The 72,089-nt window shown below is 40.7% G+C and overlaps 2 protein-coding genes and 1 pseudogene across 2 annotated transcripts in view; all 3 read right to left on the bottom strand.

Moving 5' to 3' along the window:
• Positions 1-24,272: 24,272 nt before the first annotated feature.
• Positions 24,273-47,327, bottom strand: LOC100582726 (zinc finger protein 124). The gene is made up of 4 exons (XM_003267347.4): positions 47,157-47,327; positions 27,747-27,873; positions 27,064-27,124; positions 24,273-25,275 (listed from the first exon to the last, which is right to left on the bottom strand). Exons 1-4 carry the CDS (start codon positions 47,184-47,186, stop codon positions 24,960-24,962), a joined length of 534 nt encoding a protein of 177 aa, XP_003267395.2. The 5' UTR covers positions 47,187-47,327; the 3' UTR covers positions 24,273-24,959.
• A 10,011-nt stretch (positions 47,328-57,338) lies between these two features.
• LOC100599707 lies at positions 57,339-58,952 on the bottom strand (annotated as a pseudogene).
• Positions 58,953-63,060: 4,108 nt separating this feature from the next.
• The window catches only part of LOC101177182 (zinc finger protein 682-like), a 21,285-nt gene continuing 12,256 nt past the window's right edge, over positions 63,061-72,089 (bottom strand). The window contains exon 4 of the mRNA XM_030812557.1: positions 63,061-64,499. Within this exon, the coding sequence (XP_030668417.1) occupies positions 63,463-64,499 (1,037 nt within the window). The 3' untranslated portion in view covers positions 63,061-63,462. The remainder of the gene's footprint in view (positions 64,500-72,089) is intronic.

Here is a 72,089-nt window from a genome sequence, read left to right as displayed (position 1 = left end):
AGCTCCAGGCTGCACTTTTCCCCTGCTTTAGCCAGGGAGGCTGTACAGCTTGGTCCCAAGACCTCTCCCTACAGCCCAATACACCGGCTGTGGCAGTTTGCAGCCAGAGTGCCTCTTCAAGCCTAACCCTGGCCCATCCTTCCTCACTGGGCGGGGCTTCCCCGGAGGGTCTCCAATAACTCCAGCCAGAGGCTCAGGGACAGAATTTGGATCTCCCTAGGCCTGAGCCTCTAGGGTGAGGGGTGCCCGCAGTCTCTGCGCACCAGCAGACTTAGCCTCTCCTCCTGGTAGTTCTCAGGAATCTTGGCAGCCCAGGTGAGTGGGTTTCCCCGCAGCGAAGCACACCCTCTCCACCAAGGGACAAAGTGTGTCGTTAAACGGGTCCTTTTCCCTGTGCCACCCAACTGGATGAGACCCTCCAACAGGGGTTGTCAGACACCCTATTCAGGAGCGATCCTACTGGCATCTGGTTGGTGTCCCTTGAGGTAAGAAGTCCCAGAAGGAGGAGCAGGCACCCATCTTTGCTCTTCTCTAGCCTCCTTGAGTGGCATCTCCAGCCATGGGAGTGAATCAGATGAATACGGTCTGAAGTGAACCCCCAGCAAACTGAGGCAGCCCTACAGAAGACGGACCTGACTACTCAAAGAAAAAAGAAGCAAGCAGAAGCTGACAACAGCATCAACAACAACAACAACAAAGGCCCTCACAAAAACCCCATCCAAGAGTCAGCAGCCTCAAAACCAAAGCGTAGACAAACTCACAAAGATGAGAAAGAATCAATGAAAAAATGCTGAAAACCCAAAAGGCCAGAGTACCTCTTCTCCAAATGATCATAATATCTCTCCATCAAGGCCACAGAACTGGATGGAGGATCAGTTGGACAAACTGACAGAAGTAGGCTTCAGAAGATGGGTAATAAAAAACTACAGTGAGCTAAAGGAACATGTTCTAACCCAATGCAAAGAATCTAAGAACCTTGATAAAAGGTTAGAATAAGGGAGGAGACCACCCCTCATATTGTCTTATGCCCAATTTCTGCCTCCAAAGAAAGAAGTAAAAACTAAAAGGCAGAAATGAAATCCACAGACAGACAGCCCGGTGCCACACCATGGGCCTGGTAGTTAAAGATCGACTGCTGACCTAATCGGTTATGTTATCTATAGATTCCAGACACTGTATGGAAAAGCACTGTGAAAATCCCTGTCCTGTTCTGTTCTGTTCTGATTACCAGTGCATGCAGCCCGCCCAGCCACGTACCCCCTGCTTGCTCAATCAATCACGACCTTCTCACGTGGACCCCCTTAGAGTTGTGAGCCCTTAAAAGGGACAGGAATTGCTCACTCAGGGAGCTTGGCTTTTGAGACGCAGGTCTGCTGAAGTTCCCAGCTGAATAAAGCTCCTTACCTGTTTAACCCGGTGTCTGAGGACTTTTGTCTGTGGCTCCTCCTGCTACAAAAGGAATTGCTAACTAGAATAACCAGTTTAGAGAAGAACACAAATGACCTGGTGGAGCTGAAAAACACAGCACGAGAACTTTGTGAAGCACACACAAGTATCAACAGCTGAATTGACCAAGTGGAAGAAAGGATATCAGAGTGTGAAGACCACCTTACTGAAATAAGACATTCAGACAAGATGAAGACCGCCTTACTGAAATAAGACATGCAGACAAGAAGAGAGAAAAAAATGAAAAAGAATTAACAAAGCCTCCAAGGAATATGGGACTTCATAAAAGGACTGAACTTATGATTGACTGGAGTACCAGGAGGAGACAGGGAGAATGGAAACAAGCTGGAAAACACACTTCAGGATATTAGCCAGGAGAACTTCCCCAACCTAGCAAGACAGGCCAACATACAAATTCAGGAAATACAGAGAACACCATTAAGATACTCCTCAAGAAGAACAACCCCAAGACACATAATCATCAAATTCTCCAAGGTCAAAATGAAGGAATACTGTTAAGGGCAGCCAGATAGAATGGCCAGGTCACCTACAAAGGGAAGCCCATCAGACTAACGGTAGACATCTCAGCAGAAACTACAAGCCAGAAGAGATAGGGAGCCAGTATTCAATATTCTTTTTTTGTTGTTGTTGTTGAGATGGAGTCTCACTCTGTCACCCAGGCTGGAGTGCAGTGGTGCGATCTCAGCTCACTGCAACCTCCACCTCCCAGGTTCAAGCGATTCTCCCGCCTCAGCCTCCCAAGTAGCAGGGATTACAGGCATGCGCCACCACGCCTGGCAAATTTTTTGTATTTAGTAGAGACGGGGTTTTGTCATGTTGGTCAGGCTGGTCTTGAACTCCTGACCTCAGGTGATCCACCTGCCTCGGCCTCCTAAAGTGCTGGGATTATAGGCATGAGCCACTGCGCCCAGCCTCAACTTTCTTAAAGAAAATAATTTTCAACTCAGAATTTCATATCCAGCCAAACTAAGTTTCATAAGTGAAGGAGAAATAAAATCCTTTCCAGACAAATGCTGAAGGATTTCGTTACTACCAGGCCTGTGCTGCAAGAGCTCCTGAAAGCAGCACTAAACACAGAAAGAAAAAACTGGTACCAGCCACTGCAAAAACACACCAAAATATAAAGACCAATGACACTATGAAGAAACTGCATCAACTAACAGGTAAAATAACAAAATAGCATCATGACGACAGGATCAAATTCACACGTAATAATAATAACCTTAAATGTAAATGGGCTAGAAGCCCCAATTAAAAGACTTGGACTGGCAAATTGGATAACAAGTCAAGACCGATCAGTGTGCTATATTCAGGAGACCTATCTTATATGCAAAGAAACACATAGGTTCAATATAAAGGGATGAAAGAATATTTACCAAGCAAATGTAAAGCAAAAAAAAGGGCAGGGATTGCAATCCTAGTCTCTGACAAAACAGACTTTAAACCAACAAAGATCAAAAAAGACAAAAAAGGGCACTGCATAATGGTAAAGGGAACTATTCAACAGGAAGAGCTAACTATTCTAAATATATATGCACCCAATACAGGAGCACCCAGATTCATAAAACAAGTTCTTACAGACCTACAAAAGGAGTTAGACTCCTGTGTAATAATAATATGAGATTTTAACACCCCACTGTCAGTATTAGATCAATGAGACAGAAAATTAGCAAGGATATCCAGGACTTGAATTCAGCTCTGGATCAAGTGACCTAGTAGATGTCTAAAGAACTCTCTACCACAAATCAACAGAATATACATTCTTCTCAGTGCCACATGGCACTTATTCTCAAATCCACCACATAATTGGAAGTAAGACACTTCTTAGCAAATGCAAATGAACTGAAATCATAATAGTCTCTCGGACCACAATCAAGTTAGAACTTAGGATTAACTCACTCCAAACCACACAATTTCATGGAAATCAAAAAACCTGCTCCTGAATGACTGCTAGGTAAATAATAAAATTAAAGCAGAAATCAAGAAGTTCTTTGAAACCAATGAGAACAAAGGGATGATGTACCAGAATCTCTGGGACACAGCTAAAGCAATGTTAAGAGGAAAAATTATAGTACTAAATGCCTACATCAGAAAACTAGAAGCAAGAGCAAACTAATCTAAAAGCTAGCAGAAGACAAGAAAGAACTAAGATAAGAACTGAAGAAGACAGAGACACAAAAAACCCTCCAAAAAAAATCAACAAAGCCAGGAGCTGGTTATTTGAAATAATTAACAAAATAGACCACTAGCTAGACTAATAAGAGAGAGAAGAATCAAAAAGACACAATAAAAAATGATAAAGGGAGTTATCACCACTGACCCCACAGAAATAAAAACTACCATCAGAGAATACTATAAACACTCAATGCAAATAAACTAGAAAATCTAGAAGAAATGGATAAATTCTTGGACTCCTACCAAGACTAACCCAGGAAGACGCCAAATCCCTGAATAGACCAATAACAAGCTCTGAAATTGAGGCAGTAATTAATAGCCTACCAATCAAAAAAAGCCCAGGACCAGATGGATTCAGAGCAGAATTTTACCAGAAATACAAAGAGGAGTGGCTACCATTCCTTCTGAAACTATTCCAAACAATTGAAAAGGAAGGACTCCTCCCTAACTCATTTTATAAGGCCAGCATCATCCCGATACCAAAACCTGACAGAGACACAACCAAAAAAGAAAACTTCAGGCCAATAACCCTGATGAACATCAATGCAAAAATCCTCAAGAAATACTGGCAAACTGAATCCAGCAGTACATCAAAAAACTTATTCACCACGATCAACTTAGCTTCATTACTGGGATGCATAGCTGGTTTAACATGCAAATCAATAAACATAATCCATCAGATAAAGAGAACCAAAGACAAACACCACATGATTCTCTCAATAGATGAAGTAAAGGCCTTCGATAAAATTCAGCATCCCCTCATGTTAAAAACTCTCAATCAACGAGGTACTGATGGAACATATCTCAAAATAATAAGAGCTATTTATGACAACCCCACAGCCAATATCATACTGAATGGTCAAAAGCTGGAAGTATTCCCTTTGGAAACTGGTGTAAGACAAGGATGACCTCTCTCACCACTCCTAAGTTCTGGCCAGGACAATCAGGCAAGAGAAATAAATAAAGGGTATTAAAATAGGAAGAGAGGAAGTCTGTTTGTAGATGACATAATTTAATATTTGGAAAACCCCATCATCTCAGCCCAAAAACGTTTTGAACTGATAAAGCAACTTCAACAAAGTCTCAGGATAAAAAATCCCTGTGCAAAAATCACAGGCATTCTGTTACACCAACAATAGGCAAGCAGAGAGTCAAATCATGAATGAACTCCCATTCACAATCACTACAAAGAGAATAAAATACCTAGGAATACAGCTAACGAGGGATGTAAAGGACCTCTTCAAGGAGAACTACAAACCACTGCTCAAGGAAATAAGAAAGGACACAAACAAATGGAAAAAATTCCATCTTCATGGTTAGGAATAATCAGTATCATGAAAATGGCCACACTGCCCAAAGTAATTTACAGATTCAGTGCTATTCCCATCAAACTAACATTGACATTCTTCACAGAATTAGCAAAAACTATTTAAAATTTCATGTGGAATTGGCCAGGCACAGTGGCTCATGCTTGTAATCCCAGCACTTTAGGAGGCCAAGGCAGGTAGATCACTTGAGGTCAGGAGCTTGAGACCAACCTGGCCAACATGGTGAAATCCCATCTCTACTAAAAATACAAAAATTAGCCAGGTGTGGTGGCATGCACCTGTAATCCTTGCTACTGGGGAGGCTGAGGCAAGAGAATCACTTGATCCCAGGAGGTGGAAGTTGCAGTGAGCCGAGATCATGCCACCGCACTCCAGCCTGGGCAACAGAGTCAGACCCATCTCAAAAAAAAGAAAAAAAAATTTATACGGAATCAAGGAAGACCCCATATATCCAAGACAATCCTAAGCAAAAAGAACAAAGCTGCAGGCATCATGCTACCTGACTTCAAACTATACTACAAGGCTACAGCAGCCAAAATAGCATGATACTGGTACCAAAACAGATATATAGACCAATGGAGCAGAACAGAGACCTCAGAAATACCACCACACATCTAAAACCATCTGATCCTCAACAAACCTGACAAAAACAAGCAATGAAGAAAGGATCTCTGATTCAGTAAATGGTGGTAGGAAAATTAGCCAGCCATATGCAGAAAATGGAAACTGGACCCCTTCCTATACCTTATACCAAAATTAACTCAAGATGGGTTGAAGATTTAAATGTAAAATCCAAAACCATAAAAACCCTAGGAGAAAACCTAGGGAGGCCAGGTGCGGTGGCTCGTGCCTGTAATCCCAGCAGTTTTGGAGGCCAAGGTGGGTGGATCACGAGGTTAGGCATTCGAGATCAGCCTGGCCAACATAGGGAAACCCTGTCTCTACTAAAAATACAAAAAAAAAAAAAAAAGAAAACCTAGGGAATATCACCCAGGACATAGGCGTGGGCAACTTCATGGCAAAAATGCTGACAGCAATTGCAACAAAAGCAAAAACTGACAAATGGGATCTAATTAAACTAAAGAGCTTATGCACAGCAAAAGAAACTGTCCTCAGAGTGAACAGGCAACCTACAGAATGGGAGAAAATTTCTGGAATCTATCCATCTGATAAAGGTCTAATATCCAGAATTTACAAGGAACTTAAATATATTTACAAGAAAAAACAAAAAGCTCATCAAAAAGTGGGCAAGGGATATGAATAGACACTTCTCAAAAGAAGACATTTATGCATCTAACAAACACATGAACAAAAGCTCAACATCACTGATCATCAGAGAAATGCAAATCAAAACAATGAGATACCATCTCATGCCAGTCAGAATGGCGATTATTAAAAAGTCAGGAAACAATAGATGTTGGTGAGGCTGTGGGGAAATAGGAATGCTTTTACGCTGTTGGGGGGAATGTAAATTAGTTCAACCATTGTGGAAGACAGTGTGGCGATTCTTCAAGGATCTAGAACCAGAAATACCATTTGACCCAGCAATCCCATTACTGGGTATATACCCAAAGGAATATAAACCATTCTACTATAAAGACACATGCACATGTATGTTTATTGCAACATTATTTACAACAGCAAAGACATGGAACAAACCCAAATGCCCATCAATGATAGACTGGATAAAGAAAATGTGATATATATATATATCTATATACGCACACATATATATATACATATATATACACATATATATACATATATATACACACATATATACATATATATACACACACACACACACACCGTAGAACACTATGTAGACATAAAAAGGAATGAGATCATGTGCTTTGCAGGGACATGGATGAAGCTGGAAGTCATCATCCTCAGCAAACACAGGAACAGAAAACTAAACACCACATGTTCTCACTCATAAATGAGAGCCGAACATTGAGAACACATGGAAACGGGGGGAACAACACACACCAGGGGCTGTTGGGGGTTGGGAGGTGAGGGGAGGGAACTTAGAGGACAGGTCAATAGGTGCAGCAAACCACTACAGCACATGTATACCCATGTAACAAACTCACATGTTCTACACATGTATCCTGTTTTTGTTTTTTTTTAGAATAAAAGAAAACATAAAAATTCTGGACTAATTTAAAATGAACAATTCTCCAATCAATCACATGGCAAATCCTTGCCCCAAGAGTGCAGAGAAAGAAAGGTACATACATAGACCCAAAACTTACTAGAGTAGAAACCCATAAGCACAACATCTTCATGAACCAGTACATCTGTAGGAAAATTGAAAGTGTAATTAGCAAATTGTTTAAAGCTGAGTGTGAACATGATTGACAGTAACAGAACTGGAAGTGTCAAGCGGGAACTGCTTAGGGCAAACCTGCCTTCCGTTCTACTCAAAGTTACCCCTCTGCTCACTGAGATCAATGCATATCTGACTGCCTCATTTTGGAGGCTAGTCAGAAACTCAAAAGAATGCAACCATTTGTCTCTTATTTACCGATGACCTGGAAGCTCCCTCCCCACTTCGAGTTGTCCTGCTTTTGCTTTGAGTTGTCCTGCCTTTCTGGACTGAACCAATGTTCATATTACATGTGTTAATTGATGTCTCATGTCTCCCTAAAATGTATAAAACCAAGCTGTGCTCCAACCACCTTGGGCACATGTCGTCAGGACCTCCTGGGGCTGTGTCATGGATGCGTGTCCTCAACCTTAGCAAAATAAACTTTCTAAATTACTGAGACCCATCTCAAATTTTCACGCTTCACACTACTATGTAATACCCTTGTCATTTTAAATCTTTATTAGTTTAAATCTGTTTTGTCAGAAACTAGGATTGTAACCGCTGCTTTTCTGTTTTCCATTTGCTTGGCAGATTTTTCTCCATCTCTTTATTTTGATCCTAGGTCACTGCATGGGTCTCTTGAAGACAACATACCATCAGGTCTTGCTTTCTTATGCAGCTTGCCATTATGTGCCTTTTAAGTGGGACATTTAGCCTGTTTACATTCAAGATTAGTATTGATATGTGTGGATTTGATCCTGTCGTGTTGTTAGCTGGTTATTATGCTGGCTTGTTTGTGTGGTTGCTTTATAGTGTCACTGATCTGTGTATTTAAGTGTGTTTTTGTATTGGCTGGTAGCAGACTTTTCTTTCTATATTTAGTGCTCCTTTCAAGATCTCTTGTAAGGCAGGTCTGGTGGTAATGAACTCCCTCAGCATTTGCTTGTCTGAAAAGGATCTTATTTCCCTTTCACTTAGGAAGCTTAGTTTGGCTGGGTATGAAATTCTTGAAGAGTTTTTTCTTTGAGAATGTTGAATATAGGCCCTCAGTCTTTTCTGGCTCATAGGGTTTCAGCTGAGAGGTCTGCTGTTAGCTTGATGGGGTGACCTTTGTAGGTGACCTGCCCTGTATAGCTGCCTTTAACAGTCTTTCATTTTGACCATGGAAAATCTGATTATGATGTGTCTTGGGGATGATTTTATTGTGTAGAATCTTACAGGGGTTCTCTGGTTTCCCTGAATGTGACTGTTGGCCTCTCTACCAAGGCTGGGGAAGTTTTCGTGGATGATATCCTAAAATGTTTTCCAACTTGTTTGCTTTCTTCCCATCCCTTTCAGGGATGCCAATAATTCATTGATTTGGCCACTTTACAAAATACCCGATTGCTCAGAAGTTTTGTTATTTTTTATTCTTTTTAATTTTTGTCTGACTGTCTTATTTCAGAGAGCCAGTCTTCATGTTCTGAGAGTCTTTCCTCCACTTGGTCTATTCTGCTGTTAATACTTGCGACTGCATTATGAAATTCTTGTAGTGTGTTTTTCTGCTCTGTCGGAACCATCAGGCTCTTTTTTTATATCAGTTATCTTGTCTTTCAGCTCCAGTGATTCTTAGTTTTTTTGGATTGGGTTTTGCATTCTCCTGAATCTTGATGATCTTAATTCCTATCCATATTCTAAATTCCATTTCTGTCATTCCAGCCAGCTCAGCCTGAGTAAGAACCCTTGCTGAAAAACTGTTGTGGTCATCTGGAGGACATACAACACTCTGGCCATTTGAGTTACTGGAGTTCTTTCATCGGTTCTTTCTCATGTCTGCACATGGGTGTTCCTGTAACTGCAGTGTAGGTTGAGTACAGTCAGTACACTTTTTTTCTGGATGTTTTCACAGAGCCAAGGCTTTGTGCAGAGTCTTCATCTGTAGCTGACTTGTCTTTGGTCTTGCAGAGGGGAATGCTAGCAAGGTGTTTTTGGTGTTGGAACTTCGGGATGTGATCCAGTAGTTGGTGCTTAGGCATACTGGTTAGTTGGTAGGCTCTTGCTTGGTCATGTGGCTCCCCTATATTTTCTGACAGTTGCAGTCATGCTCCCTCTCAATGTTCTGAAAGTGTGGGCTTCTCTCCCACTTGAATGCTGGCTATAAATTGTGGCTTGGCACTCTTGGGCTGCCCACCACAGCTCTGGGGCACTCTCAGGGCTTATGTAACTCCCCTGGCTTGGAGGCAGCAGAGGAAGGGACCTTAATAGTGGTTGTGGCCAAAGGTCTTTTGCTTGTTACCTGGGGGCTCCACCCCAGAGGTGCCGGTTAGCAATTGCTAAGTGCAATCAGCCCAGGATGGAGGGTCTGTGCTGTGGGACCAAGCCCAGGGTTTCCTATCTGGTGACAAGCAGGGGGAGTGGGTGGAACCTGTGGGAGATGGTCTCCTCTCCTTGGGTCAACTGCAGTTTGTTGTAGGTGTGGAGAAGGCACTTATGGTATTTGTTCATTCATTTGTCTGAGGATAGTAAGGGCAGTTCCACTGCAGACAGTGGTAGAAAGGCTTTTGTTTGCTCCTGGGGGCTCCACCTCCAAGAAATGCAGAACCACAGTTACTGGGGGTGTTCAGCTGGTGGGTGGGGCACCTGCACTGCTGGCATAAGCTTGGGGTTCCGCTTGTTGGGGAGCAATAGGATGAAGGCTCACAGGGAGAAAAGACTAGTCCCCTCTCAGTCTGGTGGCTGTGGTGGTGTGCTGTAGGCTTGGGTGTAGCTCTCAGGTTCTTTGTTTCTTCCCCAGACCAAAGGCAGCAGGGCTAGAACTATTACTGTGGCAATGGCAGAGGGGCTATCATATGCCTCTGGGAGCCTCTCCGTGGGGAAACTCTGGGCCACTACTGGTGGGTATGCTCAGCCACGGGAGAGGTGACTGTGTTCATGAGCTGGGGGCCCTACAGCAGCAAAACTGAGAAGACCTGTGATGCCTGCCCTAGCGGATCCCCCAGGGTCCGCACTGGGTGCAGCAAGCAGCCCATATCTCAGTCCCCAGGAGACCACCTGCTGCCACTCCTGAAAAGCCTGGCAACCGCTATGCTAAGTCCGAGGCCATTTATCAAGACCTAGTTCAGGCTGGGTGCGGTGGCTCACGCTTGTAATCCCAGCACTTTGGGAGGCCGAGGCGGGTGGATCACGAGGTCAGGAGATCGACACCACGGTGAAACCCCGTCTCTACTAAAAAAATACAAAAAAAATTAGCCGGGCGTGGTGGCGGGCGCCTGTAGTCCCAGCTACTCGGAGAGGCTGAGGCAGGAGAATGGCGTGAACCCGGGAGGCGGAGCTTGCAGTGAGCCGAGATTGCGCCACTGCACTCCAGCCTGGGCGACAGAGCGAGACTCTGTCTCAAAAAAAAAAAAAAGACCTAGTTCAGACACAAGCACAGTAGGTCCATTCTCTGCTGACCTGGGAGCAGCTCTCTTACCTTGCCAGCTCTGGGGGCATCTGTGCTGCAGTGCAGAACTTCTACATCATGGACTCCCAGGTGGCCTGTGTTCCCTGCTGAGGGCTGGGAATCTCGGCCACCCTGACTTGTCCCAGGGTCCAGCCCTGGCTGGAGAAGTCCAGAGCTCCTTCTGGGAGAAAGATAGGCCTAGCCCTTTTTTGGACCAGAGGTAACTCAGCCTATCTATAGATGAGATGAAGCTTGACCTGGGGGTCTCCTAACCCTATTCAGCAAAGAAAACAGGTCTGGGAGTGAAAACAAAGACTTGCTGCTTCTCAGATTCTTCTGGATGACCAGCAGTGACAACTTTAGACACACCATGTTAATAACAGAACCTGTGGTGGTTGTAGAAAAGGAATTTGAACAATATACTGAAAATAGTAAACCCAGTTTTCTTTAGGGCTGATTACTGACAAATTTTATATTTCATATAAGACATTTGATGTCTTTTGGCTATCTTATGACAGTCATGCATTTCTGTAAATCAGAAAATATTATCAGGGTGTAATCATTCATATAAGTATATTAAAAAGAGTAGCAAAATGAATATATATTTATATCCTCCCCATTTGAACTCAGAAAAGGCTGTAGCTCTTCAGTCTCCCAGGCCGAGTCCTCAGAAGACTGATATTCACCAACCTTTAATAGCATTCTCTCTGGAGAAATGCTTCTATTTTTTCAGTTTGATGAAATCACCATGCCATTGTTAGTTACTTTTCATTTTCTTACATAGAATCTAAGATAAGGTATATTAAATGCTTATTGATCCTATTCTTCACCTGGCTCATATCATTTGCCTAATTTTAAACTTTCTTCTACTCTAAAAATTTCAATTCATCTTACGTATTGTAGGAGATTTTGAATCTAATACAGATTTTGTCTTTTTTTTTAACATATATTCTATTGGCATTTTACACTGGGATCATGCAGTGTTTCATTATATAAATTATTTAATTTTTATGTAGAAAAAAGAAAATTATTTTGGTGTTTGTTTTGTTCTTTGCTCTATAATTTCTATTACATACTGATTAGGTAATTTTTTGAGTATTTTAAATTTTAGGTAATTATACATTTTATCCATAAAGAATCTGCATGTGAGATAGAGAGCTGTTTTCTCCTCACTCTATTTCATCTCCATCCTGACCTCCCCAGAATCCTCAGCTCTTTGTGTAGTTGGATAGCAGTTTACAATTCCAGTAAATGGGCCTGATTCAATAATATACCACGAATCAGTTTGAAACCAGGACATGCCTTCAAAACACACCCAAATGCCTACATATGTATAATAATACTAATTTGTAAGTTACAATTGATGTGAAAAATAAAATTACAAAAGGATTGTTAAAGTAAATTCAAAGGGAAATAAGGCCTAAAAAATCCCTGAGGAAATATGTGATCAGAGGCTTTCCCAGGCATACACTGGTCTACAGCCCTGCCACACAGGCTTAACTGAGAATCTGACCCCGGAAGGTGACAGATGAACATGTGTCCTGGTATTCTGATCTACAGAAATCCTGCCCTCTCTTAATGATCCATCCAGAACTCTAGGATCGTTTCTAGATTTATTTACTACACACAGACTGGAAGTTTTTGACAGAAGCTTTGAACTGGGAACCCTGCCCTCTTCCACCAGCTTCTCTAGAAGTACAATGTTCTAATCACTCCTGAGAGACTCCATCTGAGGGTATCTCTCTGAGCCAACAAGATTTAAAGTGAGAAGAGGAACAAGGCAAGAGTCGGGCTATGTCTAGGGTTCCCTTACCTGACTGATGTCTTTGGTTTACCTAAGCATTGACAAGATTCGTCTCTACATGGTAGAAACTAGATGGAGGAGCTCTAGCTCACAGAAGTAGACAATGGGATCAATGCTCCATAGATCCAGCTTAAGCTCAGCCATGAGATACTAAGTCTGTCAGAAGAAAAAGTAACAGTTCCCCATCATCTATACCTGTAGCCTCAGACAACTAGGCAGTGAGCGTGCATGCTCAATGAAACTCCACATCCACATCACAGAGAGATGGAACAATCCCAAAGGACCGTGAAGGGTGAGGTGGAGAGACCAAAAGGATATGAACCCACAGCACCTGCTCCACCATCTGCTCCAATACTAACCCTGTCCTTTCTCAACATGATTTCCAGATTTTTCTTTGGCCCTCACTAAGGGTGATTCAGAAAGACAAAAAGTTATTAATGCCCCTCCATTCTCCGTATCTGCTGAGGTCTGAGTTGTTTACTCTGTGGGTTTCGGGTAGCTATCCCTCCCCAACTACATCCACAAAATTAGTCTATCTCATTCAGCACCAAGAATTTCACCTTTATTCTGGTCACTCCCTACCTTCTCGTAGACATTTTATCTAGAAAAGCCAGATGAAATAGGGACAAAAATGTTTACATAAAACTCAACCACAACTAAGTTGGAGTATCATAATCCCACTTTGGGCTAGGTTGCCACTCAGCCTACCACAAACTAGGCTTGGGCAGTGAGGGGAAAGCTAGGGTTTAGAGCTGATGTGAAAGTCAGCTAAAAGCTTGCTACAGAGCTCCTGTCAAGCTGAACCCTAACCCACGGAGGACTGAGGGCTATGTAGCTTTATGTTCCACTTTTGAGGTGGGTCAATTTGAACTCTATGAAAGGCCACAAAAGACTAGCTCTAAACCCTAGTCTAGTACAAACTAAGCTAGGGTTGCATTTAGCGGAAAGGAAGATTATCTTTTCTTTCTTTTTTTTTGAGACAGAGTCTCCCTCTGTCTCCCAGGCTGAAGTGCAGTGGCCCGATCTCAGCTCAATGCAACCTCCGCCTCCCAGGTTCAAGCAATTCTCCTGCCTCAGCCTCCTGAGTAGCTGGGACTACAGGCATTCACCACCATGCCTGGCTAATTTTTGTATTTTTAGTAGAACCGGGGTTTCACCATATTGGCCAGGCTGGTCTTGAACTCCTGACCTTGTGATCCACCCGCCTTAGCCTCCCAAAGTGCTGGGATTACAGGCATGGGCCACCGTGCCTGGCCAGTAAGATGTATCATTTCAAGTAGTCAGTGTGGAATCTCAAATTTGGGAAATAGATCGCTACAGCCCTCAACCATTTCATTCTTATCCTGGAGGCAGTCAAAAAGAGATTATTCCTTTTTAGAAAGAATTACATTCAATCAACAAATTGTAACATACGGATCAGGAGAAGGAAAAGATGGTAAAATCAGCCAATTTTTAGTAGATTTGATGATAAAAGACACAACGTTTTCAGAGTGCAAATGGTTTTGAAATTTGAAAAGGTGACAGAGATTAGTTTCAAGGGACATGTGGTGTGTCTGGAGTCAGTTTTTATGCTGATGGTGTGAGCTGTGACAAGGTATTAACAATACCTTCCAAAGTGAGTCAAAAGGTTGGTGAAGTCATTCTGTTGAGAACGGTCGGGGGCCTCCCACATTGTGAGACAAAAAGATCACCTTTCACCAAGAACCACAAGTCTGGCTGCAGTGCTGCCCGCAGCATTAGACATGGATTCAGATTCAGTCCACAGCCTGGTTATAGTCAGTCTCTTCAGAGAACAGGCTCTTATTAAAAACTTCTTTTTTTTTTTTTTTGGACGGAGTTTCACTCTTGTCACCCAGGCTGGAGTGCAGTGGTGCATTCTCAGCACAGTGCAACCTCTGCCTCCTGGGTTCAAGCGATTCTCCTGCTTCGGCCTCCCGAGTAGCTGGGATTACAGGCGCCTGCCACCATGCTTGGCTAATTTTTATATTTTTAGAACAGACAGGGTTTCACCATGTTGGCCAACTCAAACTCCTGACCTCAGGTGATCCACCAGCCTCAGCCTCCGAAAGTGCTGGGATTACAGGCGTGAGCCACTGCGCCCAGCCAAAGACTTGTAAATGAGTGACTGGACACAGCAGTAAATCAGCTGCTGAGGTTATTTCCAGTTTGCAGCCTGAAAGGTTTCATTTTTTCAGACAGTCTGTAGTTTTTAATGCAAAAGATAAAACAGCTAGAATGTGAGCAATGACCCTGAGTTCTGACCATTGAGTGGTGTGACCACCCCACTCAGGTTCCGCATGGCTGACAGAAGCCACCGTAGACAGTAGCTCAGTGAACACCACGAGGTGTCAGTTTCCCCGACCTATTCATAAACCAGGGACAGAAATTTAGGGAACACTTAGTGAAGTGGGGGCCCCATAGAGCCAGAAGCTTTGCTTCATATAGTGCAGCCGGGCATAAAATTTCCACCAAAGATAGATTCCGATTTTCCCTTTAGAACTATTTCTGTGCCAGTCCAATTTCCTTCTAGAATACATTATTTATATTTAACAAGTAGTCTTTTGAGGTCTTTCATAAGAGTTCAAATTGACCCACCTCAAAATTGGAATATAAAGCTAGACAGCCCTCAGCCCTCCTTGAGTTTGGATTCAGTTTGACTGGAGTTCTGTAGCAAGCTTATAACTGACTTTCACAGTAGTGTAACCTGCAGTGGTGTCAGGGTGGCTATGAGTCAGACACCCCAAAGAATATCTTTAGGCGCAGGCTGTTTTTGTCAAAGACTCCAAATGGCAAAGTGATCAAGTTTTTCTTGGCTGCTGGAAGAATCGAGCAATGAAAATATGTCCACTTAGCTTCACTAAACCTTATTTGGAAAGCGGAACTCTGGGTTTTTTTCAGGTCTTCTTGTTATTGAGAAAATAGTGCTTACTATCCAATATGCTAAGAGCCAATACATTGAGTTGTCACTGGATTTTTGTTTTTGAGAAAAGCTGTATGTTGAAAGTTCACTCCCAAAGAGACGGGAGTCCCAAGCTCGAATCTGTCTCCCTCTGCTGGCATCGAGGCAGAATTTCTACTAGAACAGGTACAGGGGGTAGCTTCTGACGTTAGGAGGTGACTAGCGGACGATAATGGGAGGTCTGGAACGTCCATGGGCATGCCCAGTTATCTGTTCATGCTTCCTCATGGGTCATATGTGCAAATTTTGGGGGAGTTAGTAGGAAACGTGGTGGAAATTCAGGCTATGATGTCAGCAAGCTCATTCTGTGCAGAGTCCCATTGGTTCTATTTGTTCAAACCAATTTCAGCCAGTTACTTTATCTCGTAAGTGGAGAGAATTTCAGTGTTTTAGCAAGTTTTTTTTTTTTTTTTAATTTGCCATCCCATAAACTCAAGGATTTCTGTTAGTCATTGGCTTAACTTTTGTGTTTTTTTGTGTTTTTTTTGAGTTGGAGTCTTGCTCTGTTGCCCAGGCTGGAGTCCAGTGGCACGATCTCAGCCCACTGCAACCTCCGCTTCCTGGGTTCAAGCCATTCTCCTGCCTCAGCCTCCAGAGTAGCTGGGATTACAGGCATGCGCCACCATGCCTGGCTAATTTTTGTATTTTTATTAGAGATGGGGTTTCACCATGTTGGCCAGGCTGGTCTCGAACTCCTGACCTCGTGATCCACACGGCTCGGCCTCCCAAAGTGCTGGGATTACAGGCATGAGCCACTGCGCCTGGCTGCTTCTTTAACTTTTTGAAGCACAGTTTCAATTATCAGCTACATCTACTAGCAGAGAGATATTACCATTCTAGACAGGAGCACTGAGACAGACACCTCTGTCTTTGCAGTTAACAGCTCATGCAGGGTGAACATTTTGGACATGAGAGTGTAAAGGTTCTCATGATAAAGACTGACCTGCCCTCTGTGGCAAATGGAGAAGTCTGTCTCTCTCACACTCTTCTACCTGTCTCCCACCCAGACTGGAATAATCCCCTCCAGCACTTAGGGGACAGGGAAGCACAAACACATCTAACAAAATTCTAACTGTAAATTTTGGTGTAGAAACACAAGAAGACATTGAGTTAGCCCCAAAGGCCCCACCTCCATTGTTTTGTGACATTTCTGCCCTCATGGTGAACCCTGCCCAAGCCCTGTCAGTGGAGTTTTGGTATCAGCGAGTACATAGAGAGAGAGACTCTCTGCTTATAAGCAAGGCACCAACACCCACATTTCCTTTTAGTTTCTAGCAGCCTGTTGACTGCTTTCAGCAAAACCACAAGAACTTAAAATATTTTCTATTTATCCGAAGTGCTCTATCAGCTTTGGGGACTCCTCATTCTTTACTACTTTGGCTAGGAGAATGAACATATAAGCACATTTAGACTGCTCCTTTCAATTCTCCCTCTCACACAACAGCCTCGCTAACAGGTTGGAGAGTGGAGGGATCTTACTCTTACTCAACTCTCATTTGGGTGACAGAATTTGCTACTTGTTCCAGGAAGCCTTCTCATAAGCCCTGGCCAGGTCTGTGAAGGATCTTTCTACTTTCCTCTTATACAAGGTTGTAAGGTTATAGATTTCTCAGAATCAATCCCATCATCACCCAAGCTGTCAAAAATGTGAACATTCTTGGATTTTTTTCTATTTACAAGCCAAAAAATTAAGACTGTCAACTTCATGGATATTAGAAGAAGGCGGGAGATTCCTGGGCCTGATGAAAAATATTTGATGATTCATCACACAAACGAAAGCAAGAGCTCCATATCTGCATTTGTTCCCCACGTCCACTCCAAGTGACAGGGATGATCAAAGAGACCCAACTGGATGCTTTCTGCTCAGTAGATTTTGATCACAGCTGAGGTATCTCAAGGTTAAGAAATCCCAGTGCTTTAACATGTGTTTCAAAGAAAACCTTCCAACCACTGCCTCAGAGAAAGGCATAATCTTTATTAAATTCTCCAGGTATTTATTTGGCCTTTGACCTGAAGAGACACATCCTTCAAGTCTGTTTCTTTCGTTTAAAAAAATCCTGAAAAAGACAGCCCAGAAGAAACGCTTATACAAGATGTGGGAAAATGAAGTGAGAGATCCATGAAGAATTGTCTTCCAAAAGGGAGCAACATTCCCTTACATATATGAGAATATTGATACAGCCATTATAAAAAACTGTAAGGTGGCTCATCACAATATTAAACTAGAACTACCCTATTATCCAGCAAGCCCACTTCTGGGATTATATCCAAAGGAAATAAAATCAGTATCTCAGAGAGACTTCTGCAATCCCAGGTTTATTGTAGCATTTTCCACAATAGCCAAAGACATGGAAACAACCTAAATGCCCATTAATAGATGAATGGATAAATTGTGATACACACACACACACATACACACGCAATGAAATATTCAGCCATAAAAAAGAATAAAGTCTTGTCATTTGTGAAAATATGAAGCTGGAGAATATTAAGTAAAATGTCAGACACAGAAAGACAAATGTTATATGATCTTACTTATAAATGGAACTTAAAAACACTGAACTCGTAGAAACAGACTACATAGTGGTTTCCAGGGGCCGGAAGGTAGGGGAAATGGGGAGACATTGCTCAAAAGGTACAAACTTTCAGTTATAAGATGAGTAAGTTCTGGCAATCTAATGTACAGCACGGGTGGCAACAGATGTTGTCTCAGTCCCTTCTTGCTGCTTTAACAACATACCTGACTAGGTAGTTTATACATGACATAAACTCATTGCTTACAGTGATATAGGCTGGGAAGTGCAAAATCAAGCCATTGGCAGCCTGTCTCTGGTGAAGACCTTGGTCTCTGCTTTCAAGATGACATCCTGAATGTTATGTTCACAGACAGCAGAAGGGCAGAAAGGGCGGAACTCACTCCCTCAAGTCCTTTTATGAAGTCATTAATCTCAATGATGAGGGCACAGCCTTTATGACCTCACCACCTCCGAAAGGCCCCTACCTCTTAACACTATTGCTTTGGAGTCTAAAGTTTCAACATGAATTTAGGCGGGGGACAAACTTTTAAGTCACGGCAGATATTGATTTTGTAACAATTACCACCCAATGTGTATTTGGAGATACCTTGAATATATCCAATATTATCTGTCAACTAATATTTTAAAATTAAACATACAAATAAATAAAATATGAAAATAATTTATCCATTGAGCAAAAAAGGCCCACTGAAAATTTCTGACCAAAACTACCATTGACTCTTTGGTGCTGTGGGGCTGCTGAAAACCGAAAGATGAAGAAAGGAACAGAATTATACAGTCTTCACAGAAAAGTCAGCTCTGAGGGTGAGATGATATTAACTTGGGTGAGACAATGACAGGTGACAGCAAATGAAAAAGAATTCATTATCTTTTCTTAGCTTACTGGAAAAAAATAAAATTCCTAGCCACAAAAAAAATCTCAATTCTGAATAAACTCCAAAATCAAATTTTAAATATACATCCTGATTAAAAAAACAAAAACAGCATCTCTGTGGCCTTAAAATAGAGAAAGATTTCTTAAATAAAACAAAAAACATTTAATATGCTGGGGAAAGAACAAATAAAATTCTATTAAAATTAAGAACTTATCAAAATACAGAATAAATTATATTTTGTTACCTTACTGGAAAAAATGGAATTCCTAGCCACAAAAACACTCAATTCTGAATGAATTGCAAAATAAAATTTTAAATATACATCCTCATTTAAAAAACAAAATCTCTGTGGCCTTAAGAGAAATATTTCTTAAATAAAACAAAGAATATTTAATATACTGGGAAAAATAACAAATACAATTTTATTAAAATTAAGAGCTTATCAAAATACAGAAAGAGAGAGACTGAGTGAGAGGGATACCAAAGAAAGGAATCTTATCCAGCTTCATGTAAAGAACCGCCATAAATCAAGAAGAAAAAGACCCCTAAAATAGTGGGAGATGAGCAAAATAAGTCTTCAAAATAGAGGTTATTCAATAACTAAAAAGTGTGCTGAAATGTTCAAGTCTGTTAGTAATCGGAGAAATGTAAATAAAGCCTGAGACCATCACACAGCAACCAGAAGACTAAATGAAAATGACAGAAAATACCATGTGTTGGGCCTGCTGTGGTGGCTCACGCCTGCAATCCCAGCACTCTGGGAGGCCAAGGCAGGTGGATCATGAGGTCAGGAGATGGAGACCATCCTGGCCAACATGGTGAAACCCCATCTCTACTAAAAATACAAAAAATTAGCCTGGCGCGGTGGCGGGCGCCTGTAGTCCTAGCTACTCGGGAGGCTGAGGCAGGAGAATGGCGTGAACCCGGGAGGCGGAGCTTGCAGTCAGCCGAGATCGCGCCACTGCACTCCAGCCTGGGCGACAGTGCGAGACTCCGTCTCAAAAAAAAGAGAAAATACCATGTGTTGGCAAGGATGTGGGTACCCTAGGAAATTCACACGTTACTTGTTGGCATGAAAAGTGTTACAAGCAAAAAGTGGCACAATTTTGGAAAACTGGTAATATCACCTACAGCTGAAGAGATGTAAACATACAACACAACAATGTGATTATTACGTATGTTCCCAACAGAAATTTGTACGTGTTTCACCAATACCAATACATTTTCTGGAATTTACATAGCAGCCCTGTTCCTAATACCCTCAACTAAAACACATGCATATGTGCATCAGCACGGAGTGATTAATTGTCTGATATTCACACAACAGGATTCAATGCTAAAAAAAAAAAAATCCAAAACAACATGCAGAATTACAGAAAAACTCAAAACAATCTACTGGATTTTAAAAGCCATGTACAAAAGGGCTCCTGCTGCATGATGTTTATAGAAAGTATAAAAGAGGAAAGTGACCTGTGTGTTAGAGAACAATATAGTGTCCATCCCTGAGAATAAGTGACTGGGATCACAAGGTGGTATCTGGTGGTATCTTTGGGCTAAAAATGTCGTTCCCTGCCCCCCCGCTTTTTTTTTTTGTTTTTTAAAAAAGCCTCAGACAAAATTGTCCCCAATATTTAAAATTATATGGTGCTATCCACTTAGGACATGTGCATGTATCTTTACACATTTTACATACATGTAAGAATTTTGTTTTAACTTGAAAGATGCTAAATAGAGTATTGCTGTCCACAGGGCACAGGTATTAGGTTGCTTGACACTGTGACAGTGTTTAAAAGTAAGCTACAATTTCTAGGTTAAAAACAAAAATAAAACAAAATATAATTATATATATATGAGGGAAAAAGTAGAATTATATTAAAATTTAGTACAAAAGGAGATAAAAAGAAAACAGAGCAGGTATTGTGAACACAGCAATGCAATAAACCCAGTTCCAAATATATCCATTATAATATTCAACAAAATAGACTAATTATTCCTATTAAAGACAAATATTACTTGATTGTATATAGTTGGATAAAGATAAATTAACCACGAATTACCTAATACAGTGATATATTAAATATAATAGACTTTATGGTAAATCACTCTGATTGTAATTACTATTGCTTTTACATTCTTAATGTGCAATTTTTCAGGATTACTGCTTGATAGATAAGCATAATCTGGGTGTCACACACAGAAAAACAATCACACCTTTATGTCTAGATAATGTATTTATGTATGTGAGTATATACTGTCAGTTTCTTGTAATGTTACTATTTTGTAATTATGTTTACAGTTCTATGGAGATGAGTGAATAAACAGATGAGCACTGAACAAACATATACAACCCATGTACTTCTGAGAAGATTAAGGGATTTTAAAATTACTTATCTAGCTTTGGGAGGCCAAGGCGGGCGGATCACGAAGTCAGAAGATCAAGACCATCCTGGCTAACACGGTGAAACCCCAACTCTACTAAAAATACAAAAAATTAGCTGGGCGTGGTGGTGGGTGCCTGTAGTTCCAGCTACTCGGGAGGCTGAGGCAGGAGAATCGCTTGAACCCGGGAGGCGGAGGTTGCAGTAAGCTGAGATTGCGCCACCGCACTCCAGCCTGGGCAACAGAGCGAGACTCCATCTCAAAAAAAAAAAAAGTCAAAATCCAATACTCTGCACTGACCATTAGTTTCACCCTTAGAAATGTTACTTGATTTTTTTCAATTATTAAAAGGTTTCCAACATGTAAATGTACACCAGTTAAAGTGTCCCTGCAATGTATTCATCACTGTTATGATGAGCAGCCATGTAGTAACTTTCTATTCTTCATAAATCTATGAGGTAGGTGCTGCCATTATCAGGATGAGAACTTAAACGTCGAGAGGGTGAGTGATTTGTCTAAATTCAGACACTGGACAGGAGTAGAGTGGGGACTTGATCCTGTCTGGACTGAAGTCACAGAGTGCCTTTAACTGACATGCTCTATTATGATTGGTGAGTCATCTGCTAATAGATTTCTGGATGTGAACACATCACATAACTAGTCTTCTCCTTTCTTGCTGTAACAGTTGCCTTATAACATTTTGGATTTCTACTCATGTAAGGTTACAGGTTTCAGGTACTATCTCTACCTGGTAACAGACAGTGTAGACCATCTGTGTGATTAAGGGAAAGAGTTCACAAGCCCAGCAACCCACAGTGGAGAAGACCACCTAAGCCTCCAGTGAGGGCTACTAAATCTTGTTGAAGTTAGCGTCCATAAGGTCATTTTGTCTAAGTTCATCAAGACTTGTGGTCACAGGATTATATCTTTAGATTGCTGGTGAGCAGCCATTCTAAGGAAAGCCCCCTTTGGCTAGGAGTTTAGTACTGGGAGAGGATAATATAAAGTGATTATTTCCCTTCTCTTTGCTCATCTGCACCTAAATCATGAGGAACTATGGATACGCACCTCATCAGAAGAGTGCATATAACAGCAGCAAGAGAAAAAGCAGCACAGAAAACACAAGGTCACTATGCTTTCCCACACAAAAATCACTTGTCAGGCAACTGTCTGAGATACCTAATTCTCCCCGGAGTGGATGTCTCCTTGTACACGCACATGTGTCACACACACACATAGATATAAGTTGGCTCCGTGTCCCCACCCAAATCTCACCCTGACTTGTAATAATCCCCACGTGTCAAGGGCAAGACCAGGTGGAGGTAACTGAATCATGGGGACGGTTTCCCCCGTGCTGTTCTCGTGATAATGAGTGAGTCTCATGAGATCTGATGGTTTTATAAGAATCTGGCATTTTCCCTGCTTGTACTTCTCCTTCCTGCCACCTTGTGAATTTGTGAAGATGCCTTGCTTCCCCTTCACCTTCTGCCAGGACTGTAAGTTTCCTGAGGCCTCCCTACCATGCTGAACTGTGAGTCAATTAAATCTCTTTCCTTTGTAAATTGCCCAGTCTCAGGAATTTCTTCATAGCAGTGTGAGAATGAACTAATAAGCTACATATATATGAAATTACACTCTATAGTATACAGCACTATAAACTATGCTAGGGTACTCAAATTTCTTTCAATATAGATGCAAAAAGTCTCAAAAGATACTACAAAACTGAATTTACCAATACATAAAAAGACTTATACTTCATTACCAAGAGAGATTTAACCCCCCAAAAAAGCAATGTTGTTTTTGCATCTAAAAGTCAATTTGGCTGGGCACAGTGGCTCACATCTGTAATCCCAACACTTTGAGAGGGCAAGGCAGGAGAATCACTTGAGCCCAGGAGTTTGAGACCAGCCTGGGTGACAAAGTTAGACTCAATTTCTTATTTTAGAAAGTCAATTAATGTGATATACCATGTTAAAAGAATAAATGTGAAAAACCACAAGATCATTCCAATAGATGCACAAAAACCATGAGAAAAACTTCAACAACACTTGACAATGAAATATTCAATAATAATGAACAGCAGGAAACTTTCTCAACCTGCTTTAAGGAATTTATTTTAAAAACCCTCAGCTAACATCACACATGATGGTAAGACTGGATGCTTTCTTTCTCAGATTAGACACAAGACACTGTTTGACCACAGGTCTCTCTCCTTAAACCAATGTGACTCGTGCAAATAGCCAAAAATAATGACAATGTAAAGAGCAACAGATAAAAATAATAATTCACGCGAGAATATACTCTATAATAAACTTTACATACTTACAAATTGACAGCAACTCTATTAGCAAAGAAAATAGACTCATTTATCAATCGCCAATTAATAACAAAATAATTAACTACACAGAAGTTAAACCTACATATATGTTACAAATACATTTCACACATCTACTGTGTAATCCACAAAAATTTTTTAAAAATATTTTTAAAATATTTTATATTTTAAATATTTTAAAAATATTTTTTAAAATGGCTATGCAAAAAAAAGGGATAAGGAATACATTTCAGTTTACCCATATAACCAACACACTTCAAAATCGGTAGAAAAAGGAAATTTATTTACCAGCTTAAAAAAGAAGAATACATATTTAACTCTTGTACTACTGCTTGAAGAATACTTAACAGAAGTCTTGCCTTGGCCAGGCATGGTGGCTCACGCCTGTAATCCCAGCACTTTGGGAGGCCGAAGCGGGTGGATCACGAGGTCAGGAGATCGAGACCATCCTGGCTAACCCAGTGAAACCCCATCTCTACTAAAAATACAAAAAATTAGCTGGGTGTGGTGGCAGGCACCTGTAGTCCCAGCTACTCAGGAGGCTGAGGCAGGAGAATGGCGTGAACCTGGGAGGCAGAGCTTGCAGTGAGCCGAGATTGTGCCACTGCACTCCAGTCTGGGTGACAGAGTGAGACTCCATCTCATAAAAAAAAAAAAAAAAAAAAAAAAATCTCGCCTCAATGTTTTTTTTTTTTTAAAGTGAAAATCTATATTCTAGGGACTCTCTTCAAAAATGAGCAACTGATATATTCTATTTATTTACAGCTCCTAAAACATCTCATTCACATAGTGAATTTTCTTGAGAATTGTACTATAATTATTTTCCATAAGGTTTTCCATAATATTTACATTTACAGGATTTATTTCCAGTGGGAGTTTTCACATGACTTTTAAAGTAAGTGTTAAAATTCAGAATTTTCTGTATTTCCTAAAATACTAGGGTTTCAATGTGGTGGGCATTCTTTTATTTATAAGTTCAATCTGGAGTATGTATTACCATGTGTCTCTGAGTGAGTTATAGGATAAATGAAGGCATTCTCACATTCGATACATTCATAAAGTTTTTCTCTAGAATGAGTTATTTTATAACCATCAAATACCACTGGAACAACTGCAGGCCTTACCACATTGTATACATTCATACGGATTTTCTTCAGTGAGTCCTTTCAAGTTTTCGAAAAGAAATGGAAAAATTGAATGCTTTACCTTATTGCTTATAGTCATAGGGTTTATCTCCAGTTTGATTCCTTTCATGTATTTGAAGAAATCTGGGAAAATTAAGTACTTTCCTACACCTTACATTCACAGTTTCTCTCAACAGTATGTGACTGTTCCTGTTTTTGACAAAAACTGTAGTGATTAAAGCCTTTACATTTTTTTACATTTATAGGGCTTTTCTCCAGTATGAGTTTTTTTATGCTTCCAAAGGGTACTAGCACGACTAAAGGCTTTACCACATTTCTGACATTCATAGGGTTTCTCTCCAGTATGAGTCCTTTCATGGTCACGAAGGTGACTGGAACGACTGAAGGCTTTCCCACACTGCTTACACACATAGCGTTTTTCTCCAGTGTGAATCCTTTTATGTCTATTAAGAGAACGGGAAAAACCTAAGGCTTTCCCACATTCCATACATTCATAGGGTTTCTCTCCAGTGTGACTTCTCTGATGTATCTGAAATGAACTGGGAATATTAAAAACTTTCTCACATATTGTACAACTATAATGTCCATTTCCAGTGTGCATTACTGTGTCTCTGTGAACCCTGGTGACAGAAAGGAAAGTTTTCTGACATTGTTTACATGTACACAGCTTCTTTCCGCATTCCTCACACCTATATGGGTTGTTTCCGGAGTGAGGTATGATGTGCCTATGAAGGGATGAATGACGTATGAAGAATTTTTCACACACACTGCATTCACGTGGTTTTACTCTAGCAGGAATTTTTTTGTTCAGATTAAAATTTGGCATCTGGAGGTTTTTCTACACTGACTTACTTAATTTTGCACAGTATGTCTATCATATGACTTCTACAAAAAATGACAACCCCATCATTAATGGTTTATTAGTTATTTCCTTTTATTACTAAGTCTGAACTTACACTGCTACCAATATCAGAGAAAGTGCAGGTTTTCTAACATAAACAGGTTGAACATAAATGGATTGATTAGTCTACAACATGGCTCCCTCTCCTATAGCTATTAACAAAACAGTAATATTCTCATATGCAGTTTATTAGTATTGAATACAGTTTCGGTATTTACTCCCTTCAAATTTCATGCTGAAATTTGATCCTCATGTTGGAGGTGTGACCTGGTGTGAGGCGTTTGGGTCATGGGAGCAGATTCCACATAAGTGGCACTGTTGTGGTAATGAGTGACTTCTCGCTCTATTAGTTCCTGAAAGATCTGATTGTTTAAAAAAAAAAAAATATGGCCAGGCATGGTGGCTCACACCTGTAATCCCAGCACTTTGGGAGGCCAAGGTGGGCAGATCACTTGAGGTCAGGAGTTCAAGACTAGCCTGGCCAACATGGTGAAATGCTGTCTCTACTAAAAATACAAAAATTAGCTGGGTGTGGTGGCGTGTTCCTGTAATCCCAGCTACTTGGGAGACTGAGGCTGGAGAATCGCTTGAACCCGGGAGGCAGAGGTTGCAGTGAGCCAAGATTGTACCACTGCACTCTAGTCTGGATACCAGAGTGAGACTCTGTCTCAAAACAACAAAACAAAACAAAGCAAAAAAACCCCAAAAACTTTGGCACTTCCTTTCTCTTTTCTCTTGCTCCTTCTCTCCCCATGTGACATGTCAGCTCCCCTTCTCCCTCTGCCATGACTGGAAGCTCTCTGAGGTCCTCATCAGAAGCAGATGCTGGCTTTATGCTTCTGATTAAGCCTGCAGAACCATTAGCCAAATAAAACTCTTCATTATAAATTACTCAGCCTAGGTATTCCTTTATAGCAATGCAAGTAGACTAAAACAATACTGTTTTCAAGTGAACTATTTTGCAAACACTTAACATCCATGTTACATTGAAGTATATATTTTTGGTAAAAACTTTGAGAACAAACTGATGTTATCTTTAATTTATTTTGTTTGCTTGTTTTTTTTCCCCGAGATGGTGTTTTGCTCATTTCCCTGGCTGGAGTGCAATGGCGCAACCTCGGCTCATTGCAACCTCTGCCTCCCAGGTTCAAGCGATTCTCCTGCCTCAGCCTCTCAAACAGCAGGGATTACAGGCATGCACCATCACACTGGGCTAATTTTGTATTTTTAGTAGAGACGGGTTTTTGCCATGTTGGTCAGGCTGGTCTCAAACTCCTGACCTCAGGTGATCTGCCCACCTCAGCATCCCAAAGTGCTGGGATTACAGGTGTAAGCCACCATGCCCAGCTTTGTTTGCTTTAAACATATGATTATATACTACAATTGACCCCAAGGGGGACTGCTTCCTCTTGTGAGTGCAAATTACCTTAGATTTCTCGAAGAATTTTTGTACTGATCTTCAATACTCTGGTCTTCCCCTTTGTTTCCTAAAATGTAGACCCAGAAATATATTACAAATTATTTGAAATTGTAGAAAAATTACTAGACTCTAGGTGCTATGTTGGGGATATGGTTTGTACCCACCAAAATGAATGCTGTAATTTGGTCACCAATATGGCAACATTGTTTGTGTTATGGGTACAGATTCCTTATTAATAGATTAATGTCCTTGCTTGGGAATGCATGTTTTCTCTTACTCTTGCAAGACTGAATTAGTTGCCAGAGGGCAGGATGTTACAAAAGCAAGTTTAGCTTCCAAGAATTGCTCTTATTTTCTCGCTGTGTGATCCCTTTGCACATGCCCACTCGCTTCTGCGTCATGCCCGGAGCTGAAGTAGCATCAGGTCCTTACCAGATGCAACCTTGGACTTTCTAGCCACTAGAATCATAAACCAATATAAAACTATTTTTGTAAATTACCCAGGATCAGGTATTCTGTTATAACAATTAAAAAATAGACTAAGAAACAAGAGTCATTGCATGCTGGGTCCATGCCTCATGCATTCATCAAAGTGTTCCCTTTGTACATTCCAAATCATGGAATGACATTGAAAACCATGACACACTTATTCTCTGATTGACTAAGTAAAGAAATATTGTGATTCTTACCTATGGAAGCCAGATTCCTGAAGGTTTCCTGCATCACATCTCTATAGAGATTCTTCTGGGAAGGATCCAACAAAGCCCACTCCTCCTGGGTGAAGTTCACAGCCACATCCTCAAAGGCAACCGAGTTCTAAAACATTCCACATTTTTGCAGAGGATGGATGAGACTGAAAGCACTGGAAATCTGTAGTCAATTATAAGATGTTCACCTGATTCTGTGGCAAACATTCCACAATTTGGTCACTAGAACTATGACTCTGCCTACACTTACTTTCTCCCACACAGCAGTTTTTTTTTTTTTTTTTTTTTTTTGAGAAGGAGTCTCACTCTGTCGCCAAGCTGGAGTGCAGTGGCGCAATCTCAGCTCACTGCAATCTCTGCCTCCCGGGCTCAAGTGATTCTCCTGCCTCTGCCTCTCAAGTAGCTGGGACTACAGGCACATGTCACCATGCCCAGCTAATTTTTGTATTTTTAGTAGAGACAGGGTTTCGCCATGTTGGCCAGGATGGCCTCGATCTCTTGACCTCGTGATCCGCCTGTCTCGGCCTCCCAAAGTGCTGGGATTACAGGCGTGAGCCACTGCGCTCAGCCAGCAGTTCTTATGCTGAAGTTGAACTATTCAGCAAGGCAGCAGCAGAGAAGGAACACCCTTCTTGTTGGTGGGTCCAGGAAGTAATATTTGCTGTTATGATTTTTCTTTATAGCATATACCTGCAGTACATATCATAACAAAGTCTTACTATCTGGTGTGCATAAGAGAGTTAATATGAGCAGTCACAAGACGACTTATCCTTAGAAATACCTGCTACAAAGTTCAACCTTTGCTGGTATCAGGGAACTTACATTTTAAGAGGCATCCCAACAACCTAAGTGATAAAAGTAGCTCACTGTTGCTAAATAGTTTATCTAAACAATCTGGTATTTGCTGAACCCGTTTTCTTTCCAAAAGTCTATTGTTTTATTGTAGCAGTGGTGCCTAGGGGATCAGCCTCAATAAACAAACAAAAACACACTCTGAGCACTGAGTATCTGATGAGCTTCCCTGGTAGACAATATTTCATATATGATGTCACAACTTTTTAATTGGGAAATTGAGCCCAATCCATGTGGTTACACAAAGAGAAAATGTGTAGAAGCTTATAAGTGGTTCACTCAAGCCCAAAGTTAATCAACTGGTAATTAACACTAATAATCAATATTCAATAATCCAAAAATAATTATTTTACAATTTCTATTGAAAAATGTCAAAGCAGAACAGAATAAGTGAAAAGGCGTGCGTTCAAAGAAAAAAACTCAATGTCATCTAGATGTCACCTCTTACAAATGATATTCATTTAAAATTTCATAGATGCCTGAAACAGACTTTCTAGCAGTTCAGCAGAAACTACTTTTCAAAACCTACAGAAATAACAAATGCCTAACAACCGTCAAAGTCTTCTGAATAACAGTGTGATGGTTTGCCTAATATACATCAATGATTTTCATATATAATATTCAGGGCAGTGTAGTATAAGCAGAGAGATAAAGAACTAGGCCAAGAGAAAGGCATATATAGTCTTTAATGAGCTGGAATTGATACGGAAAACTGACTAATAACAGAGGAGGCACTGTAGGATAGTGAGGGAAGTATCAAGCACTTTAAACATGGAACAAAGCTAACCGGTATTTAATTGGGAAAAAAATGGACTGCATTGACCTCTATTAGGTGGACAATAATCAATTTGTCGTATATTCACATGTAAAAAGTACAAATAGACCACTTGCAGAAGTCACAGAGAAGGTTTTTTTTGACATATGAATAGGAGAAAAGGAGCAAACAATAGAGACTGACAGATTCAAATATATTAAAATTAGGGGAATTAAAATACAAAAACCAGTAAAATAAAAATCTGCAATACATGCAATATAAAAGAAATTAGTGTGCACAGTAAAAATGAATGAAAATGTGATTTAAAAATGGGGAAAAAAAGCAAAAGATACATAACAAGAAAAAAGACGATTTATGGAAAGAGATCCATTTTCTTGGTAATAAAATAGCCCAATAATATGGCATGTAAAATAATAGTTCACATTCTTTAGAAGAATGAAAATTAGAGACTCTCAAGTGGTGATTACCACACCAAACAAATACGCAGAAACGAAGGCCAAGGCAGTGGATATACTCCATTGCTATTTCCAGTAATTTGAACTTTACCACAATCTACAGTCCAGTAATTTTTCTCTAATGTCCAGAAAATTTATTGTGCATTATCAGAGTTTATATTCAGCATTCTTAAGGAAAAGAAATTCCAACCATGAATTTCTCATCCAGCCAAAATAAGCTTCATAATCATTTTCAGACAAGCAACTAAGAGAATTTGTTCCCACTAGATCTGCCTTATAAGAGGAGTGCTAAATATGGAAAGACCATTAACAGCCACCACAAAAACACTTAAGTACATAGACCAGTGACACTATAAAGCAACCATACAAACAAGTCTGCATAATAACTAACGACACAATAACAAGATCAAATCTACACATATAAATAGTAACCTTGAATGTAAATGGGCTAAATGCCCCAATTAAAACGCAAAATGACAAGCTGGATAGAGAAACAAAACCCAATTCTATGCTGTCTTCAAGAGACCCATCTCACATGCAATGACGCCCACACATTCAAAGTAAAGAGATAAGAGAAAAATCTACAACACAAATGGAAAACAGAAAAAAGTAAATCTAGGAGCAATAGGCCATACCACATAGCCTAGGTGTGTGGTATATTATGCCATCTAGGTTTGCGTAAGTACACACTATTATGTTCTCACTATAAAACTGCCTAACAACACATTAAGCAATGTATGACTGTATATCTTTACTCATATATAAAATATATTAACCCTTGGCAAAAAAAAAAAAAAAAAAAAAAAAGCAGGGATTACTAGTCAAATTTCAGACCAAACAGACTTTAAACCAAAAACAATCAAAAAGAGACAAAGAAGGGTATTACATGATGGTAAAAGGTTCAATCCAACAAGCAGACCTAACTATCCTAAATATGTATGCACCCAACACAAGAGCACTCAGATTCATACAGCAAGTTCTTACACACCTACAAAGAGACTTAACCACACAGTTAACGGTGGGAGGCTTCAATGCCCCACTGATGGTATTAGATCATAAAGGCAGAAAACTAACATAGATATTTGAGATCTGAACTCAACACTTCACCAAATGGACCTAATAGACACCTACAGAACTCTTCACCAAAAAACAACAGAATATACATTCTTTTCAGCTGCACATGGCACATACTCTAAAATCAACCACACATTCAGCCATAAAACAATCCTCAACAAATCCAAAGAAAAAAATGAAATTAAGGTAGAAACCAAGAAATTATTTGAAACTAATAAGAACAAACATATAAGAATCTCTGGAACACTACTAAGGCAGTGTTAAGAGGAAATTTTATAGCACTAAATGCCCACATCAAAAACTTTGAAAAGATCTCAAATTAGCAACCTAACATTACACTTAGAGGAACTAAAGAAACAAGAGCAGACCAACCCCAAAGCTAGCACAAGACAAAAAAAACAAAAACAAAATCAGAGATGAATTGAAGAAGAGAGACAAAAAAAAAAGCAAAAGACCAACAACTTCAGGAGTCAATTTTTTGAAATAAGATAGATTGCTAGCTAGACTAATAAAGGAAAGAAAAAGAGAGAAGATCCATATAAACACAATCAGAAGTGACAAAAAGGGTTTTACCACCAGACTCACAGAAACTAAAAAAAAAAAAAAAATCCCTCAGAGGCTATTATTACAAACATCTCTATGCATACAGGCTAGAAAACCTAGAAAAACAAATACATTCCTGGAAACAAAAAACCTCCCAAGATTGAACCAGGAAGAAATGGAATCCCTGAACAGAAAAATGAGCTCTGAAATTTAATCTGTAATAATAAACCTATCAAACAGAAAAGCCAGGACCAGATGGTTTCACAGCTAAATTCTACCAGATGTATTAAGAAGAGCTGGTACCATTCCTTCTGAAACTATTCTAAGAAACTAAAGAGGAGAAACTCCTTAATTCATTCTATGACAGCCAGCGTCATCCTGGCAGGCATACAACACATGGCAGGCATACAACAACGAAAAAGAAAACTTCAGGCCAATATCCTTGATGAACATAGATGCAAAAATCCACAGATGTAAAATACTAGCAAACTGAATCCAGCAGCACACCAAAAACCTATTCCACCACCACGATTAAGTAGGCATTATCCCTTGGATGTATCAGTTCAATATACGCACGTCAACAAATGTGATTCACAACATAAAACTAAAAACCACATGATCATCTCAATAGACGCAAAAAAAGCTTTTAATAAATTCCAACATCCCTTCATGTTAAAAACCCTCAACAAACTAGGCATTGGAGAAACATACTTCAAAATAATAAGAGCTATCTATGAAAAACCCACAGCTAACATCATAGTGAATAGGCAACAGCTGGAAACATTGCTCTTGAGAACTGGAACAAGACAAGGATGCCCTCTTTTACCACTCCTATTAACATACTACTGAAAGTCTTAGCCAAAGCAATCGGGGAAGAGAAAGAAATAAAAGGCATCCAAATAGGAAGACAGGAAATCAAACTTCTCTGTTTGCAAATGATATGATCCTATACCCCCCAAAACCCCACAGTCTCTGTTGAAAAGCTCCTGATAAACAACTTTAGCACAGTTTCAGGACAGAAAATAAATGTACAAAAATTAGTAGCATTTCTATACACCAATAATATCCATGCAGAGAGCCAAATCAGGAAGGCAATCCCATTCACAAGAGCCACAAAAAGAATAAAATATCTAGGAATATAGCTAACCAGGAGATGAAAGATCTCTACAATGAGTTACAAGATGCTGCTGGAAAAAAAAAAAAACAGAGATGATACAAATGAATGGAAAAACATTCCATGCTCATTGATAGGAAGAATTAATATTGCTAAAATGGTCCAACTACCCAAAGCAATTTAGATTCAATGCTATTCCTATCAAACTACCAATGACATTGTTCACCAAATTAGATAAAACTATTTTAAAATTCATGTGGAACCAATAAAGATCCCACATAGCCAAGCAAGAAGAACAAAGTCTGGAGGCATCATATTAACCAACTTCAAACTATACTACAAAGCTACTGTAACCAAAACAGCATGGTAATGGTATAAAAACAGACACAGACTGATGGAGCAGAATGGAAAGCCCGGAAATAATGCCGCACACCTACAACCATCTGATTTTTTTTTTTTTTTCTTGAGACAGAGTCTTGCTCTGTCACCCAGGCTGGAGTGCAGTGGCGCAATCTCGGCTCACTGCAAGCTCCGCCTCCCTGGTTCACGCCATTCTCCTGCCTCAGCCTCCTGAGTAGCTGTGATTACAGGCGCCCGCCACCCCGCCCAGCTAATTTTTTGTATTTTTAGTACAGACAGGGTTTCACTGTGTTAGCCAGGATGGTCTTGATCTGACCTCATGATCTGCCTGCCTCGGCCTCCTAAAGTGCTGGGATTACAGGCTTGAGCCACTGCGCCTGGCCAACCATCTGATTTTTGACAAAATCAACAAAAACAAACAATGAGGAAAGGACTTCCTATTCGATAAATGGTGCTAGGATAAATGGCTAGCCACATGCAGAAGATTGAAACTGGACCCCTTCCTTACACCATATACAAATGTAAACTTTAGATGGATTAAAGACTTAAATGTAAAAATCTAAAGATATAAAAACCCTGGAAGATAACCTAGGAAATATCATTCTGGACATAGGACCTGGCAAGTATTTCATGATGAAGATGCCCAAAGCGATTGCCACAAAAGAAAAAATTGACAAATGGGACATAATTAAAGAACTTCTGCACAGCAAAACAAACTAACAGGATTAAAGAGACAACCTAGCAAGTGAGAGAAAATATCTGCAAACTATGCATCTAACAAGGGTCCAATATCCAGAATTTATAAGAAACTTAAATAAATTAACAAGCAAAAAGGAAACAAAAATGAAACATTAAAAAGGACATGAACACTTTTCAAAAGATATACAAACAGCCAACAAACATGAGAAAAATGAACATTATCACTAATCACTAAAGAAATGCAAATTAAAACCATGATGAGATACCATCTCATACCAGTCATAATGCTGTTACTAAAAACTCAAAAAATAGCCTGGGTATGGTGGTTCATGCCTGTAATCCCAGCAGTTCAAGAGGTTGAGGCAGGAGGATTATTTCAGTCCAGGAGTTCGAGACCAGCTTGGACAATATAGTGAGACATTGTCTCTATGAAACAATAAAAAAATTAGCCGGGCCTGTTAGCACATGCCCATAGTCCCAGCTACTCGTGAGGCTGAGGTGGGATGACTGCTTGAGCCCAGGAGGCAGAGGCTGCAGTAAGCCAAAATCGTGCCACTGCACTCCAGCCTGGGTGACAGAGCAAGTCACTGCCTCAAAAAAAATAATAAAGTGAAAACAAAACAAAACCAGATGCTGGTAAGGTTGTGGAGAAAAGGGAATGCTTATACACTGCTAGTGGGAATTCAATTCACTCATTTTGGAAAGCAGTGTGGCGATTTCTCAAAGAAATTAAAACAGAACTCTCATTCAACCTAGCAATCCCATTTACTGAGTATATATCCAAAGAAATAGAAATCATTCTACCATAAAGAAATATGCATGCATAGGTTCACTGCAGCATTATTCACAAATGTGTATATGCCACATTTTCTTTGTCCAGGCTACTGTTGATGGGCATTTAGGTTGATTCCATGTATTTGCTATTGTGTACATGTACCCCGAATCTAAAATGAACATTTACAAAACAAGCAGAATACATATACAATAAGAGTAAAACACATATAAAAGAAATCTGTGTCTTAAATCTTATGTAAAAAGTCTCTGAGGGCACACCAGCAAGTTGGATAACATTGATGAGGTGAACAAATGTCTAGAAACACAGTCTACCAAGAACGAATCATGAAGAATTAGAAAATCTAAACAGACTCACAGTTATATGACATTGATGCAGTAATCAGAACCTCTAAATTGGACAGACACTACAAGCTATAAATGTTCTTTATAACAATGCAGAAACCCTCACTTAAATACTAACAAACCACATTTAGCAGCATACTAACGCAGAAATCCTCCCTTAAGTACTTAACGCAGAAATCCTCCCTTAAGTACTTAACGCAGAAATCCTCCCTTAAGTACTAACAAGCCATATTTAGCAGCATAGTAAAAGGATTATACACCAAAACCAAGTGAGATTTATCCCTAAAATAAAATGGTTCAATATATGAAAAATCAATCAGTGTAATGCATGACATGAGCAAAACGACTGAAATATTGTAGCTATTGCAACTGATGCAGGAAAAGTATTTGGCAAATTATTAAGACCCACTCATGATAAAAACACACAATAAACTAGGACTAAAAGGAAACTACAATATGAAAAACCAGCACTAACATCACCATCAATGCTGAAATACCAAAACAAACAAGCAAAAAAACCCTTTTCTCCCAAGATTAGGAAAGAGCGGTAGAGAACGCCTGCTTTTATCACTCCCCTTCAACCCAGTATTGGAAATCCTGGTCACAGTGATCGGGCAAGGTTGTTGTACAGATTTAGCACTGATGTGCCAAATGCAGGCAACAGAAGACAGCACAGACTTCTCCACTCTAGCAAATTATTCACCCTGCAAGAAACAAACTGATGTTTCGGTTAATTTTTGTAATTCACCAATTTATGTACCACATTTTTGTGTGTGGAAATGTATTCACTTTCTGTAACCATAAAGGAAGAGAGATTTTTCCTATTTCTCTTCCCTGGTACCATTCCTGATTAAAAGCCCTAGAATTTCATTTGAAATTACCCAAAAGAAGAGAAGAGACCTCAAAAAGTTACCACATACACTCAGGGGAATGAAAATAAAATATATCAAAAAAAACCTCTTCTAAACATTGGCTTGGGCAAAGAACTCATGACCAACAACCCAAAAGCAAATGCACAAAAACAAAAATAAACAAATGGCACCTAATTAAATTAAAAAGCTTCTTCACAGCAAAAGAAATAATCAGCAGAGTAAACAGACAACCCACAGAGTGGGAGAAAATCTTCACCAACTATGCATCCTACAAAGGACTAATATCCAGAATTCACAAAAAACTCAAATCAGCAAGAAAAAAGTCCATCAAAAAAGTAGGCAGAGGACATGAATAGTTCTCAAAAAGATATACAAATAGCCAATAAATATGAAAAAATGCTCAGCATCACTATCAGGGAAATGCAAATTAAAACCATAATGAGATACCACCTTTCTCCTGTAAGAATGGCCATAATCATAAAATAAAAAATAATAGATGCTGGGATGCTGGTGTGGATGTGGTGAAAAGGAAAATCTTCTAGGCTGCTGATGGAAGTGTAAACTAGTACAACCGCTACGGAAAACAGTATGAAGATTCCTTAAAGAACTAAAAGTAGAACTACCATTCAATTCAGCAATCCCACTACTGGGTATGTACCCAAAGGAAAAGAAGTCATTATATGAAAAAAACACGGCTGGGCGTGGTGGTTCATGCCTGTAATCCCAGCACTTTGGGAGGCTGAGGCAGGTGGATAACCTGAGGTCAGGAGTTCGATACCAGCCTGGCCAACATGGCAAAACCCCATCTCTACTAAAAATACAAAAAAAAATTAGCCGGGCGTGATGGTGCATCCCTGTAGTCCCAGCTACTTGGGAGGCTAAGGCATGAGAATCGCTTGAACCCAGGCGACGGAAGGTTGTAGTGAGCCAAGATCATGCCACTGCACTACAGCCTGAGTGACAGAGTGAGACTCAATTAAAAAAACAAAACAAAACAAAAAAATACTTGCACATGCATGTTTACAGCAGCACAATTTGCCACTGCAAAAATACGGAACAAACCTAAAATGCCCATCAACCAATGAGTGGATAGAGAAAATGTGGTGGAATACCACTCAGCCATAAAAAGGAATGAAATACTGGGCTCTGCAGCAACTTGGATGGAGTTGGAGGCATTATTCTAAGTGAAGTAACTCAAGAATGGAAAACCAAATATTCTATGTTCTCACTTATAAGTGGGAGCTAAGCTATGGGAATACAAAGGCATAAGAATGATATAATGCACCTTGGTGATTTGAGGGCAAGGGTGGGAGGCAGTGAGGGACAAAAGACTACATATTGGGTACAGCATACACTGATCAGGTGACAGGACCGAAATCTCAGAAATCACCACTAAAGAGCTTATCCTTGTAACCAAAAACCACCTGCCACCCCAAATTTATTGATATAACAGTAAAAAATTTTTTTAATTAAAAAAACTAAATATATATATAAAGTGGATTTAAAATATCTACATATATATATATAATATCTACATATATACGTAGATATTTTAAATCCACTTCTTTCTTTGCCTCTTTGTAAGTATTTTATCTTTAAAGCTCTATTGATGAAATACATTTTATGTTTACCGAAGGCACCAATAACTGAACACATCTTTGCAAGAGGACCGCCCAGAGAGGAGCAGCGCTAACTGGAACACAGGGATGTTTGACTCGCATGTCAAGTAAGACCATCTCTCAAACAGGAGAGTCTCTGGTCCCCGTTTCCTCACTGGAGACTAGGTCCTCAGGGACCACCTTCCCAGTGCACTGCGCCGTGGCCACTGCGTGCCTAAGGTGCAGTTTTCCTGGCAGGTTTTCGTGTCATCTTCCTGGGAAGAAATTTTCTTGTTGTTTCCCTTCAGAAGTGTGAAAGAATCCAGAGGGCAGGAATCATTTCTGTCTTTCCCTCAAAATACCAGCATTGGATTGGATGACACCAGTGTCTCTCCCAGGAATAAAAACTGGGGTTGAGCCTGTATGCCCAGCTCCAGTGATAACGCACACCCGGAGAGAGTGAAACAGGAGACTCTGAAAGAGGTGAGGAGCAGACCGCGGAAAGTCACAGAGGAAATAACTGAAGCCTTTGTCCAGCAGCTGAGGAAGCTGCTTCTTGACCACAGGGAACCGGAAGACCCGCATCCCCTTTCTGCACACCCTGCCTGCCACCCTCCTTCCCCTGCCTCCACTTGCTTTGAAACTGGCTGAAGACTGCATAGGAATGCATCTTCCCCACTCCCCATCCCGCGTGAAAAACCCTAAGTGCGTGTGGGTTTCCTGGCACAGCAGCCCACAGCCATACTGGCTGCTGATTGGCTGGGGACTGGTACCCTGCCCACAGCCATACTGGCTGCTGATTGGCTGGGGAGTCCTCACCCTTTGCTTCTTTCCCTTCTGCCATCACCTGGGAGCTGGTCCCTGGCCTAGGATGCACCAGTTAACCCACAATGACGGGGAAGGAAGGAGGGAATTTCACATTTTCTTGTTTCAGAGTCACTTTAATGCTTAATGCTTCCGAATTTGTTTTTGTCCCAGAAAAAAATTATATATATACACACACACACACGTATATTTGGGTCTCAGAGAAAAAGGGATTTTGTGGTTGTTGTTGTTTGGTTTTATAAAATGGGCTGTGGAGTTTTTAAATGCTATAGGCCTGCTCCATTTGAGGCAGCTATTTAAGGGAGGGGGTGTCCCACCAGCTTGGGGCACCTCCCCCAACTCCAGAGACCCCCTTTCCCTCTGGCTCCTCCCCCTTTTCTAAGTGAAATTAAAATGCTGTAACTTTTTGGAACCTCAGTTTCTTCGTGTTTTTGTGGGGTAGGCTTGAGGCTCCAGGCCATTTATTTTTTTTTAACCCTGTGGAGAAAATAAGACGAAGGAGAAAGGAAAAGGGGAGGAAACTTCTCTCCCACCTTCAGCTTCAGCTTCTTGAAAATGGGCCCCTGTGGAATAAATTTTTAAATAAAAATTTTTAAAATAAATTTTTATTTAAAAAACACAAAAAAAACAGGTTGAGGAGAGACACTCTGATAGAAGAAAGGAGGGACTGGGAATCCCAGGAACCACAAGCTCCTCCCACGTATGAACACCCCTTCCCCAGCAAGTGGGGACTCTCCCCTGATGACCATTCTGTTATCCCTGCAGGATGCCCAGGTCCCCACTGCAGACCCAGTCCCCGCCCTACAGCCAGAGGGTACTGAGGCCAGGCTGCACCAGCAAGGAGGACGGGCTGCAGACAGCTGTTTCTAGCAGGTTTTACCCACACCTCGCCCACTTCTTGGGAGGCCTGGTTCTGCACACTCCTGGCTTCTGGGGTATCCTAAATTTCTTCCTAGGGATCTTCCAGTTCCTGCAAGTCCAAGGTGACAGAGACCGCAGCAGAGTCACCTGGGGCCTCCTAGAGCCCAGGAAACAGCCACGGAGATCAGACCACAAGCTCAGCGGGTAGGCACAAAGACAGCGGCCCAGGCAGACTGGGCCTCTCTGACTGTGCAGCTGACTAGACAGTTCCCAACTCAGTGCCCCTGATTGTACAGGACTCCTGGCCCTGCCCCCTCCATCTGTGAGTGACAGGGGATGCTACCAACCACGTGACTAAATTAGGTCCGAATCCCAGGTTTTTGGCTACAGCCCTATTCAGGCAGGGCTTCCACCCTGAGAGCTGGGGGAAGGGCCCCACCTAGGGCACATTTGCATGTAAGCCAGGACTCTTGGCTTTCCACAGTGGGTCCTGTTGTCTTCCTGCAGTCCTTAAACTCTTACTGCTTCTTCCTCCTGAACACAGGATCACACATGAGCACAGGGAAGCACAGACTCAGTGACCAACAGAGCCATCCCGACCTAAGAAAAGGATGGTTGCCCAGACCAGGCTTTGTAATTTGGGAGGAGGCTGTTGGCCCATAGGCAAGGCTTTCTCAAACCCTATTCCTCCATCTGTTCATATTCAGCCAAAAAATAAAAAAAATAAAAAGACACTGACAAAGAACTAAATTTATGAAATATATGCAAAAACTAGAGTTATATGGCAGCAACAGTCTATACAGAAATTAAAAGAGAAGAAAAGCAAACGTTTAAACTGGCTCAGAAGAGGAGTCAGCTTCACCCACAGTTCACAATGAAAACCCACATTCGGAAAGTTAAATATATTTCGAGCTTGGGAGCCAGACTCTGACACCTGAAATACAGCTTCAGTGGGGACTGTTCCCTGGTGATGAGGCAGGGAGACCCTAAGAGTTAACTCTGTGAGCTCAGCAAGCCCTCCTGTCTGTCAGGTTCTTATGTGAGAAAATAAAGCCCCAAAGACAAGACTGACAAGTTCAACTGTTCTAAAATTAAGAACTGTCCATCAACTGTAGAATGAAGCGAAAAACAAAATGTAACCTGGGAAAAAATATTTACAGTCTTTACAAATGAATATGGATTAGTGTTTGGAGTATGTTTTACAAAAACATACACACAAACGACAAAAGCAATAAACATGCAAACAGGTAAAATGTGAGAAAATGATGAAAAACTATTTCAAAGAAGATGAAAGACCACCCACACAAATGCTCAAAGCTAATGGTAATTAGTAAAAAGCAATATATAATCACACAGAAATAAACAAGAATAATTTTTTTTAAAGACAATGTATCTCTGTCACCCAGGATGGAGTGCGGTGGCTCGATTACACTCACTGTAACCTCAGACTCCTAGAGTCCAGCAATCCTCCTGCCTTAGCCACCCCATAGCTAGGCAAGTGCCACCACGCCAAACTCATGTTTATTTTTTATTTTTTTCTAGAGATGGGGGTCTTGTTATGTTGCCAGGCTGGTATCAAACTCCTGGCCTCAGGTGATCCTCCTGCCTCAGTCTCCCAAAGCACTGAGATTACAGGTGTGAGCCACCACATCTAGCCTGAATAAATACTGAAAAGGAGTAAAAGCGCAGGCATGAATAGTCAAGCAGCAAATCTGTACATTCCACTGACAGTTCCTAGGAAATCTGAATGTATCCATCATCTATAACCCAGCAATTTTTTCCCAATAAGTAATATATTTATAAACTGTTAGCACTTGGGGACAAAACCAAGAATAACATCGTCAACCACATTAAAAACAAACTGGAATCTACTCCAGTCCCTTAAGCAACGGAATGGGTGAGTAAATTGGTTGACTCCCCCACCCTCAGGGATCAGCACGTGTGCAACAGATTGAGGCAAAGAAACCACACACAAAAAAGCTACAAAGAATAAAAAAAGAGGCCAGGCATGGTGGCTCACGCCTGTAATCCCAGCAATTTGGGAGGATAAGGCGGGCAGATCACCTGAGGTCAGGAGTTCAAGACCAGCCTGACCAACATGGTGAAAACCCGTCTCTACTAAAATACAAAAACTGGCCAGGCGTGGTGGCAGGCACTTGTAATCTAAGCTACTCAGGAAGCTGAGGCAGGTGAATTGCTTGAACCCAGGAGGTAGAGGTTGCAGTAAGCCAAGATCATGCCACTGCACTCTAGCCTGGGCGACAGAGCAAGGCTCCCTCTCATAAAAAAAAAAAAAAAAAAAAAAAAAAAAAAAAAAAAAAAAAAAAAAAAAAAAAAAAAAAAAAAACAGGACTGTGATCACCTCTGTGGGCAGAAGATAGATGGGATCAGGGAGACACACCAGAAGTGCCCAAGGCCTCTCTATTCCCCTGCGTGGTGAGTCCATGACTCTTTATATTCTTGTTATTTGAATTTAGCATAAAACAATTTATTTCAGATTACCTTTGCTTTTTCAGATCACATCTATTAACCTGGATTTTCAAATAAGAAAATACAAATCTTATATTCATGTTCATAAGCTTAGGGATCACCCTCACTGTGAAGAGGCAGCCCACGGTGGCTCACTCCTAGGCAGTGAATGAGGAAAACCTGAGCAGCCAGAACATTTAATTCTGGGAGCTCCCCACTCCTGACTGTCCCCTCCTCACAGGGTGAAAACGCTCCTTCCTCCAGGGTCTCAGTTCTCTCCAGTGACCAGTCACTGGGAGTCAGCTTGAGGTTCTGACATGTGATGTCTTTTCTTCTGACACTAAATGTGTGAAGGTTGCTGAACACCAACCAATTCTCCAACACAACTGAATGTGCAACTCAATTCGGAACCACTGGGGTCAGCGCAGACTCCACATGTTTGGGGCTCAGTCCCACAACACTGCCCCCACTACAGATGCTTGTCCCAAGCCCCAGGGCCATTTATACTTCTGAGCTACTACCTATGAACTACAGACTTCCATAACTCCCTCCTCAAGTTTAATAATTTGACAGAACTACTCACAGAACTCAGCAAATCACTTTATTTATGTTTACAGTTTATTATAAAGGATACAACTCCGAAACAGCCCAGGGGAAAAAATGTATAGGGTGAGCAAAAGGGGCAGGAAAGGTAGGGTGGGGGTAACCTGGTACACAGCTGGATTAAAGAAATCCCCTATCATTTCCATGTATCAAGAGCAGCTACTGCAAAGAAACATCCTTTCTGGCCGGCTCGGGCTCACGCCGTATCCAGCACTTGAAGGCTGAGGCGGGTAGATCAGAGGTCAGGAGATGAGACCACCTGGCTACACGGTGAAACCCGTCTCTACTAAAACAAAAACATAGCGGGCGTGGGGGGGGCGTAGTCCAGCTACTGGGAGGTGAGGAGGAGATGGCGTGAACCGGGGGGGAGGGGTGAGCGAGATGGCGCACTGCAGTCCAGCCTGGGGACAGAGCGAGACTCCATCTCAAAAAAAAAAAAAGAAAAAAGAAACATCCTCTTCATTGTGACTTAGATGATGCTTCCTTTTTTACCTCTCACAAAGCCAGACACAAACTCTGCAAATTCTCTCTTTTTTTTTGCCTCATAAACAATTAGATGAACATTTTTCTCTTCAGTAGTCAGAACAAAATATCTGTTATCCAAACTTTGCTTAACTTTCTCTCCTATCCCCAGGCCCCCAGACTCTGACTCTCACTCAGCCTCAGCCAACATATAAGCCCTCTTTACATCTTTCCTAAGAACAGGCTGACTTCAGGGTGAAACAGTCTCTGATCTAAGATCTGATTTTGCCACCTCCATCCTGCTCTCTCCTTCCCAACTCCTTTCTAATCATGTTTGCTCCTCCCTATGAAAGAAAGCCCTTTTCTGCCTAACTTTTGAGATGCTCACAGATCTTATATTTTGTCCTTTTCCATATTGCAATACTTCTTTAAAGTTATGTTTAACCTAAATTTGAAATTATTTGATAAATAATAAGTTAATAATGGTGTAAATAGGAGAAGGGAAGCTGGAGTTTGAGGGTGTGAGGAAGGAACTGGAAATTTAGAATTTTACTGCAACAGTCCCAGGACAGTAACAATTATACCCTTAGAAAAGGCATCGCAACCCCCCTCCCATCCCAAGAGCAGCCACATCTGCCTGTGGATCCTCAGCTCTCCAGGGCCTTGTAGCCTCTGTTAGTATAAAGGGCTCCTTTCATGGTTGGTGTGAGCAGGACAGACCCCCAGGAAGAACTAACAGGGTCTTCAATAGCCTCCTCCTACAGGCTCAAAATTGGCCTTAGCTGTAAGTCACTAAGCTCATGTTTCTGCTCTCCAGTCAAGGTTATTTATTTTTTAAACCATAATAATAATTATATTTAATAATTAATATTATATTGATATATCAATATTTATATTATGATTTAAAAACAATAATTATGATTTAAAAGAATTGTTATTATTCTTTATTATTATTACTATCATTCTTGAGACAGGGTTTCACTATCACCCAGACTGGAGTGCAGTGGTGCAATGATCGCTCACTGCAACCTCAACCTCCTGGACCCAAGCCATCCTCCCACCTCAGCCTTCCAAGTAGCTGGGACTACAGGCATGTGCCACCAAACTTGGCTTTTTTTCTATTTTTTGTAGAGACAGAATCTTGCTATGTTGCCTAGGCTGGTCTCAAACTCTTGGGCTCCAGTGATCCTCTTGCCTCAGCCTCCCAAAGGGGTGGGATTACAGGCATGAGCCACCACACCCAGCCCACATTTTATTTATATTTTATTTTATTTTTTGAGATGGAGTCTTTCTCTGTCACCCAGGCTGGAGTGTAATGTCATGATCTCTGCTCACTGCAATCTCCGCCTCCCAGGTTCAAGTGATTCTCCTGCCTCAGCCTCCCAAGTAGCTGGGATTACAGGTGTGCACCATCACACCCGGCTAATTTTTGTATTTTTAGGAGACACAGGGTTTTAACATGTTGCTCAGGCTGGTCTCGAACTCTTGACAAGTGATCCGCCCACCTCAGCCTCCCAAAGTGCTGGGATTACAGGCGTGAGCCACTGTGCCCGGCCCCCACTTTGTTTTAAATGAAAAAATACTCAGTGTTTGAAGTGTCCAGCAAAATCACTCAAACTCAGTTTTTATGTTTGTTGGAGGAAATAAAATTGTAAGGCACTTACATTTCATACCTCAACAGGAAAAGCAGAAGTATTCCTTTCATACAATAAACAAGTCAGTTATTTCTACGATAGCAAATTATTTCATAAAGAAATTATTTCGATGTTAACACATCTAAAAATGCCAAGTCCCCACCCACAGATTTACCATTAAACTTGGACATCCAGGTTAACAGGAAACAGAGTCATCCACTGTCACAAAATCTCCGCTCGGCACAAAGGTGGAACTGATGCTTTAGTGAGTTTGTTAGTGAGTATACTTTCTTGTGAAAACGTATTTTTCTGCAGCCATAATGGAAGACAGTGTCCCTATTTTTCCCTGGTAGCATTCCCAAAGTTAAGCCCTGGAATTTGGTTTGAAACCACCCCCAGAAAAGAACAAACCTGTGAAACTTACTACACTCCCTCTGGGGAAGAAAAAAGCCATTTAACAATTTTTAACAAATGAAATATATGACTAGATATCTAATATTTTTCTGATATACACCTCTTTCTTGGCCTTTTGAAAATATTTTCTTATCTCTCAAGCTGTACTGATAAAATGTATTTTTCAATCAGTGAAAAACTAGTTAAAATAAGTGAACAAATATTTTCAAGGTGACAAACACAAGGAGTAGTAGTACTGACAAGCACGGACACGGCTGACTCAAGGGCCAAGTCAGACCATCTCATCGCCTGAATTCTCCCACCCCATCCTGCTCAGGGAAGTACTCAATGCCCACCCTCCCCCCAGAAAACCACACAGTGTCCCCACTGTGCCCTCCCACCCCATCCTGCTCAGGGAAGTACTCAATGCCCACCCTCCCCCCACAAAACTGCACCGTGTCCCCACTGTGCCCCAAATGCATTTTGCTTTTCAGGTTCCTGCCTCACTGCGGGGTGAGGTTTCCTTGTACTTTGGAATAGCTGTTCTCCCTTCACAAGTATGAGACAATCCAGAGGGCAGAAATTCTTTCCTCCCTCAATACCAGTATCCGACTGCCTGACCAGCATTTTGTCTCTAAGGAGTGATAACGGGGCTAAGAGAAAAAAAAAATCTAAGTCCCAGTGGATTAGCTTTTTAGAGGAAGAGTATAGAAGAGTATCCCAGGAGACTCCTCTCAGTCCCAGGGGATTCATGCCATCCAGCTGCTCCTCTGAGAGGCTCCACCCCTCAACCTCACCTTGTCTTCTGGAAGAAGAGGACCCAACGGCTGACATTCACTATTTATGACACTCCAAGAGACTCGGCCAGTGTGGGCACATTAGGTCATCCTCAAACAGTTTTGAACCCAGGACCCAGAAAAGACAGGAGGGTGGCTGAGGACACATCACCACGTGAAGGTTCCAAAGGGAAACCTCCATCCAAAGACGTTTGTGAGTGTGCCTAGGGAAGACAAAAGGAGGACAGGTACAAAGAATTTTTTATAGAGGATTAGATCAGGTGATTATTCTGTTTTCACGAGAAATGTTCAGAAACAGCTCCTCACTGCTCAGTGAAAACACGATAAACAAAATACTGCATCAGGTTCAAATGCACAATAAAGAACAAATAGTTAATAATGTTGTAAATTGGAGAGGGGGAGTTGGAGTTTGAGAGTATGAGGAAGAAACTGGACAGTTAGAATTTTACTGCAAGTTCTAGAAGTTAGGCTGGGGAATACGGTCATGGATTTGAGACCCTGCTTGCCTTACATTTGGAAAATGCAGGGGAAACCAGTACCCTTGTGGAAATGATTAAACAGGAATAAATTAGACTGAAGTTGTAGCAGGACAAGCTGCAGACAAAAGCCCTCAGACACCGCGTTAAAGAAGGAAGGGCTTTATTCGGCCGGGAGCTTTGGCAAGACTCACATCTCCAAAAACAGAGCTCCCCAAGTGAGCAATTCCTGTCCCTTTTAAGGGCTTACAACTCTAAGGGGGTCCACGTGAGAGGGTCATGATCGATTGGGCAAGCAGGGGGTATGTGACTGGGGGCTGCATGCACCGGTAATCAGAACAGGACAGGACAGGGATTTTCACAGTGCTTTTCCATACAATGTCTGGAATCTACAGATAACACAACCGGTTAGCTCAGGGGTCGATATGTAACCAGGCCCAGGGCGTGGCGTCGGGCTGTCTGCCTGTGGATTTCGTTTCTGCCTTTTAGTTTTTACTTCTTCTTTCTTTGGAGGCAGAAATTGGGCATAAGACAATATGGGGGGTGGTCTCCTCCCTTAAAGTGACGATGGTGCCCTGAGTTCCTCACCAAGAAAACCTAAAGGTACTTCATGCCTTTCTTGTTTAGGAATTAACTTGAAGGGAAAGAAAACGTAACCACCCCAAATCAGCAATTTACCTCTGATTACATAACCGGGAACCATCCACCTAAATAATCTGAATAACAGAACTACATAATTATAACCAATTATTACATTGGGGTTGCTTTGGGCTGCGCGGGGTAATCCCAGCACTTTGGGAGGCTGAGACCAGGAGTTCAAGACCAGCCTGGGCAACATAGGGAGACCCCCCCCCCCCAACCCAATCATTAAAAGAAAAAATAAATAAATTTGGTTTGCTTCCTTACACATTTATAAAAGCCTTTCCATCAAGACCGTCCGGTGGCCCACAAACCAAAAACCGTGGCTGGGTGCTCCCCTACTCATGAATCGCTGTTTGCTCAAACTCTGTAACGCGTTAATTAAACCTCAGTTTAATTTTTAACAGGATTAAGGAGGGACTGGAAACGCCAGTGGCCACAGCTCCTCGCAGGCGCGAGCCCGCACACCGCGCTGGGCCTCTCCCCTGAGGCGCCTCTGGTCTCACTGCAGGATCCCGGGGAGGGAAGCGGATTCGGGCAGGACGGAAGTCGCCGTGCAGAGACGGGACGGGAGCCCGAGGTGCCGCTGCCCGCCCAGCCCTGCCGGGCGCCAGAAAGGACCGAGGGCCGCGCCGCGCCGCGCCAGCAGGGACCCGGGTCCGCCCTCGGGAGCCGACCGCTGGGAGCCCGGGGCCCGGGGCCCGGGGCCGCCACAGCCCCTTCCCTTCTCCAGACCCCCGGCGGCTCAACTCACCGTTTCCCACCTTCCGGGGTGTCCCGACATCCTCCCTGCGAATCCCCCAGTACATGCAGGTCACAAGAGGACCCCGGCTGCGGCAGAGCCTCCTGAACCGCCCAGAGCGAAGGAGAAGCGCGGCGGCTACTGACCGAGCCACGCACGTGCAGACACGAGAGACAAAGGCCGGGCAGACCCGGAAGCCGCCTCGGGTTTTCTAGCGGAGCGCCCGATGAGGCAGTCCCCGCCCCGGTGCCGCTGATTGGGTGGGGCCTCAGGCCCCGCCCCCTCAGGCCCTTAGTGACAGGTGACACGCTCCCACGCGTGTCTGAATGAGGCAGCGTTCTGGCTACAGTTCTTCTCCGGGAGGGCTGTCCCAACCTTGCCTAGGGGACATTCATTTATATACACTTAACCTTGTAAACAACGTTACATTCATTTGCGAATAATATATATGATATTTAAAATAGGAAACAATAGAATAATAATTCTTTTAAAATTTCAGACTTATTAACCTTCATGGCCTCTGGTCTTCTGAGGAAGCAGTACGAGGAGCCCGAGTTTTGAAAAGGGAAGAAATCCTCCATGGCAGCAATTTCCATAGAAACCACATGCGAGCCACAGGTGTCATTTTAAAATTTCTAGTAGCAACAGAAAAGCGGAATAAACAGGTAAAATTGATTGTAATACTTTATTTAACTCAATATATACAAAATATTATAAATATATGATCAATACGATATTAATGAAGGATTTTTTTGTTGTTCTTTGTTTTTTGGTACTAAATCTTTCAAAGTCACTCTGCGTTTTAAACTTCCAGCATGTACCAATTCAGACCAGCCACATTCTAGGCGCTAAGTAGACCCCTGTGGGCAATGACTGTCGCACTGAAGTGCAGCTTTGAGGGCTCTGGCTCCCTTGACCTCAGGGAGTGAAGGGCTGGAGCCCCTCTTTTCTGCTAGAGGTGAGGGAATGCCCTCTTTCTGCTAACATCTCTCCTCGGGCCCAAGGATGGCAGAGACAGTGCCCAGAGACAGAAGTGGGCTGCAATAACGAAGTGTCTAGAGGGAGTCTACTATTTCCCACCTGCTGTTGCCAGGGGCCCAGCCTCTTCTATAGATAAGACAGTGAAAAACAGACGAGGGGCCCCAGGAGAAGAAAACCCCTGTCTTCAGATTTGTCCACAGCCTTAACCTCAGGACTTTAGATGTGGAGGGAATACATTAAAGACAAACTTCTCATTTTGCAATTTGGCTTTGGCCCTAATGGTCAGGCTGTGGTTTTCTGTTTCCTCCTGTGGTGTGGAATTTAAGTGTGTGAGTTTAAGCACCAATCACATGCATGCATGTCTACATGCACTTCTGTATGGCTCAACACCGTCTAACCAGAGATCCAACTTTACATAAAGGGAAAAGGGTGTACTGATTGTATGTGTTTGCCTGGTAACTTGTAATCAACATGTCATTGAATCCTGGCATCCTGTCTGCGCTAGGTGTACGTATTACCTATTGCTTCATGGTAAAACTCCCCAAAACTTCTTAGATTGAGCTGGTCCACCTTCTAGGCTGGGCTCAGCTGAGCCATTCTTTTGGTCTCAGCTGGGCCCTTTCAGGCACGTGTGGTCAGCTGCTGGTTGACTAGGCAGTGCTGCTTCTGAGGGTGAGCTGCCTGTCAACTGTGGCACTTTGGTTTTCCTCCCTATAGTATTTCATCCTCTAGCAGGCTAACATGGACTTGTTATCATGGAGATGACAGGGTTGTGAAATAAAAAGCAAAAGCATTCAAGAGCTTTTGCGCCTTGGCCCCAAACTGGCACACGGTCATATTCACAGCTTTCTATTGGCCAGAGCAAAAAAGGCAAGTGAGATTCAGGGTTTGGGAAACAGATTCTGCCTCTCAATGAAAGCAGCTATAAAAGCACATCACAAAGGGCATAAATACAGGAAGGGATGAAGAATTGCTGCCACTTTTGCAATCAGTATCATGCCTTTTCTTGCAGATGACGTTTATATAACTTTCCAAGACAAGGAAGTTGCCCAAAGCCTCACAGCTACTAAGAGGCTGGGCTGAGACTCAGGATTAACTTTTCGTGACTCCAAAGCCCATGCACCTCTGTAAGCCACACGAATCAAGCAGCTTCTCTAAACGTTTGAAGTCCTGGAAAGTAGCTCTTCTGCAATAGAAGCAAGAATCCTGTGAGATTCTGATCCATCTAGTATGCTTCGCTGTTTGGAACAACTGCCTCCAGAGAATGCTTCTGAAGCATCTTGGAAGAACTTGGAATAATTTAAGGAAATGGTTGATTTCCTAATTTAGGAAACCAATGTTCGATATTATATATTTTTTATTTCTTTTCATAGGATAAATTTAAAAGCACAGATGATGCACTCCACATGAACGCAAATTCTATTCATCCATTTTTGTTGTTTGTAGACTATTTATAATTTTCAACAAAGACTAAATCAACTGTGTCTGAAATAACCTCTTACTCTGAAAGCAAGTGGCATAAAAATAGACCTGCTGAGAAAAATTTCTTCCTGCTGCAATTTAATGAAACAGCTGAATACAATTTGAAGCCATCCTTTGACTTTTTTTTTTTTTTTTTTTTTTTTTTGAGACGGAGTCTCACTCTGTTGCCCAGGCTGGAGTGCAGTGGTGCAATCTTGGCTCACTGCAAGCTCCACCTCCCGGGTTCACGCCATTCTCCTGCCTCAGCCTCCCGAGTAGCTGGGACTATAGGCACCCGCTACCACGCCCGGCTAATTTTTTTGTATTTTTAGTAGAGACGGGGTTTCATCGTGTTAGCCAGGATGGTCTCCATCTCCTGACTTTGTGATCCGCCCGCCTCGGCCTCCCAAAGTGCTGGGATTACAGGCATGAGCCACCGTGCCCGGCCCATCCTTTGATTTTTAACAAGGCAAGGTTGTTTTCCAAGACCTCAAATAGATCATGTGGGTGTCAGGGCTACTGTATTGACTCAGAAGGGGGACCAGATCCTCTGTTTGGAGATGGAGTGGTGAGAGGGCCTGCACCAGCAGGTGAAGACCTTAGGTCCATAGGTGAGATTCATTCATCAGGTGTGGTGTTTTAGGGTCCTGATGTTTATGACAAAGGTTATGTATATATTACTAAAGGTAAATTGTAGAACATTACAAATAATCATATAAACCAAAAATGTCGACTACAAATTATTATTATGCATTATTATTCTAAGTATTTTTACCACAATTAGAAGTAGTAGCAGTTGTTGCTGCTGCTGCTGCTGTTGTAGGAATGGGGATGAAAACATAGAATAAAGCTCTGCTGCCTCGTCATTCTGCTGCTCCTATGGCTGCAGATTTGCTGGTTCTGTGCAGACTTTAGACTTCTGTTGTGAAGCTGTAACTTAAGAGACTTTCAGTGCTCTGCTGTGACAGGAAAAAGTGAGTCAAGACAGAACAACAATTCTGTGAATTTGAAGGTGGAGGGTAGGGTGGTTCTGGGGCACAGTTGAAGGGGAAGAAGCACACATCACTGAATGAAGGAGTGGAAGCCTATGGTGAATGGCAGGGTTTGGCCATGAAGCAAATCAGATTTGGATTTTACGGATGGTCACTCAGTGAAACTGACACACCTGCAAAGCGGGAAATGGAGGACGAATAAACAGGTGATGTGTTCCAGCAGCAGACAGGAGGGTCTTCTAAGAACACACCTGATCCTTTACCCAGAGCTTCTTCCTACAGTTCCAGCAGACATTCTCATGTAGAAAACCACGATGTGATTTCACCACATTCTGACTCCACATTCTGATACTACGTTCTGACTCCATGTTCTGACTGGTACAGTATCTTTTTCTCCATTCTCTTATCTTCCCCTTCCTCTTTTCATTATTGCACATAAAGCATCTGTTGGAGAGAGACTCCATCTGATGATTCAGCAGATAAAGCATTTTTCAGCATGTGATTGTTATTTGTAGAGAGAAGGGTGTGAAATACATGGGGTGAGCTAAATATATGTTAGGGTAAGAGAATAAAACATCAGATTTCCTATTTTACCTCTTTTTGTTATATGGCTTCCATGTGTTTTATTAACAAATTTATATGGACATGTAGTTTATAAGTAATTGCCCATATATTAATAGTCCATGTCCAAGTATTCTTTTACTGGAGCTATAATCCTCAAAAGAGAGACCATTAAGCCTTTGAATCAATGATATTCTGGCTCTTTTCCTGGTTTTATCATGACAGCAAAACCAAGTTGTGCTGAGGGTTAAGGTGTATGTTTATGGAACTGTCAGCTGTTTGGTTCTGGAAGTGTGTTCCTTTACTAAGATTTTGAAGAAGTATTAACAATCATTTCAACATATGACGTTGAAATGATTAACTCATATATATGAGGTTGTTTTAGAGAAATTTTCTACCTTAGCTGTTAATTTCTGAGTAATAGACAAAAATACTAATTGTCACCATTTCTGCATTGAGATATCTACATCTATCTAATCTATCACCTATAGCTCCATATATACATGGGATGGTACTGTGATAAGTGGCCTTTAAAATATAATTGGACAGCTGTCATCTCAGAAAAAACTGAGTGGTGCGGAATGGTTTTCTAATTTTTTGTGTCATTAAGTTGACTTGTTCTAATCACTGGATTAATTTGATAAAACAATTATGCCTGCACCTTGGCCAATAATATTAGAGAGTAATTTCAAAATTGCTCAGTGAAATTATGCCAGGTGTTCTGATATTACAGATATCCTAATAAAACTAGAGGGAAATTACCTTGATTATTGGAGAAATAAGTGTTTTCAAAGCAAAAGAGGAGATCTCTGTATTACGTGCAATCTCAAGAAAAGGATCAACATTTGATCATTTTGATGCATCTTTATGGTTGTCACAAAGTGATTACAACTAGTGTTATTCTCTTGACAATCCAGAGCTGGACATTGGGGATCCTCTGTTGAGACGTAGATAATTTATTTTTGAGATGGAAACTAAACTATAAAAGAGCCAGAGCCATTTTTATGTGATACGGCTAATAAGGTTTGGTAAGCACAATAATGCCCTCCAAAGGTGTCCATGTTCTAATTCTCAGATACAGCAAATATATATTCCATGGCAATGGGTATGAGAAGTTGCACATGGGATCAAAATTGCTAATTTGTTGGTGAAAAATAAGGATACTATCCTGAATTACTATGGTGGGTCCAAACGTCTAATCACAAAGGTTCAAAAAGTGAGAGATGAAGAATTAAAAGCATTGAAAGGTCGGCATGTCAGAAAGACAACTAGATATTATTTTTTCAATTGTTTTGGTGATTCTTTCCCTATTAGCATAAATTTTATTCAGTTCCGCTGTGCACATATGATTGGGTAATTTTATATATTTGTAGCATCAATGTGCTAAATATAAAATAAGAATGCAGAACAAAGATACGATTTCTAAAGAGGGATGCCCAGATACCATGGGTATCTATACCCAGGAATAGATAGTGTGCATCTTATAAGGGCAAAACTGTGAATGTGTTGGTATTTCATATACTAATTGGTGTAGAAAATAATGCAGAGGCTGGATTATCAAGAATTTATATGAGATAGGGCTTATCAAGATTAAGAGGGTAAAACAATAAAAGTGATTTGTGATAATTTTGACTAATGCAGAATTAACGATGATGTGAAATCTTTTGGGGTTTTTCTGATGTACAAAGCCAATTTCTGGCCAAGTGAAGTAGCTCACACCTGTAATTCTAGTGCTTTGGGAGGCCAAGGCAGGAGAATCACTTTAGGCCAAGAGTTCAAGACAAGCCTGGCAGCATGGCGAGACTCCATCCCCACTACAAATTTTTTGACAATTAGCTTCACCTGGAATCGTAGCTGTTTGGGAGACGGAGGCAGGCGGCCACTTGAGCCCAGGGGGCCCAGAATGCAATGAGTTATTATTGTACCACTGCACTTCAGCCTGGGTGACAGAGCAAGACCCTGTCTTAAAAAAAAAAAAAAGTAAAATACGAAAAATACATAAAGTTCATTATTAAGAACACAATTTTGGCTTACGTAATTACTAAAAAATACTTTCTATTTTCAAGCTGACATTGCAGTCGCAGTAACACCTCTCTCCTTTTCTTCTTCATCTTCACACTCCTGGATCACAGGCTGAAGCACATGGACCTGATCACCTGTCACTTGACTTTTGTTACTCACTGATGCACCCCACTGTAGTGGATTTTTTTCTCTTTAGACAGTGTCTGAGTCACTGAATTTCTGGATGGACTTCAGGTGTCAAGCATTGTTCTCCATGAACAGGGCGATGAGGGGTCTGGCCGTCACCCCACCTGCCTCCTGAGCATGCTCCAGGCCGTTACCATCAGCCCCAGCATCTTGTGGTAGGTGAGGCTTAAACAAAACATAAATTATCTTCCAGTAGTAGCATGATCGTCTGCACTGCAGCTTATTTCAGTGTGACCCAGACCAATTCAACTTACTGAGCGTCAGTGACTTCTCACTTTCTCCAGTGAGCTCCGTCCTCGGGGGACTGATTTGTATTCTAAGGTTATTTCAGAATATCTTCTTTGTAGGAATCGTGCTGCTCTGCAGTATGTACACAGTCATTCTCTCGTTCAGGCATGAGAGGTGACACCCGGAGCCTTCGCAACACCAGCCGCTCCCCAAGAGCCTCCCCAGAGAAAAGGGCCACGCAGACCAGCCTGTGTCTTCTGGTGAGTTGCTCTGTGGTCACGTACTCAGTGGACATTATTACTTCATCCTCTTTAACCATGTGGTGGGTTCATGGCCAGGTCATCCGGGATGTCCAGATGCCTGTGGTCACTCTCTGTGCCACTGTCTGTCCTTTGGTACAAATCAGTCCTGACAGAAGAATCATCAATATTCTAAAAAATATTCTATCAAAGTGCCACCCATTTTTAACAAGGTCGTACTGGGACAAAAATCTTCTGAAGAGAAATAGATTTTTCTGCCGCCAGTTAAACTATGCAAATAGCACAGGATTTGTTAACTGACTTCAATGCAATGAATTAAATAGCAATTTCATTATATCTAAATAGTTGCTTGATGGTGCCAAAGTCTAACTTCTTTAGTTCAGTGTCCAGCAGGGTTTGATCTTTCCAAATCAAGTCTCTTACACTTTCTGTTTTTTTGAGATGGAGTCTCACTCCGTTGCCCGGGCTGGAGTGCAGTGGCATGATCTCGGCTCACTGCAACCTCCGCCTCCTGGGTTCAAGCGATTCTCCTACTTCAGCCTCCTGAGTAGCTGGGATTACAAGCGCGCACCACCACGCCTGGCTAATTTTTGTATTTTTAGTAGCGACGGGTTTCACTATGTTGGCCAGGCTGGTCTCGATCTCCTAACCTCGTGATCCACCCGCCTTGGCCTCCCAAAGTGCTGGGATTACAAGTGTGAGCCACCGCGTCTGGCCACACTTTCATTTTTAGTCTTATACACGAAATATTATTTTTTCTTCGTGAAGTACACTTTTAAAAAGCTCCTACTGGTAAACAAATCAGAGTTTTAAAAATATATTTTAATTTACCCTTTTTTGTTAAAGGTATTTTAGCCTAGTATCTACTTCTAGCTTTAATAAATAATTTCTCTTAGCTCCATTCCTGTTTATATTTGGGGTTTTATAAAAGCTGTAGAAATTTTGCTCTCATCTTTGCAACTTCTCTCTTTCTCACACTGATTTTTAGTATTTTTCTTCTCTTTGGTGTTATCCAGCTTCTGTTTTGTTTTTTTTTTTTCTTGAGACGGACTCTTGCTCTGTCACCCAGGCTGGAGTGCAGTGGCACGATCTCAGCTCACTGCAAACTCCACCTCCCAGGTTCACGCCATTCTCCTGCCTCAGCCTCCCGAGTAGCTGGGATTACAGGCGCCTGCCACCACGCCCTGCTAATTTTTTTGTATTTTTAGTAGAGATGGGGTTTCACCATGTTACCCAGGCTGGTCTCGATCTTCTGACCTCGTGATCCACCTGCCTCGGCCTCCCAAAGTGCTGGGATTACAGGCGTGGGCCACCGCGCCCAGCCCAGCTTATTTCTTTTAAGTAATTTTTTTTTTTTTCACTTTTTGACACACTGCATTTCTGAATTCAAGGATTTATGTCTGGTTTTCAATTTAGAAACTTACAAACCAACTCTTAAAGGCATTATTCAAATTCTTTTTTTTTTTTTTTTTTTTTGGAGATGGAGTTTTGCTCTTGTTGCCCAAGCTGGAGTGCAATGGCACAATCTTGGCTCACCACGACCTCCACCTCCCAGGTTCAAGCAATTCTCCTGCCTCAGCCTCCCGAGTAGCTGGGGTTACAGGCATGCACCACCACAGCCGGCTAATTTTGTATGTTTTAGTAGAGACTGGGTTTCTTCATGTTGATCAGGCTGGTCTCAAACTCCCAACCTCAGGTGATCCACCTGCCTCGGCCTCTCAAAGTGCTGGGATTACAGGTGTGAGCCACCGCGCCTGGCCTCAAATTCTTTTAATATATCCCATAAAAAAAGAGATTTGTCCTATTCCTTCTCATTCTAGCATTCTAGTCTTCATAGATACATGTATTTGTTTTATATTTTCTTTTTTTGAGATGGAGTCTCAAGAGTGTCGCCTGGGCTGGAGTGCAATGGTGCAATCCTGGTTCACTGCAATCTCCGCCTCACAGGTTCAAGTGATTCTTCTGCCTCAGCCTCTGGAGTAGCTGGGATTACAGGCGCCTGCCACCATACCCAGCTAATTTTTTTGTATTTTTAGTAGAGACGGGGTTTCACTATGATGGCCAGGCTGGTCTCGAACTCCTGACCTAATGATCCTCCCGCCTCAGCCTCCCAAAGTGCTGGGATTACAGGCGTGAGCCACCGCGCCTGGCCGTTTTCTTTTCTTTTTTTTTTTTTTAAACAAATATTTTAGTCTTATTTGTAAATCATTTACACATATTCATACGAAGAAAAATAAATTTCAGAATGGAATCTTGGGACCATGGTAGTTAAAAAAAAATATATATATATATATATATACACACACACATATATATCTATATCTGTTATCTATCTATATATCTATATCTATATCATCTATATCTATATATATCTGATCATTAGCCACTGAAGACAAAGCGAGAGGCTTAGCAGTCATTTCTGGGGGTTGGTGTATCTCCTCATGCAGGGGACAATTGAGAAGAATCCAAGCTGCTCCCTCATCTTCCCTCAATTTTCACCTTCTGGAGACAATATGGGGGAAGGGGATTTTCCAATGCTCTCCCCTAGAAACATTTTAAGAGGAACAGCAAAGGCTTATGGTAACACTGAACCTGCTCCTTGCTAGAAGTTTGGCAAGATTGCAACCTCTGAACCAACCTACTAGAAGAGTTAGCCCAATTCCTATTCACAGGTACTTCTAAGAGGAGGAGGGATTGCTGCACTCATCACACCCCCTTCCCACTTGCTGTGTTCTCCCACCAAGGCCCCAGAACAGAGCTCTCGATCTCATCTGATCTAGTCCCTCCCTGCTCCCGCCCAGCCTCATTTCACAAGTGAACCTTCCTCCCACCCCACACTCAGACACTCTGTAACTGTTGGCCCTGGCAGCTCCTGAGGACTGCTGGGATGATGACACAGCATTTTTGCATCAGCATTGTACTCACAGGGAATCAGAGCTCAGCCAGGAGAGGTCCAAGAATGACAGAACTATGAGCACCCCTACCAAAACTCAGCTCTGCAGAGCCAAATAAACAATTCAATCCAACAGGCCAACTCCTAACATCCCATCCCAGACAGTCATCATTAGAGGTGCACAGTAGATGAACCTCCTACTTGCACTGAACTATTACCAATTCCCAATAACAGTGGGGGAAAGGACAGACATGACAAATGTGGTAGACTCTATCAGAAATGGCAGCTGAGGACAACGCTTAGCCTAGATCATTGGGTCCTATCCAAAAAGCATCCTCAAGAACGGGCATGTTGAGCAGAGAGCTCTGTAGCTGGATGTACCGCCCTTGAATTACTAAGGGACTCAGAGAAAACAAGCCTTGTTTTCCTACGATTATCTGGGAACTGGAACACGGACTACCCCCCCTATGTTGAGGCAGCTTCTGAAAGGCCTTACCACTTATGGTCATCAGCCCACCCGCTTGGTAGGTGCATCTGGGGAGAGGGACTCACATCACATCCAGAGGGGGGACCCGTCTAGGCGGACACCACAGGGCAGCCCATCCCACTGTCACTGGGGCAGGCCGAACATGGTTAGGAGGGTGGACAGATCCCAGGCATCAGCCGCCCCACAGGCGTCGCTCTGGCCTAACACAGAATGCGGAATGCAGGGTGCTCCAAGTGTTCTCCGACACGGCACCTCCTTCACTCCGAGGGCCCCGGCTTTTCTTCCACATGGTCAGGGCCTCCAAAAAGTGCTCCGCAGCCTCCCAGTGAGCCCTGCAGCTGATGCCTAGGTTATAGCGGGACTGGATATCGCCAGGCTGGAGCTCAAGGGCCTGGCAGTATGAAGTTCCTGCTTCTTCACTCTGGTTTTCATTCCACAGCAAACAGTCATTGGGGTGAACACTGAGGGTAGCTGTGAGGCAGTTCATGGCCTTGTCATACTCTCCACTCAGGTTGAAAAGGCCCCGCAAGCCACACTGCACGTCAGGGTCAGTGGATGTAGGGTCCAGTTGCACAGTTGCTAGGAAGAGCAACTTTCAAGAAACAGGGAGTCAGACAACAGAGATCCCAAGATACGCTTGCTGGCGCCCGGTCCTGCCCCGCCAGCCCCTTCTTCAGCAGGTGTCACCAGATAGGCACAGGCTGGTGTGTGGCAGGGTTTCACAGGCCTGTCGCTGCAGGGGCTCATTGGTAAAGCTTGCAGCCGGCGCCATCAGTGCTTATCTGGCTTTAGCTCCAGACACCTCTGCAATGCTCTGATGGCTCACAGTTCTTGTTCATTCTCTGCCTGGGTGGTACCCAGATACAGCCAAGCTTCCATGTGCTTAGGATCCTGCGGCATAGCTGCCTCAAAAAGCAGCACAGCCTCTGGGAGGGCCCTCTCCTGAAGTCGCTGCAGCCCTTCTTTGAAAGGCTGAGGGTGATCACGCAGGGGGTTCTCCTCCTCCAACTGGTACCCCTTATCATAGGAAGCTGATGTGAGGTCATCGTAGCCAGAAAGCCAGGGGTGAGTGTCAGCATCCCATTTTGCCATCTCCTCCAACTCCGTCTGCAACTCTACAGCTGACTTGGCGCGTTCAAACTCCCTATCAAGGGCAGCTGTGTTTACTGGTCTTGTGACTGGTCAACTCAGGCATCTGACGTACACTCAGAATTAGCCAATTTGGGGTCATCCCCTTTGGCCACAAAGTCACTGGCCATGTGCTGCAGATCCTCCTCAGGATGACATTCATTGTCCAACGATTGGTGGCTGCTGCTCAAGCTCTCCCAACCACAGCTTCTCCCGATTGCTCCAAATATTCCTCAGCCCAGCAGGTGGGGGAAACGGCCAAGGGGTCTGTAACTTCAGAAATGAATGATTGGGACCAGTCTGTCTCATTATAATCCTGAATTACATCCACAGCATCTCCAGCTGCAAGACACTCTGGGCCCAGTTCTCAGACAAGGCCAAGTCGGCCACACCAGGGGCTCTCTGGGGAGCCTGGAGGAAGTTTGACTGTTCAATCTGCTGCATCTCAGCCAGGGGTTCATCCATCTTGAAGTTCTGAGGGGCAGGGGATACAAGGGGTACACTGTAGTCCTGCAGGAATTCACCCACCAACTCATCTTCAGAAGCTACTCCCAAAGGCTTAGAGACTGCCTCGGAGGCTGGGGCTCTGCGGGGGCCAGGCCTTAGTCCCTTCTGCTGGGGTCGGGGGTGTTTTCTCTTTTTACTGTATTTAACGATATTAATCATGCTCAGTATTTCAGCTCACTAATCTCATCAGCTGAGACTAATTTAATATTTAACCCATATGTTGTATATTAAGTAGGTTGATTCTATTTCCAACTGTTTGTATTTGGCTTTTTTTCAAATATGGCTTGTGAAGCTTGTAGTCTTTGGTCTTTAACTTTTTTCTATTTTTCTCATTGTGTTGACTTAAACATTTAAAAAATAAGTCCTATAACTGTGTGTAACGTAAGTTTTTTCACTTATGGGAGATACTACATTTGAGACATCTGCAGTTTATGTCTTTGTTTTTTAAATTTGCTTTATGGCAAGTTGGGCAACCCACATGGATTTGGCCAACTCTGATCACCCATATCTAAGAGGAGCACTTACTTCTCAGGCGATTATTTTCATAAATGGTTTCTTTGGTTTGCTTCTCTAGTTGGAAAATTATATTTTACTTTCACTTTCAACACTATACAGTCGTTTAAAGATTCTTGTAACTTTCTGAGAATTTTAGCTTTCTACATTTAAAATGTGTAGAATCTATAGTAGTTTTCCAAAAAGCACAAATGTCAACAGTGTACACATGAAATACATTTTACACAATTTTTTTGTAACAGACAAGAAATCTCAAGTTACTTTATTTAGAACATATCCTTTCCTCAACATGCTGTAAAGTAATAATAATTTGTAGAGTTTAACTTTAATACTGGGGAACTGATTTTACATTTTGCACAAATTTCTGAAATAAATGTACTTCAGAGAACAGTACCTATATACGGCCAAAACTACTGATATTCTACACCACTGAGAAAATATTGGCAGAACTGGCCGGGCGCGGTGGCTCACGCCTGTAATCCCAGCACTTTGGGAGGCCGAGGTGGGTGAATCACGAGGTCAGGAGATTGAGACCATGCTGGCTAGTACAGTGAAACCCTGTTACTACTAAAAATACAAAAAATTAGCCAGGCGCAGTGGCGGGCACCTGTAGTCCAGCTACTCGGAGAGGCTGAGGCAGGAGAATGGCGTGAACCCGGGAGGAGGAGCTTGCAGTGAGCCAAGATCGCGCCACTGCACTCCAGCCTGGGCGTCAGAGCGAAACTCCGTCTCCAAAAAAAAAAACACAAGAAAATATTGGCAGAATTATTTACCTGAATTCAGATTTGTGGCTTCAATCACCATGCTTCCTCATTAGCACTTCCCTGAACCCATGAAAAGAATCTGAGTCTTCCATTTGAACCATAAATTTAAAAATTTCCATGCAATTTTCATGTGGTGAGATAGTATTTGCTGGTAATATTTTAGTCAGTAATTTCTATTGTTATTTACAATGTTCAGAAAATATGACCTGCTGGGTTTCTGGGGTAATAAATTCAATGACATATTTTAGGCCTTTTTAAAACTTTACCACCTAAAATACTTATATCTGGTATTTGAAAATATGGGCATCCTTTCTTTACTGGCAAAAATAGCTGCCATTTATTCCTATGCCTAATTACTATAACTTCCTAACAAAGTTAACATTATTTATGTTCATTTAGTTGTGGGACACCAAAAAGTTAATTTCCATAATGACCTTAATGTTACCTAATATGAATGAAAATGTGACAGAAGCTAAGAGATGGGGTGAATAAAAAGAGGAGAAATGTTCTTCAAAGTGTACCAAGTTTCAATTAGGAGAAATAAGATTTAGTGATCGATTGCACAGAACGGTGACTATAATAAATAATGTGTATTTCAAAACTGCTATAAAGACTATTTTCAATGTTTTCACCACAAAAATTATATGAGGTTATAAACATTAACGTGATTTAATCATTTTACAACATAAACATATATCAAAATATTACACTGTAGACAGATATATACAACTATTATTTTTCAATTAAAAATACAATTTTTTTAAAATTTAATTTTTCTTTTTCAATGAATCTTTGATTTCTTCACTTTAAACTCTTAGGTATTAAGCATACAAATGTTTAATGGCTTAGAATAGTACCTAACACATTATATGAGCCAAATACTAACTACTCCTCCAAACTATCTTTTCTCATAGCATTCTTCAAATACAAGATTATTCTGTATCTTATTAAAATTTATTTTCCTGTCTTATCTAAATATTGATAAAAATAGAAGGTAGGGCATTTGCCTGCTTCATACATTCCAAAATCAAAGGGCAGTTTTACTAATTATTTTTACATTCAGTAACACATTTCTCTCACACAGTAAACACAAATATTATGTAACAGAACTATATTCATATTCTTCATCCTAAAAATGGAGAAAATTTTGAGTTATTTATTGATTGTAGTACAGGACTCATTCTCTATTTTTTCAAATTATTCCATGTCAAGTGCCTAGAATAACAGTTCATGAGATACTATGAAATAAAAAATACTGACAGAGATGGATTACAAAAGTAAACTGAAAAAACATCCTATGAATTGTTTCATTATATATATAGAATAGAATATACTTACATCCATATAAAAAATTAAATCTTTTTAGATAGAATAGCTGTTATAAACTGCTTAAGTTGTACATTTAATCAACACTTAATGAAAAACATCAATTTCTCACAAAAACTTCAAGCAGTAGAAGAGGTAACATTTCTTAATTCATCTATTAGCCAGTAATACCATAATACCCAAATGAGACAAAAGAATCACAAGATGACTACGAAATAACATCCTATTTAAATTTAGACACATAAATTCTCAGAAATATTAAAACAATGAATACAAAAAGGTATAAGAATGATTACATACCATGACTAAGCAGGGTATTTTCACAATGCAATGTTGGTTTAATATGATACAATATTACTTGAACAAAGTAAAAATGTAATAATTTAAATAGAAAAAGTTTGATAAATTCAACACCTATGAATGATAGAACACCAAGAAAACTATTAGAAGAAAACTTTTGAGACCTGCTAAAAGGCCTCTATGAAAAGCCAAAATTGGCCAGGCGCAGTGGCTCACATCTGTAACCCACAACTTTGGGAGGCTGAGGTGGAAAGACTGCATCAAGCCAGGAGTTCAAGATGATTTTGGACGATATAGGGAGACCCCATCTTTACAAAATGTTAAAAAAAAAATTATCTGGGCATGGTGGTGCATGCCTATTGTCCCAACTACTCAGGCAGTTAAGGTGGGAGGATCACTTGAGCTTAAGAGGTTGAGGCTGCAGTGAGCCAAGATGAAAAACTCCACACCAAAAGCTAATATACTTAATGGTGAATGACTAGGGGCTTTATCTGCAAGTTTGAAAACAGGAGGAGAATTTCTACTTTTACCACTATTCACCATTGTACTGGTGGTATGAGCCAGAAAATTATACTAGAAAAATCAATACAATTCTCCAGATTAGAAAAGAAGTGGAATAGTCTTTTATTGCCATAATGTTGTATTTTAAAAGCATAAGAAATTCATTAAAAACGTACTTGAGGCTGGGCACGGTGACTCATGCCTGTAATCCCAGCACTTTAGGAGGCCGAGGTGGGCGGATCATAAGGTTAGGAGATCGAGACCATCCTGGCTAATATGGTGAAACCCTGTCTCTACTAAAAATACAAAAAATTAGCCGGGCGCGGTGGCAGGCACCTGTAGTCCCAGCTACTGGGGAGGCTGAGGCAGGAGAATGGCGTGAAACCAGGAGGCAGAGCTTGCAGTGAGCCGAGATCCGGCCACTGCACTCCAGCCTAGGTGACAGAGTGAGACTCTGTCTCAGAAAAAAATAAAAAATAAAATAAAATAAAATAATAAATAAAAACCTACTTGAGCTAATAAAGAAGTTCATCAACGCCACAAGATCAACATACAAGGTTAGATAGTACTTTTATATTATAGGAATAAACAAAATAAGAATTAAATTAAAATTTCATTAATAGTATCCTAGAAAAAAAAATTAGAAATGAACTTAACAAAATAACTGCATATACTATACACTGAAAATTATTTAAAATGCTGAAAGAAATGAAAGAGCTGAATAAACTGAGATATACTCAATATTCAAATATAACAATACTGAATATGAAGATCAAAATACCCAACAAATTTATCTACAGATTCAATGCAAATTCCAATGTAGCTTTTCTTTAATATAAATTGAAAAGCTCTTCCTAAAATCCATATAAACATGTAAAGAAAATCAAACACACAAGAATTCTGAAAAATAATAACAAAATTCAGTAACTTATACTCCTGATATAAATTCTTACTACAATGTTACAGTAATTAAACAATATAGTACTGGCATAAGGACAGATTTATGTAGACCAAAAAAAAAAAAACCACAGAATTAAAGTTCCATTAATGAACAAATTAATCTGTGGTAAAATTATTTTTTTCTGTGAAAGGTGTTTTGACAGTCATTATATTTATAATTCTTTAGTTCAATATGAACTCTGGTCCTGAGTGAGACATGAGCAGGTATTAAAGGCTTCGCCACATTTTTTACATTTGTAGGATTTTTCTCAGGTATGAATTTTCTCAGGTACAATAAAGTCTGAGCAGTGGTTAAAGGTTTTGCCACATTTTTCAGATTTGTAGCATTTTTCTCTTGTATGAATTCTCTTATGGTTTGAAAGGCTTGAACAAGATATAAAGACTTTACCACATTCTTCACATTTATAGGGCTTCTCTCCAGTATGAATTCTTTTATGTTCAGTAAGGTGTGAGCACCGGTTAAAAGCTTTGCCACATTCTTCACATTTGTAGGGTTTCTCTCCAGTATGAATTCTCTTATGTTTAGTGAGGTTTGAACACTGGTTAAAGGCTTTGCCACATTCATCACATTTGTAGGGTTTCTCTCCAGTATGAATTCTTTTATGTAGAGTTAGGTATGAGAACCAGTTAAAGGCTTTGCCACATTCTTCACATTTATGGGGTTTCTGTCCAGTGTGAATTTTCTTATGTTTGGCATGGTTTGAACTGTGGTTAAAAGCTTTGCCACATTCTTCACATTTATAGAGTTTCTCTCCAGTATGAATTATAATGTGATTAGAAAGGCCTGTGAAGGATTTAAAGACTTTTCCACATTCTTTACATTTGTAATGTTTCTCTTCATTATGAATTGTCTTATGTTCAAGAAAGCATGAGCAGTGCTTAAAGGCTTTCCCGCATTGTTTACACTTGTAGGATTTCTCTGCAGTGTGGATTCTCTGAAGTGGAGTTAGAATTGAGGATATGTAAAAGGAATTGTCACATTCTTTACAGTTGGAAGATATCTCTCCAGTATGTCTTGTCTTATGTCTATTTAGATTTGATGATTTACTAAAGACTTTCACACATTTATTAAATTGAAAGATTTTGGTATGGGTAGTTGATAAAGATCGGTTAAGTCCATTATAACATTCTTTCTGCACCTTAGATTCACCCACACTTTCCCAATCTTTCTTTAAGTGTAAATTCTCAATGCCACAGCTTCCATAACTTCTCAGTATCACTTTTTGAAATGAATCTTTTATATCATGCTCTGGCAAGAGGTCTTGGGTGAAATGAGAAGAAACAGCTGAAAAAAATTAAAATAACGTATTACCCAACTTACTGGACTTAGGTGAAAATAATTTAAAAAGCTAATAAATGAAATTATACCAAACACATTAGCGAGATAGCATAATAAAATACTACAGGCCCTGATTTTTTGATGAACATAATATAACAAAAATATACTGAACAAAATGCATTTGTGAGAACTCTAGAAACCATATTAAAAGCCACAGACAAGGGGAAGGAAAGCTTGTTGCATTTACCCACCACAACTCTTTCTTCTCCTCAATGTGGCATAATGACTTCAGGAATAAACTCCCGACTCCTAACTTCTCCTTCAATAGAGACAGTAGTGGCACATATGCCCATACTTTTGATGGAATTTCCAAAGACTATTTTCTGTCTCCCATGACACAAAGTGCTGAAAGGAATAGTGGTAGAACCTTTAATTCAAAGGTTGGTTCTGCTGAGACCAAAGGTAAATAATTGTTATAGCCACAGAGAGGCTGCAGTACCACAGACAGACAACAGATTTAGCAAATAATTGATTAGAGAAGAAAGAAAGAAGAAACAAAGGTAAATCTCTTTAACTGGAAATTAAACACAAAATTCCAGAGAACATACATCCTGAGAATAGGTTTGAAAGGCTCATGGAAACCCTAGCCAGAGTCACTTGGTGTCAGACTACCCAGGACAAGGCCATTTTATAAAGATTTTGACAGGTGGCTTTTAGTGCCCAAATCTCAACCAAAGATTGCAACATATACATTAGGGTAACATGGCTCAATCAATCAATCAATCAATCAATCAATATCCAGAAATCAACCCTAAAGAAATGGAGATGTATAAGTTACCTGAAAAATTTGAGATAACCATTTGAATAATGCCCAATGAGTAAAACAGGAAAACAGACATGAAATTAAGAAAATGAGAAAAGTATAAAAAGAAATAGAAATTGTTGGGCTGAAGAATAAAAAAAAAAAACCCTGACAAATTCTCAAATGTAAAAAAAAAATTAAGAAGCTCAACACATTTCAAATAGGATAAACACAAACAGACCCATAACAAGATACATTATAAGCAGTTTCAAAAAATTACAGATGAGAAAAGAATCTCAAAAACAGAAAGGGAAAAGCAATGTGTTATCTATAAACATGCTTCTATGAGATTACCAGAGCATAGCTGTTTCATACACCATCATTCTAGCACTATAGAATTTTATTTTTGTGTATGTGATCACAGGGCACACAGAGAAAACAGGAAACCTGCCCTACTTGAAGAAAACAAATCTCTGGAAACTGACCCTTAAAAAAGGGAGATTTTTGCATTTTTTTTGACAAAGAATTTAAAGTAATCATCTTAAACATGTTCAATGACCAAAAGTAGAACACAGATAGATAACTATACAAAATCAGGTTGGGCATGGTGACAAGAGCAATATGGTTTACATAAAGTAAAATACTCTCCTTATTGTTCATTTAAAAATAAATCCTGGCTATGTACAGAGGCTCACACCTGGAATTTCAGCATTTTGGAAGGCTGAGGTGGGAGAACTGCTTGAGACCGAGTTCAAGACCAGCTTGAGTAACACGGTGAGACTGTCTCTACAATTTTTTTTTTTTAATTAGCCAGGCATGGTGGTATATGCCTATAGTCCCAGCTACTTAGAAGGCTGAGGTGGAAGGATCACTTGAGCTCAGGAGTTTGAAGCTACAGTGAGCTATGATCATACTGCTATACACCACCAGCCTGGATGACAGAGTGAAACCCTGTTTATAAAAAAAAAAACAAAAAACAGAAAACCATGCATGAGGAAAATAATACATCAATAAAGAGATTAAAAAAAAAAACCTATAAAAAAGAACCCAACTAAGCTTGGTGTGGTGGCTCACGCCTGTAATCCCAGCACTTTGGGGGCTGAGGCAGGCGAATCACAAGGTCAGGAGGTCGAGACCAGCCAGACCAACATGGTGAAACCCTGTCTCTACTAAAAATACAAAAAATTAGCCGGGCGTAATGGTGGGTGTCTGTAATCTCAGCTACTCGGGAGGCTGAGGCAGGAGAATTGCTTGAACCTGGGATGCGGAGGTTGCAGTGAGCCGAGATCACTCCACTGCACTCCAGCCTGGGCAACAGAGCAAGACTCTGCACCCCCCACACAAAAAAAGACAAAAACCCAACTAAAATTGTTGAGCTGGAAAATACACTGTGTTGAAAAATTAACTAAAGAGCCAAAACAGCAGACTTAATGAGGCAGAAAAAACATCAGCAAACTGAAGACATATCATTTATAAATATTGAGTTGTGGAAGCAAAATTTTAAAAATGGAAAAAAATGAAGATGGAATATTGGACTTAATGGAAACCATTCAGTAGACCAATATATTCATAAAAAGAGACTTAGAAGATATAGGTGAAAAGTGGTAAGTTATTTAAAGAAAAAGGGGAGGGGGCTCAGAACTTCTAAACTTTCAATGGGATAAAACCAAATATTACTAAGGATACTTGATCTAAAAAAAATTTACTTTCAAAAATAAGTGAAAAATAGACTTCCAAGATAAACAAAAGCTGAGAATGTTTGCTGCTACTAGTACGGTCCTACAAGAAATGATAAAAGCAGTCCATTATGTTGAACAATAAAATGATGCTGGACAACATCATAAATTCATATGAAAATATAAAGCTGTTAAAGGTAAATATATACACAGATATAGACTTGTCTAATGTTACATAAAACCAAAAACTCTGCAGAATGTGAAAAACAACATAAATCTCTGTAAATCTATTAATAATTGCACAACATAAAATGATATAATTTTTGACATTAATATCAAATTGGGGGATATAAAGATAAATAGTTCTTATACTCAATTGTAGGGAAGTTATGAGATAGATTATTAGAACTTTAAGAAGTTTTATGAACTGTCCATTTCTCAAGGTGATCACAAAGAAAGTATTTATAGAAGTAATGCAAAAGAACATGAGAAAAGAATCAGAGCATGTCACTGCACAGTCAACAAAACAAAAAGGAAGGCTGTGAGAGAGGTGAGAAAGGAAATGAGGGACAACATATCTACAAGGAACAGAAAACAATTACAAACAAGATGGTAATAGTACTGCCATTTCCTTTAGGAATTATTTTAAATATAAATGGATTAAATTCCTTAATGAAAAGAAAATGGCTGAATAGATTAAGAACAAACAAGATTCTAAAATATGCTGTATACAACAGACTCAACTGTAGCTCTAAAGGAGTCTAATAGGCTGAAAGTAAAGAATGAAAAAAATATGTTCCATGAAAATAGTAACCACAATTGGGTGGTGTGGCCACAATTATATTACACAAGATACATTTTAAATTAAAAACTGTCACACAAGACAAAGATTGATATAATGGTAAAATAGGCCTATTTACCAAAAATCTTTAACAGTTTTATATACACACACTCCACACACAAACATACATATGTATGTATATATAGTGTGTGTGTGTGTGTGTGTGTGTATATACATATGAAGCAATATTTGCTGCCACGTATGTGAAGCGAATATGGACAGAAATGAGCCAAGCAATACACAGCAACACAATCGTAAACTTCCAGATTCCACTTCCAATAATGAATAGAAAAATCACATAGAAGATCAGTAAGAAAACAGAAAATTTAAGGATTATAGACTACAGACATGTACAGAATTCTCCAGGAAAAACAGCAGAATACACAATATTCTCAATTGCATATTCATTCTGTTAGGACACATAACAACTGACCAAATTTAGGAAGACTGAAATCAAACAATGTATTTTTTTCTAACCAAACCCAAAATATGTAGAAATTAAACACACTGTTGAACACATTCTTGATCAAGGGTCAGATGATTTTTTTGTTAAGATATCAGTACCAGCCGGGTGCGATGGCTCACGCCTGTAATCCCAGCACTTTGGGAGGCCGAGGCGGGCGGATCACGAGGTCAGGAGATCGAGACCATCCTGGCTAACACGGTGAAACCCCATTTATACTAAAAATACAAAAAATTAGCCAGGCGCGGAGGCGGGCGCCTGTACTCCCAGCTACTCGGGAGGCTGAGGCAGGAGAATGGCGTGAACCCGGGAGGCACAGCCTGCAGTGAGCTGAGATCACGCCACTGCACTCTAGCCTGGGTGACAGAGCAAGACTCCGTCTCAAAAAAAAAAAAAAAAAAAAAAAAAAAAAAAAAAAAAAGATATCAGTACCAACAGTGATGTACAAATTCAACGTAATCTCTATCTAAATCCCAATGGTACTTTTTTTGCAGAAATATTTTCCAAATCCTAAAATTTGTTTAGAAACTATGACTAGCCAAATACCATTTCAAAAGAAGAAAAGGATGGGTGTGGTGGCTTATGCTTGTAATTCTAGCACTTTGGGAGGTAAACATGAGAGGATCACTTGAGGCCAAGAGTCTGAAGCCAGATTGGACCCTGCCTCTATTATTAAAACAAACAAACAAAACAACAACAACAACAAAAACTATAAAATAAAAAGAATAAGAAGAGGCTTTACACTTCCTGGTTACAAACATATTACACAAAGCTATAAAAAGACAAATATTAATAGATAATGAAACAGAAGAGAGAACCTAGATATGAACCCTTTTGTATACAATCAAATGATCTTCCACAAGGTTGCTATGACCACACAATAGGGAGAGTCTCTTCAACAAATCATGTTGAAAACGGAGCATCTACATGAAAAAAATTAAGTTGGACCCTTCCTTTGCATTATATGCAAACAATATTTTAAAAGGATTCAATGCTTAAACATAAAAACGTAACAAAACTCTCAGGAGAAAATATAGAGGAGAAGATCATGACATTGGTGTTTGCACTGTTTTCTTGGATATGATGTCAAATGCACAAGCAACAAAGAACAAAAAAACCGAACTACATCAAACTTCAGAATTTCTGAACATTAAAGGAACCAATTAATGGAATGAAAATGTCACCTTAGAAATGGGTGAAAATATTTACCTACTAGATATTTGATAGGAGTTAATGTAGAGAATGTATCTCTCCTAAAACTCAGCCCCCAAAAAATAATAATTTGATTTAAAAACAGACAAAGGATTGAACTGACTTTTCTTTAAAAGATAATGCTCAAATGGCCAACAGGCACTTGAAAGCAAGCTGAAAATTACTAATTTGTAGAGAACTGCAAAGCAAAATCACAATGAGCTATCACCTCACATCCATCAAAATGGCCACTATCAAAAATGAACAGAGGCTGGGCACAGTGGCTCGTGCCTGTAATCCTAGCACTTTGGGAGGCTGAGGCGGGTGAATCACATGAGGCCAGGAGTTCAACACTAGTCTGGCCGACATGGTGAAACCCCATCTCTGCCAAAAATACAAAAATTAACCGGGCATGGTGGTGCATGCCTGTAATCCCAGCTACTTGGGAGGCTGTGGCACAAGAATCACTTGAACCCAGGAAGCGGAGGTTGCAGTGAGCCAAGATTGCACCACTGCATTCCTACGTGGGTGACAGAGCAAGAACCTGTCTGGAAAAAAAAAAAAAAGATCAACAGAAACTAATCTGTGAAGGATGTGGCGAAATGGAAACCTATGTGCACTACTGATGAAAAAATATGACACAGCCACTATTAAAAAACAGTATAGAGATTCCTCAAAAAACTAAAAATGGAATTATCATATAATCCAGCAATCCCATTTCTGAATATATATTCAAACTCAGAACCTAGAAGATGTATTGCAGCATTATTCACAAAAGCCAAAATGCAGAATCAACCCTGATGTCCCAACTGATCAACAGATAAAAATAAATGTGGCATATGCATAAAATTGGTATTATTTAGCCTTAAAGAAGGAAATATTGTTACATTGTATGATAAGGATAAAGCTTGAGAATATTATGTTAACCGAAATAAGCCAGTACCAGTGACAGCGTATGTCTCTCCGGCTTCAATGTACATACGTATGACATACTCAATGACAGTGTATGATTCTACTTCTATAATATCTTAAGTAGCCAAGATCATATAGAAAGTTGAAGGTGTTTGTCAAGGGCTGGAGAGAGAATAAAATGGGCAGTTCTTACTTAAGGAGTACTGAGTTTTGGTTTTGCAAGATGTAAAATTTCTAGCGGTCTTTTGCATAACACTGTGAATACGTGTAACGTTTCACTAACGTCTTTTGCATAACACTGTGAATATGTGTAACGTTACTAAAAATGTATCCTTAAAGGTGCTCAACATCACACGTCATCAAACAACTGCAACTCAAAACCATGATGAGACATCACCTCACACCTGTTTGGATGGCAAATATCAAAAAGAAGAGAGATGTGTATTACTCAAGGGATGGACAAAAGCCCTGACTTCACTACTGCATAATCTCTCTACTTCAGAAAATTAATTTATACCCTAAATTCATACAAATAAAAAATCTACAAAAGAGATAATGTGGCATATACATAAAATTGATATTATCGGCCTTAAAGAAGATATTGTCACATTGTATGATAAGGATAAAGTTTGAGAATATTATGTTAACTGAAATAAGCCAATACGAGTATTGACAAAGGTGTGAAGAAAAATAAATTCCATACATTGTTGCTGTGTTGTAAATTGATAGAGCCAGTAGCAAAACCAGTATGGAGGTTTTCAATTAAAAAATGAAAAAGTAAAATTACCATATAATTCATCAATCCCACTTCTGTGTAAATAACCAAAGGAAATAAAATAATTATCTCGAAAGAAAAAAAACTGTACGCTCATGTTCATTGCAGCATTTTTTCACACTTGCCAAGATATGAAAACAACCTAAATGTTTGCAGACACTAAAAAAAAAGTACACACACACACACTATTCAGCCATTAAAAATGATAAAATCCTGCCATTTCAACAACATGGATGAACACGGAGGAAATTATGCTAAGTGAAATAAGCCAGGCACAGAAAGAAAAATACTGCATAATCTCTCTTATAAGGGGAATCAAAAAGGGCTGAACTCACAGAAGCAGAGAGTACAAAGATGATTGCCAGAGGCTGGAGGCAGGGAAAATTGGGAGCTGTTGTTCAAAGAGTACGACTTTCCATTATAAGATAAATACGTTTTGGGGATCTAGTGTATAGCATTATGACTGCAGTTCACAATAGCATTCTGTATGCTTAAAATTTGCTAAGATAGTTGTATCAGATCATCACATTGTACACAATACGTACACAATTTTTATTTGTGAAAAAATCCACGTTACACACATGCACATATCTACACAAATGTACACACAATAACATATGTATGAATAACAGCTCGGTCATACCAAACAAAATGATAAAATTACAGTTATTGTAAACTGAGGAAGCAAGTGCAAGTTAAATATATGCTTAGCACACTGCTCTAAGCTACCCAAATACATAGCATATTTAAGAAATCTAGGAAGCTGATATGGTTTGGCTGTGCCCCCACCCAAATCTCAACTTAAATTGTATCTCCCAGAATTCCCACATGCGGTGGGAGGGACCCAGGGGAGGTAACTGAATCACAGGGGGCCGGTCTTTCCCGTGCTATTCTCATGATAGTAAATAAGTCTCACGGGATCTGATGGCTTTCTCA

The sequence above is a fragment of the Nomascus leucogenys genome, chromosome 5 (assembly GCF_006542625.1).
Source record: "Nomascus leucogenys isolate Asia chromosome 5, Asia_NLE_v1, whole genome shotgun sequence".
In the NCBI taxonomy this organism is placed as follows: Eukaryota; Metazoa; Chordata; class Mammalia; order Primates; family Hylobatidae; genus Nomascus; species Nomascus leucogenys.
Note: the sequence above shows the minus strand (reverse complement) of the source record. Positions and strands in the feature narration are given on the sequence as shown.

What these genes read in the sequence shown, in the direction of transcription:
- LOC100582726 (XM_003267347.4), bottom strand. Translation starts at nt 47,186, where the DNA reads ATGTCGGGACACCCCGGAAGGTGGGAAACG. An exon ending in ACCCCGGAAGGTGGGAAACG is followed by an intron (nt 27,874 to 47,156) that starts GTGAGTTGAGCC and finishes GGAATGTTTTAG; the next exon opens with AACTCGGTTGCCTTTGAGGA. An exon ending in AATTCTTCGAGAAATCTAAG is followed by an intron (nt 25,276 to 27,063) that starts GTAATTTGCACT and finishes TAATATTCCCAG; the next exon opens with TTCATTTCAGATACATCAGA.